We start from the raw sequence: 72,089 nt of genomic DNA, 5'->3' as shown, positions 1-72,089 counted from the left end.
AAAAGATAACGGTTTCGGTGCGGTTTCGGTTTGGTGCGGTTTGGGTTCGGGTTGACTAACGGTTTGGAAATGAATCGGTGTAAATGAAATTTGAAACCTTGATGCCTGATTTCACATAAGCGAAAATGTTAAAGACTGAAAGTCTGAAACTGAAACAACGTTAACGATTAAGATTAAGACTTAAGAGTTAAGAGTTATCAATTAAGACTTTTGAATTTTAAAATAATAAAACTAAATGAAATTTGAAAATTAAAAAGTTAACGATTAATATTAAGACTTAAGAGTTAAGAGTTATCAATTAAGACTTTTAAATTTTAAAATAATAAAACTAAATGAAATTTGAAAATTAAAAAATTAACGATTAAGATTAAGACGTAAGAGTTAAGAGTTATCAATTAAGACTTTTAAATTTTAAAATAATAAAACTAAATGAAATTTGAAAATTACAAAGTTAACGATTAATATTAAGACTTAAGAGTTAAGAGTTATCAATTAAGACTTTTAAATTTTAAAATAATAAAACTAAATGAAATTTGAAAATTAAAAAGTTAACGATTAAGATTAAGACTTAAGAGTTAAGAGTTATCAATTAAGACTTTTAAATTTTAAAATAATAAAACTAAATGAAATTTGAAAATTAAAAAGTTAAAATTTAAAACTTAAGCAACTCTCAACTACTCAAACTCGAGTCTCAACGTCTCAAACACCGAAATTCATGGATCATTAATTACATTTAAACAATTCCAAACAAAATTTAATTACATTTAATATTTTAATTTTATTTATGTAAAGGCTAACGGGCTGACGGGCCGCACACGGGCTGGGCCGGGCCAGCCCGAAATCGTTCGGGCTGAGGACCCTCAGCCCAATTACGGCCCATTAAGGATCGGTTCGGGCCGGTTCGGGCTATAACAGGCTGGTTCGGTCCGGTTTTAACGGTTTGGGTTGAAAATTGACACCCCTACTTACCAGTTATATACAAGTTGATTGTAATTATTGATTTCTTTCCATATATGAAGTTACCATATATGTGATGTTATGAATTGATGCTTGTGTATGCTTAAGTATGGTTTGGAAAGGAGAGGTGTCCTTTTGACACTTCTGTCCTTGGACTACTACGGGAATATTATGGGATGTTTCCGGAGATGCCCTCTGGACACCTTCCTAAACTGTTGGATGACATATTTAGGACTGTCTAGTAGTGTTTGGCTAGGATGTCCCGTTATGTCAGACCCTAATCGGAGGGGTATTGAGACCGAACGACCCGTGGTAGCAATGGGGATTCATGGGCGCTCAAGACCGGTAACCAACCCGTGAGAGGACAGAAATCACATTGTGGGGGCCATTTATTGGTAGGGTTGCATATGGATAGACTTGGGCTCACGGGCACTTAAGACCGATAACCAACCCGTGAGAGGACGTGAGAGCTTCCCGTTTACCATATGTGGATGACCAGTAGGGTTGATGAGTCCGTCGTCAGGGACTATGAGGACTCTAGTGTGAAGGATACAGGAAAGGATCGTCAGGGACGAGGAATGGACGTATCTGGATCTGACTTGATGTAACTAAGTAGAAGACTTGCATTTGGCTAGGCTTTACCCTGACATGCGCCGGTACTTAGACCAATGGTGATGTGAGAGAGTGGTGACCTATACCCCCAGCCATGGAATGTCCCGAGGGATGCCGGACCCATTACCAACTGATGATGAGTGATTGAGACTTTCCTAAAGAAGTACGGTGCTATGACTTAAAGCATGTCTGCCAATAGAGACCAGCATATGTAGAGTTAGATTCATACATTCATTGTTTGTCTCATACCATATTGCATTTATGTTTGTTCGAAATCCCGCCATTTATGTTATTATGGATTTAATCGCCTTTACCGAGTTTCTTTGAAACTCATTCCTTTATTGTACAATGTTTGTTAGACTATCCTACAGGTACTGAATATCATGACGGCCCCTATGAAGAAGCGCAAGGAGAAGAGGCATATCTCCAGGAAAGTGATTGCGGTTACAACAATTAGACTGAAGATCCCGCGAGTGGTTATGCTCCGGACGATGCTTAGTCCGACCATAGAGTGGAAGCGCCCTTGTGCCGTTTATGAGATTTATACTTATAGGGATGTTGTCTATAAAGTTGAGAACAATTTAGTTACCCATTGTACCTACTACTGGGATTAGATTCTGTCTTGCTTATTCTCTTTTAGAACTACTTTTCCGCTGGTTGTAGAGTGGGATTTCGCCTCACTTTACTTATCTGATTTAGACACTCTGACTATATCTAGTACTCTGATTTATATATGATTCATTCTTTCTTTATTTGGATCTATGGTTTATCTTCCGCACTTTTATTGTTATTGTTCATGATTATGTTATTGTTTATGTGGGAGGTTGATTACTCGATACCTGATCTTCGGGCTGTGGATCACACTCTCAGGTGTGCCAGATAGGGTACCGGCTGGGAGGATGTGACAGTTATAGCATTCTCTATCCACTCCCCAGCCTTGAAAGAATTTCCCCACACTAAACAACCTTCAACCAGAGTCCACTGGGGGGCCAATTTGTTGAAATCCCTCATGGGGACTTTCCCCTATGCTGTCATTGTTGTTGCTACCGACGATGCTATCACCGATGCACCCGTCAGAAAGGCACCTGCTCCTACCATTACACCCGTAGACATTGTCTCCCCAGATGCAGTCTCCCCAAGGACCAGGTCACCCTTCTTAGCCACCACCATAGGCTTTCTAATGTGTTCGATGTAGTCAGAGTCAAAAGAGAACCCTGCATCGATCAATTCTGAGTACCTCAGAGCTTCTATGTCCTCGCCATGAGGTGGTGTTGCCTTAGCCATCTTTGCTGCCTTTCCATTGTCTTTCTAGGGTGACAAACGTTGTTTTCAATCATGAATGATGAAGCTAGGAGTCCTCAAAGAGGTGGTCGGTGGCGGGGGATTGGTAGATTTTTCAGCACTATCCTTGGACACCATCTTCTTTGCTCCGTACCTTTTAGCCATTTCTTCACAAGAAACCATTTCTGAAGCTACAAAGAGAAGAGGATGTCAGTATGAATCCTAAAGTCAAAAGAACAATTGAAAGAAATCAAGGACCAGGGGTCTTATCACCCATAGTACCCCATTTGGGAATGAGGGATTAGTCTCTCCACAGTTCTTTTTGCCACCAAAAAATCATCTTCTCGAGCTGGCTCTGGTTGTATAAGCTACTGGAAGTAGAAGTAGGACCACGAGACTAGTCAAGCAAGGCTCCTTCAAGAGGATTGCACCAAAAATTATAGAGTTCCTTCCTTGGTCCACTAGAATGGTTTTCTCTCAAGCATCGTGCTTCCTTATATGATTTCCTAACCGTGGTGTTGGAAGAAAATGAGGTACAAAGAATGGGAGAACTTACAGACAGAAAGAAGAACTTTGAAGCCTAGGAATCAAAGGAAGACCTTCAGTAAATTTGCAAGAACTTCCCATAGGCTTTAAAACAACAATCATTGTAAAAGAGGAAGGTAGGTGAATGCTTTATATGGCTAGGTAAACTTTGAATGGACAGTCCAGATCGCTCCTGATCAATGGCCTTCAAGGAGAAATGTTTCATGTACCAAACCATGTAATAATGGCATACAAACGTGTCATCGTGGGGAGTGCCTCGAATGGCATGCACGTCCTTTCAACCGTCAAACCATCACTCCATTTAATGAGTCACATCAAGGGATTCTCAACCCTTTGGGTTCTTGAATGATAGTTTAGATTGCAAGTATTTGGAGAAGTCAGAATTCGGACCTAAAACACAAAGTGCAAATCCAAAGACTAGAGGGCTTGTGTTATATAAAATCATTTTGAGACTTCCGGCTGGTGCAAACCGTGTGAACCAAGGTCAACCGGGTTTGGCATAGTCCTTTGTCCAGTCGCTTAGCTCTCCTCGAAAATCAGTCTTTGGATGTGCCCCTTAGCTCTCCTTGGAATTCATTTTTCAAACTAGCCTCTTGGCTCCGAACTAATCTCTTAGCACTCCTAGGAAAAAGGATACTGGCCTAGCCGCTTGGCGGCAATTGTTTTTTGGACACATTGCTCGATGCATCTCCTGGCCACCACTCGTTGACGAGACGTATTCAGATAAGAAGTTATCATTACATAGTTGTATGCATGCTAAGCATTTAATGAACCATACTTATGCATTTAATGCACCTTATCTGTACAGTAGGCGCTATCAAAAGATAAGATAAGCCAGCCAGCCAAAATGCCTCTGGGTCTTGCTTCCTCCTGGCTTGTTGAGGAGATCACGACAAACCACATCCCATCTGATGACGACTTTTGGCAAGCATCCCTGCAGACCTCGTAAAGAGTGCCTAAATTGTGTCACTTCAAGCACAAGCAAGCCGAACCTTCGCCTTGGTTTTTCACTTGGGAATCATATCAAGCCATCCAACAGCTATCATCCATCTTCTCCATGGAATCTCCTTTTGGTATAAGAACATTCATTTATACCTTCTTCTAGTAAGAGAAAACTAAGCCAAACTGAGCTACACTTTGACAAGAAAAGCCAAGTTAATCCAATATTAACTCCGGCACCTATCCAATAGTAATTCACCTCTTCGGGCTTTTGTTCCACTCTACGAGTAATTGTGTTATCTAGAATCTGATTTTACCATTGGAGGCAGCTTCCATCCACAGAGGCGGCCTACTCTCATGAGTTCTCTTTGATCTACAAGTCTCAGGTTCGAGACGCTTCAAAGTTGAACCGGAGCTGACAGATTTTGGAGCAACACCGTTTAACACATCACTGTTGATGACTCTTTTCTTCCTATGCTTATTAAACATATCAATTGATAACTCTTTTCTTCCTATGCTTATTAAACATATCAATTTTTTTTTCCCAGTTTGCATTGTTATTTTGCTATTGTTGATTCATTATCTTCACATTCATTCTGTTGTTGTTCTGTCTAAAACCAAATTATGGAGTCTAATGCTGTGGTTACTAGCTAGCAGTAGAAATGTTCGATGTGATGCCTCAGTGGAGCAAGGGAACACAAAGCCTATATATGTTGCACAACTCCTACTTGAACCCCTTATGACTTGTCATAGGCTATTTTCAGGTAAACTAACACTGTCAAGATCAGGAATCTTTCTGTCTTATGTGCCATTGAAATACCCATTGATGATCACCTCAGGCAATATGCCATAAACAGTTCGACTATGGAGAGACATTGCTCTCTAAAAACACCATTTCTCATGTTCTTTTTTCTTTTTCTTTTTCTATTTTCAATGAGAATTTCTTTTTCAAGCAAGGTTAGTTCTTTGTAGGAAAAGCTCTATTGAGAAAATCAGAAACATAAATGGGAATCAAGGTCACAGGCAGTAGAACAGGTGATTTTCTGGATAGTTGAGACAGATCAGGGCTTTAGACAGGAGATCTTGATGCAAAATAACGCCTTCTAAGCCTGACAAATAGCTTTCATTACATCAACATAGAGGAAATATATGTAGAAAAGGAAGATCCACTGTTTTAGAGTGGTTTGAAGTAGACGTATTATTTTGGGTATGGTAAAACAACACTTTGAGTTGGTGGTTTGCCAAAACCAAATCCAATTTTGGGTGAACCTGTAATTTTCCCTATTCTGAGAATCTGAATTGGGGTGCTTGTTTATTCACAATGTTTTGATTGGAATGCTCCTCCAAAATAGTCAGAGAACTTCGGTGGCTAATTGATTTGAGTAAACAGTAGGGACTGCTTTATTTTTTATGCTGCCTCTACATTTATAGTATTCATGCATTAACCATTGATCGGATGGTAATGTTGTTTTTCAGTTGGTATGGTTTTGTTCTATGTGAGATGGTCTAGTAAATAAAGCTAGAGTTAAGTGAAAGGGAATGAGAGTAGAAAGAAAGAAATTCAAAAGGAAGAAGCAAGGAGAAGCTCTATAGACGAAGCTTTTATCCATTTTTGCCCATATGATTAGTTACTTGAAAACCTTAATTAGAAAGTTTCAAGCAATTGCATGTGCCACTTTCCTAATCTATATACATGGGGATGTCCGTTTGTTGGTCCTCCGTGCCTCGAGTCTTTAAAATTCGTCTTTTCATTGTGTTTGGACTGCTTCCGTGCAATCTAAGCTCTTGGTTTGGGTGTTTTGCTTTGTATGGCTTTTGGTCTATCGTAAATACACAAGTAAATTAAGCATTAGTTCTTGTGATCATCACAAAGACTTTTTATTTTTTTATTTTTTATTATTTTTTATCCATTAGTTTTCTTGTGCAGATTTGCTAAAACTTTCTTGAAGAACTTCTATCACTTTTAATCTGCATCGACAACTTCTATCACTTTTAATCTGCATCGACAAGTAATGGACTATGGTTTAGGTTGAAGTCACCACACCTGAAGGGTAGTATGCCACTCTTTCTTCCACACAATTAGGTGGAGGTCCCACCCCTGACGCTGACATGGTGGGACTCCCTTGATTGTATGATGGAGGGGGAGGGGGTAGTGTTCTCAAGGGGAATACAGACTCACCAGATTTGAGTTAGGATCACCTCAAAATGTTATACAGATCTCTTCACCACAGGATTAGGTGGGTGTCCCACCTAAGAAATTGACAAGGTAAAACCCCAACTTGTATGATAAAAGGGGATAATCCTCGAGTAGAAGAAAATCAGACTTAAACCCAATCACAGAAGAGTTTACATAGCTAGCTAGCTAGCTATAGGTTTGAACTGAACTCCAAACCATAAAAATCGTGATCAAATAACCAAATGAAGCCAACGCAAAGCTGTTTTAGTGGTTGAAACCAACACCTCTTAGTGAAGAGGTCATGGGTTCGACCCTGTTGAGACATATTAATATCCTCATCCCCAGCTTAATAAAGCCCCTTTGTACCAAAAAATAAATAAATAACCAAATGGAGGGTCAAGGTCAATATACACTAGTGTTGGCTATGGACCATAAAAGTTGTATGCCTTGTATGCTTCCCACTTTTTTCCCTTAATAATATGATAAAAGTCTTGATGGAGACTCTTGGAAGTGGCTGTATTAGCTGACCATACCATGGTTAGAAGGACCTGTGAAACACTTCGGTCTGTTGGACCAAAATTTGGATTTCGACCACACGGTCGAGAGATTCAGATCCAATGGACCAAAATCTCAATTGACCGTCATGGGCATTAAATGCGCATGACTGAACAGACTACCAATGGAAGGATAGTGAAGTGGTTAAGAACATCACCTTTCAGTGGAGAAATTGTGGGTTCAATCCTTACCGACGGCATATGTAATATCCCCATCCCCAATTTTCCTATTTATAAAGCGCCTTTGTTACAAAAAAACATGTGCATGACTGAAGCAATTTCGTAATTAGTAAGTTCACCGCAGAAAGGCCCAGGATGAGTTTACGCCCCAACTATTGCCATCTCTATATTTAATACCCTTATCCTTGTCACCTTGACACACCATATACCACACGGCTTGAATCTGTTGAGGAGGTTTGGGAAGTCTAGGTGTTGAAGTAGACATATTTTGTCCAATTTTCAGCAATGGCAATAGAAATTTCAAAGTTCAACAGCCATGTAAATTTCAGCTAGAGCTCCATTGATTTGCTACCCAACGTCGCCCAGTGCTTCCTCTAATGGCTTCTGTAGTCCCACAAATTCTCTTGCTCTTGCATCTTCTTATTACTGTTTTTACCAATTCTGCACAGGCTTACAGTAACATTACCTTGGGCTCTACTCTGTCCACCGATGATAAATCTCCTTACTGGGCATCTCTATCTGGGGAATTTGCTTTTGGGTTCAAGCAACAATCAGGAAGCAATCTCTTCTTAGTTGCAATCTGGTTTCAAAATGTACCAGATAATACAATTGTTTGGACAGGAAACCAAGGGAAGCTAGTGACTGAAGGGTCTAAAATTGAACTTACTTACTCAGGGCTTTCCCTTACTGACAATAGAAGCAGAGAGATTTGGAGCGCCACATCCATGGACAACAGTCAGGTAACCTCTGCGGCCATGCTTGATAAGGGAAACTTTGTTCTGAGGAGCAATGGATCTGTAGGTATCGTATGGAGTAGCTTTAATAATCCATCTGACACCATGTTGCCCTCACAAATACTGGAAAAAGGCAGCAAGCTCACGTCTAGGCTAACCCAACAGAACTACACCGCCGGAAGATTTGAGCTTCGTTTCTGTGCCGATGGAAACCTTGTGTCTGTATCCGATATCTTGGCCTACTGGTGATGATACTTATTTTGCATACTTCGCAAGCCATACAGTAGGAAATGGTTCGCAGTTTGTCTTCAATCAGTCTGGCGAGATTTATGTAAGTCTAAAGAATGGAACCATTTCCGATCCGGGTTTAGCAAGTTCAAGTTCAGTGAATGACTTCTACAACATCCTCAGGCTTGATTATGATGGAGTTCTCAGGCGATACACTTACCCGAAGAGTGTTAATGGAAGATGGCCACAATCATGGTCTGTCTCGTCATACATTCCTTTGAACATTTGCACTAAAATTCGATCAGATGTCGGAAGTGGAGTATGTGGGTTTAACAGTTACTGCAAACTAGATCAACAACAGATGCCAACCTGTGCATGTCCACCTGGCTATGTGCTATTGGATCCTGATAACACCTTCAATGGATGTAGACCGAATTTTACTGCACAAAGTTGTGACAAGGGTGGATTTGGTAGTGAAGAAAGTAAGTTTCACTTTGAAGAGATTCCGAGCACGGATTGGCCTTTGGCTGATTACGAGCATTTTCAAGGGGTAAATGAGGACTGGTGCAGAGAGAATTGCATTGACGATTGTTTCTGTGCAGCTGCTATAATCAGAACGAGTGCCGGAAGAAGAAGTACCCTCTCTCAAATGGAATGAGTGATGCTAGTGTTGGAGGAAAAGCACTAATCAAGGTTGGTTCTTCTTCTACTGCAACCCTTAGTCCTCCTCCTTCTCCTCCCCTCTCTAATAAGAAGAAAGAGAATGCCTTGATCCTTACTGGATCAATTCCTGTTAGGCAGCTCTGTGTTTCTGAACTGCGCCTTGTCACTGGCAATTTGTCTGGTCTTTTATTTATCACACCGCAGAAAACTAAAGAAGAATCGTCCGTCGGCAACAAACACAAATGGGTTGATGAACTTGCGTCTTTTTACTTATAAAGAGTTGGAAGATGCTTCAGATGGTTTCAAGGAAAAAGTTGGAGGCGGTGCTTGTTCAACTGTTTATAAAGGGGTTGTGGAATTGGACAGTAGAAGAGTTGTTATTGCAATAAAGAAGTTTGGGAAGATAGCGGAGCAATCGAACACAGAATTCAAAACAGAAGTGAGTACTATTGGAAAGACAAATCACAAGAACCTTGTTCAGCTCATTGGATATTGTAATGAGGATTCACACAGGCTTTTGGCGTATGAATTCATGGCAAATGGATCCCTAGCCAATTTCCTTTTCGGAAGCTTAAGGCCAGAATGGGAACACAGAGTTCAAATTGCTTTTGGGATTGCAAGAGGCCTTGCGTATTTGCATGAAGAATGCAATACCCAGATCATTCATTGTGATGTCAAGCCACAGAACATACTTCTGGATGATTCTTATGGTGCCAGAATTTGTGATTTTGGGTTAGCAAAGCTTCTGAAGATTGACCAAACCCAAACAGTGACAGGAATCAGAGGTACCAGAGGATATGTTGCCCCTGAATGGTTCAAGAGCATGGCAATCACATCTAAAGTAGATGTGTACAGTTTTGGTATAGTGTTACTGGAAATCATTTCTTGCAGGAAGAATGTCGAGTTCATGATGGAAGATGAACAGACAATATTTTCAGAATGTGCTTATGATTGCTGCGTCGATGGGAATCTCCAGTTGCTCGTGGGTAACGATGAATATGCAATAAGAGACTGGAAAAGGCTAGAAAGATTTATCATGGTGGCACTTTGGTGCATTCTAGAGGATCCATCTTTAAGGCCATCGATGAAGAAGATTATGCTGATGCTAGAAGGTGCTGTGGAGGTTTCTGTGCCACCAGATCCTGCCAGGCATTGGTGTTTAGTCAACCCGTGAGGTTTTTTTTTTTTTTCTCTCTCTCTTCTTCTCTTCTTTTTCAAAAAGGTAGATTGTTATTATGGGGTAGGAATTAAATTATTAATATATGCCACAAGAGTGGGTGCGAACCAGGACCTCCCACTTTAACCGGTTGAGCTTTCTGGATAATAGTATGTTGTCATTGTTGGCAATAGTGTGTGGATTGCAAGTTCCAGTGGTGTTTGGATGAGTTCGGAGGTATTTAAATTGATTTTGTATCTTGTTTGCTATTTCTTATAGTCTTTCTTTTCCCTGGTTTTCTTTTTTATCTTCCTGCTTTTTTTCTAATCTTTTTCTTATTTTAAGTTAGATTATCTGTGGCCTATATATCAGTTGACATTTATTGAGCATATTATATATCGTATTCGTCTCTAATGTCACACATTTGATATAGTATGAACTATTCATGGAAATTTAGATTGATTATGGATGTTTGCACAAATGTAAAGGTTGACTGTGTTAAAAGATTTTTGCGCATATGGAAAGATTGATTTTGATATGAATCAACACACACATAAAAAGATTGATGGTGATATGAAAGAATGCACGCAAGGAAAGTGGGATTGTGCTCTGAAATTTGTAGACATGGAAAGACCGATTGATTGACATAAAGATCTTTGCATATATGCAAAGCAATCACTCATTGTTTTGGAATTCCATTCCATATTAATCTAGCTTCGCTATGGTAACTCAAACCAGCAGGATAGAGGAAGTATGTCTTGAATTGTAGTGATTTTCTTTTTGATTTATCTATTTGAGATGGTTCAAGCTTTACACTTATAGAAAATGCAATTACTAAATATCAAGCTTTAATACATTGCTGCTTTTCATGGTGCCCTTAAAGCTTGATCTCCAATGCCACCTTGCATGGCTCTTACCTAAATATGTGGATGACTATAATTTGTTTTCTTACAGGTTTGCTCCAATTCCATATTCTCACATGCTTATTGAAGGAGACTTCGTTGTTATAAAGTTATCTTCTAATGCTACTTACTATATATCATTGTGGGGGTCCTAGATATTGTCGGGGTTCTCAGTGGAGGGGAAGGTGCTAGGTTCTCTCCCTTCCTCTTTCTCTGTCCTTACCCTTGGGCAGTGGCGGAGCCACGTTGGGACCGGAGGGGGCCATGGCCCCCCCCGGATTTTTTGAAATTGGAAATATTCTTGTTTTTTTCCTTATTACTCTATCTTTAAATGTGAAATACCACTATTTGGCCCCCTCCAAAAATTAACAATAAAAATTTAAGATAAAGATGATGGGTACAAATGTCATTCATAATCTCTATCTAATGGTTATCATTCAATCCCTAGTTTTAAGGAATAAAATGTTAAATTCTAATTAAAAACTAACTCACGATCCATGAATTTCTCCTTATATTCTCTCCTATTTTCATTTCTATTTATTCTCTCATTGATTTCCTCTTTTATTCATATTTTTTCTCTTTTTTTTTTCATCACACGTCTCACAAAATATTGAAGTAGTTAGCAAACTTTGGAATTTTCCTAAATCTTCTCCACATCAGGTATTCACTCTCTCTTTCTCAAATTATTCATTTCTCTCTCACACTCACGAATTTTTTTATTAATTTACCTAATTTTTAATGTCGACTCTACATTAAAATATAATAATATATTATGAGATGGAACCTACAGTGGGTCCCACATTGGCCCACATACATTCGGCCCCCCTCCATGTTCAATCCTGGCTCCGCCCCTGCCCTTGGGATAATGCGGCTCAAATTTTTCTAGTTTGGGTCCCTCCTTTAGTCATCACATCGCATGCCGCTCTAACACTCAACATGTGTGATATGGGTTGTGACTTATGATTGTGTGTGAAAATGTTCCTGATTAAATATGACTCTTCCTTTTGACCATATATATGATGCCTCCAATGAATGGGAGTGGTCATATGTTAAGATGATTGGAGTCACCACCTAGGTTTTGGCCTATGACTCATTGTGGTGGCCTTACCCTAGTTGTTGCCCTGTACTGGACACTTTTGAGTTTGTGAAGTTTGCCTCCAAGCATACCTTAAAAACTTATTGGACGGGGCAACAATAAGTGTGGGAGGCTCTACTGAAGTATCATTTGTCATTCAATACTTGTAAATATTTTAAGTGTTGCGACCCAAATACGTCTAACAAACTAGGGGTGGACATACTGGACTGGTTTCCTTCGAAGACTGTTCTCGCGGTCAAGGTCATCGCGGAAGGGGATCAATATGATGAAGAAGACGAGGAAGAGGTAGAGGTCGAGGAAATCAGGGGGGGTATCCTTTGCTGAAGTGGTGATAAAACCCGTGTATGATTAGCAATAAGTGCATTGAATTAATTGTTCATTGCGTGACGCCCCTTAGGATGCTTACATGCTTGAGTGTAGCAAGTGGACTCAATATCAGCAGGCCCAACAGGAGAAAGTGCAAGAGGAAGAAGGTGTTTAGTGGCCAAAAGACTTAGTGGGACCTTAGTTACTATATGATGTGTCCAAACTGGCCCAGAAGTTTGTGGTACAGAATTATGAATAGAATCAGGCCCAGAAGGCCCACTAACACCCTGAGATCCATTCATAATAGCAACCGGTTTTTTTTTTTTTTTTTTTAATGCGTAAATAATAGCAACTGGTTCAGTTGTTCCTGAACTGGGTTCTTGTAATTCAATTGCTCGTGGATCAGTTGCATGTATTGAGCCCAATAAATCAGAATTATTTGAAACAGCATCATGAGGATTACTAATAAAATCTGGAGGCCCAGTTCTCATTGTCCCATGAGCCGAATTAGAAGCAACACAACCATTAGCCGTTGGCCCATTAAGTAGTGAATTAGAAACAACATCACCACCGGAAATTTATCCATCCATTTCCTTGTAGAGTAGATGTGTGACATATGTCCTAACATCACATCAAATGGTTGAAATACATTTGTATGTCACATCAAAATTTTGTGATTAAATTAAAAAAAAAAATAATGTGATAAATTGAACTAATATGTCCAATGAAAATCCAATTTTAGGATATCTATGCTTTTCAAACATGGGGTGTCAGTGCTTAAAGGCCTCTCTGTTTTGGGGTGGCAGTGCAATTTGCTCAATTAAAAACATGAGGCATGTTAAATTATAAGGAGTCAAAAGTAACACCTAGTACAAAAAAGAGGGGAGATTAAAAAGTGCGAGAAAATAGTTTTGGGTTAACGTTGTGTGCTTTGCAATGCAATTGCCACCATATTAGCTTCTCTAAGAATGTGTCTGAATAATATATTTGAGAATGCTCAGACCAGATCTATATGATATCTTCAATGAGGAAAGCGAATTTCCATGTTGGCTGAGATTTGTTGTAGAGTAGTTCAATGAGATTTTGGTTATCTCTTTCCAGAACACATTTGAGTGTCCAAAATCTTTTGCCCAGCATAAGATAGCTAGTGCTTCTGAAATTTGTAACCATTGTGGTGATTGGCCAATGCTAGGTTGCTTGATTGGTAAGACCAACACCTCGTAGGTACCATTTGTTTGAAAGAGTTTGAAATAGGATGTTAAAAAATGGGTGGAAAAATTAAACTTTTCCACAAAATCCTAAAGCACAAACGACCCAAAGTGAAGCTAGCCCACCAAATCTAACGCTCATTGTCTAAAGGTAAGACTTATAAATACCCTGCTCTTAGGCAGGTTGGAGGTAACTGAACTAATCTATTCTTCCTAAATTTTGTGTTTTGACTCCATCCTACATGAACTCCTCTTTCACGACAAATCTTTTTTTTTAACCATTTTATCATTTGTTTTAATTTTAAAAGACATATTTGTTGTATTAGTCCTTTTATCATTTTCTTTTTTGTTTAATTGAATTTTTGGTACCCTTCATATTTTTCTTTTATTTAAATTCATAAAACCAATTCATGACAGAGAATATCTCTATGGATTTCAAGAGATCAGAATCAACATTTGCACCCAAAAAAGAAAACATTTCCCAAAATGCAAGAACTATGGATAGAAATTTTAATTACCTTCAAAGTAAATTAAATCTTTTCCTAAATTTTATTCCACCCGTAAGATTTCAATTTCTTTTACAATAAAAAACCTAAGCCTCTTTATGATTAACCAAAAAGTGTTTAAACTTAATTGTGTTATAAAATAAAGAAAATGTTATAAATAATATTTATTTATGGATGTCCATTACCCCCAAAGAGATTGTACTTCCAATTGAAGATCTCAACTACCTCAGGATGCAATATTGGTGAAGGTCACAACCATCTCATTACACAATGTTGGCGGTCAATATTTCCATTGTATGCACTTTCTATTTTGGGTGGCAATCTATCCTTCCATATAAAGATTATCTTATTATGTGTGAGAATCATATATTGTATTTCTTTATAGACTCTGATATTACCATATCAAAGAATATGCTAGTTCCATTATAAATATTTAATGACTAACTCAATAGAAGTGCTTAACTGAATCTTGTCTTTCTTCTTTCTATTATATATTTTCTCTTTATTTTATAACATGTTATCAACACGATTCCGCTCGAAGTAATTGTGAACGACTCCGCTCGAAGTATTGCGTTTTGAGAAGAAAGAAAACAGACTATGTATCATTATGTTTTCTATTCCAAAGTGAAAAGATCTTTTGAAAAGAATGATCGACCTCCTCGCAAGTTTTTGTAAACAATAGAGTTTACTTTGTCCATCTTGCAATATAAGTGCATCATGATAAAAAGGTATGTGTTTTATTGAATCTAAAAATCAAACAAATAATAAGATATTAAATTGCCTTAACAATTGTGGTTTGTCATTAACAATTGGTTTTATTTATTGTATATAGTGGTTGCTAACTTTGCACCACAAATATTATTAAATGCACCTGAAGTTGCAATATTTGAAATTGTAAATAAATACAGTTCTGCAGATGCACTTGAAGTTGCAAGATTTAAAACTATAAATGAGTACAGTTCTACAGATGCACTTGAAGTTGCAAGATTTGAAACTGTAAATGAATACAGTTTTGTTAATGCACTTGAAGTTGAAAGATTTAAAACTGTAAATGAATACAGTTCTAAATACAGTTCTGCAAATGCACATGAAGTTGCAAAATTTGAAACTGTAAATAAATACAGTTCTGCAGTTTTTTAAATTAATTCTACTATTGAAATTATGTGGAGAAAATATTATTGATGAAAATATGCCAGCAAATTTTCAAACTTCAGATTTGTTGTTACATTAGCAATATTGTAAAATGAGTTTTAAGAAATACTCTGAATGATATCATGTTTATTTGTGGTTGAGTAAAATAATGGACTATTAATGAAAAGTCATGAAGCTCGTCTTATTAGTACTACTCCATTTCCTGAAGTGAATGTAGCAATTCATAATATGCTTGAAAGAAGGCAAAATTATAATTATGGTCATAACTGTGAAAGATAACGAGGCAAAAGACGGAATAATTACCCTCATTATGATGGAAATAAATAAGAGAATAATAAAGATTCCCAATATAACTCTTCAAGGAGTGAAGATAATATTTGTTATCGATGTGGTATAAAAGCCATTAGACATGTATCTATCGTGCTCCACAATATTTAATTAAGCTTTGTCAAGCCTTAATTAAAAAAAAAATAATGTGGAGATAAATTGGATTTTCCAAAATCATAATACTTAAGCAATTTTTACCTATAAAATGAATGATTTTGATAGCCTCACAGATACTACACATCTAGATGCTGCAAATTCATTTGAAAATAATAATTGAAGATTTGATTATGTTAGTCGAGTTCAAATAAAAATAAAATTAATATTATATTAGTTTGTAATTCTTTTCTCTTCAATCTCATCTCATAGTCATATGTTAGTTTATCTTAAATTTAATATTTTTCTTCTATAAGTTTTTTTATTGACTTCCTATATATCTTTTGATTTATTTTGTTTCATTTTGATGAAGAATGTGAATATTCTCTTATATGCTACGACGCATATTATACTTAGAATAAAAAAAATTATCTTATTTGATGATGCAGAAGCCAATATTCATATAATAATCGATAGTACAACATTGATTGAAAGCTCCGGAAGAACTAATATATTATTATCTGGGAGATAAAAATTGGCTATAAATAATTCATTATTTTGTAATAAGTCTCAAAGAAACTTGTTAAGTTTTGACGCTATTTGCCAAAAATGATTATCAGATAGAGACTACAAATAATGGTAAAAGTGAGTAACTATGTATTACTACAAAAGTGTTAGACATTTACTCCTAGTTTGTACTACACGAATATTCGCATGGTTGAAACATATGCTTGGGTAAATCAAAAGAACATTGATTCTAATAATTTTATTATTTGGCATGACCGGTTTGACCATTCCGGATCAAGTATGATGTGAAAAATTATTGAAAATTTAATTGTCATCTATTGAATAACCAAGAGATTATTCAATTGAGTGAATTTTCTTATTCTGCTTGTTCTCAAGAAAAATTTATTATTAGATATTCACTAGCTAAAGTTTTTTTTTTTTTTTTGGTAAACTATTCACTAGCTAAAGTTGAGACTGAACATTCTACGTTTTCAAAACATATAGAGGGTGAAATATATGGGCCCATTCACCCATCATGTGGACCATTCAGATAATATATAATTTTAGTAAATGCGTCTATAAAATGGTCACATGTATGTTCATTATGAACTCGCATTTGGTATTTGTGAAATTGTTCGCTCAAATAATTAGATTAAGAGAACAATTATGGATTATAAGATAAAGACAGTTTGTCTTGATAATGCTGGTGAATTTACATCTTAGGCTTTATGATTATTGTATAACAATTGAGATCACAGTTGAATAGCATGTTGCTCATGTTTATATCTAAAACAGTTTGGTAAAATTATTTATTAAATGTCTCCAATTATTTGTTGAACTTAGTTGGCTTGATGCATACAAATGATGCTGCATATAACATATTCTCATACTGATACAAGATTTTGTTCTCATAAATAATGGTTTAGCTATTAATTAGAGACATTTAATAAATAATTTTATCAAACCATTTTGGATATAAACATGAGCAACAGACTATTCAATTGTGATCTCTATTATTATATAAAAATTATAAAACTTGATATGTAAATTCATCAACATTATCAAGACAAACTATCTTTATCCTATAATTGATAAATTGTGCTCTTAATCTAATTATTTGAACAAATAATTTCGCAAATATCAAATTGCAAGTTCATATGAACTTACATGTGACCATTTTATAGATGCATCTACTAATATAATATATATTCTGAATGGTCCACATGATAGGTGAATGAGCTCATATATTTCACATTGTATAAGTTTCAAAAAAGTAGAATGTTCAATCTCAACTTTAGTTGGTGATACGGGAGAAATCATAATCGAACCAGGTCCGCCCTTGGTTCGACCCTCGACCCCGGTCGGGAAGAAAGGAACCGACTCTCATTTGAGCGGGCCGAGCTTAAAATAACTTGCTGAGGAAGTAAACTGACTCAGTCAACAAGCACGTCCGACTCCGTGATAATCGGAGTGGACGAATCGTCCAGTAGACTGTTAACGACACTTACGGGAGCAAACGATCATGCTTACTTGGATAACTGTCACGCTATGATCGTGCTAACAAAGAAGTTATTCATTATCTCATCAACGAATGGATCTATTCGTTAAGATCAGACGATCACCCGAAGAAGGCTCAAATAAATCCAATGAAGGAGATTCGAAGGTAAACAATATATATAAACATGACCTATGTACAAGAGAGGTATCTGAATCGTATTCATACTTTTGCTCTATGTTCAAGCAAAGCTATTTATGATCAGTTCATTAACTGACTTAGCCTTCGGAGGTGGACTCCCGACCCCAACGGTCGGGCCACATCTGACGATTGTTCTTGCAGGTGATCCATTGGAGATCTAAGGTCTGAGCAGATTTTGGACGCATCATTTGGCGTCATCTATGGGAAACGCTTCAGAAAGCCATGGTTACCAGATCATCAGCGGCAGCAGCAGCGGCGGCTCAACAAGAAGCTGACACTCAACTTCATGGAGGGAACAATCCAGAGGATATCCCTGAGGGAAGTCGACCCCATGAAGTTCGAGAAGATGGTGGTCAAGGGGGCAATGATCAATTGCATCCTCCTAATCCACTCCAGCAGCAGTTGGATCAACTAAAACTCCAATTTCTGGAGATGAATCAAACACTTCGTACGTTGACCAGGCAAGTGGTGGCGCCGCAGGCTCCTAATCAAAGCGAAGCGGCAAGGCTTATAAGAGAAAGGGAGGAAATATTTACCTCTCTTCCACCAAGACGTTCCCCCCAAAGGGAAAGAAGGCTTCTAGAGGACCAGAATGTTGGTCAGAATTTTTGGGAAGATGCCCAGAGAAAGGACAGAGAACCAAGAAGAACTGGGGAACTCCCTAGAAGAGACGAGCGATTTGATCGACCGCAAGGAAGCACTACGCATTAACGACAAGGTTGGAGGAAGGAGTGTGAACGCATGCAGCTCAAGACAATGCTCATATCACCGGTGGACAATCAGTGTGTAGTGGCCAAGAGCTAGCTAATATAAATCAGAGGCTCAGACAACTGGCTAGAGGAAAAATGATGGATGACATATATTCTGTCATCAGAAAAACCTCGTTCGCCGAAGCGATAGCCAGATATCAATTTCCTCATAATTTTCGGTTGCCAACTTTTTCTTCGTTTGACGGTTCGGGAGATCCTATTGCTCATATCAGTTATTACCAGCAGACTATGGCAGTAGCTGATAATTCAGATGAAATCCTTTGCAGGGTGTTCGGTTCATCTTTGATCGAAGCAGCGCAAAAGTGGTTCTCGAATCTTCTTGCAGGAAGGATCGTGGACTTCTAGGAGTTGGCACGAAAGTTCATTGGTCGATTCCAAAGTGGAATTCAGATCAAGAAGACCGAGGAGACCTTCTTCACTATTAGGCAAGGGAAAAGCGAAACGATTTGGGAATAATTGAAAAGATTCAACAGGGTCACGATGGAAATTGAGAATCTAGACGAACAAGTGGCCAAAACTGCTTTGTTCACTGGACTCACGAATCGCCGACTCTTGGAGTTGTTACTTCAAGATATGCCTACCACCTATGCTGAACTGGTGCAAAGGTGTCAGAAGCAGGCAGAGCTAACCGAAATCTTGGATGCGCGTCAAGGAGACACAAAGACCTCTGCAAAAGAACAGAAAGCTCCTGAGAAAAAGCAAAAGCCCAAGCAGAATGTTCGGGATCGAGTTGGAAGGTCCCATACGGCGTGGCAACAGAGATCTCCCGATCAAAGCGAGTATACACCCTTGAATACTCCTCAGGCAGACATCTTAAATGTCATCAAGGCGTGCAACATCGTAAAATGGCCACCAAAGCTTCCAACAAAGACTGGGGAGCAAAATATGGAGAAGTATTGTCGTTTCCATAAGGATTACGGTCACTATACCAATAATTGCAGGCATTTGAAGGCCGATATCGAGAGATTGATATCGCAAGGTCACCTATCCAGCTTTGTTAAAGGGAGATAGATAGAGCCACGAGGAACCGGTGACAAAAGGGAGCATTCGGTAAGTCAGGAACAGCCAACCGAGGCTCCTCAATCTAAGAAGGGCAAAGAAGTGATCAATGCTACCCGATCACCCATATTGACAATATTCGGAGGGCCCGAGCCTGAATCACTCCGAAAATTGAAGGCCAAATCCAAATTTATTGGAGCTGGAGAAACGCAAAAGCGGAAAAAACCGAATGGTGAGGGTTCAATCACCTTCGGTGAAGAAGATGAGAGAGATGTATGTATACCCCATGATGACGCCATAGTCATCAAGGTAGAGATTGCACGCCGGGAGGTGCACAGAGTATACACAAGGTCTGCTGCAGACCTTTTATCTTATGAGGCTTATAAAAAGCTGAAAGTCGAAGAGGATCTAATGGAGCCGTCGTCTACGCATCTTTACGGCTTTGCTGGATCGTCAGCTATAGCCGAAGGATCGGTACAACTGGATTTATCAATTGGAAGTTTCCCCAAAGAAACTACTATTCAGGTGAATTTCTTGGTGGTTCGGGAACTTCCAGCTTACAACGTCATTCTCGACAAGCCATCCCTTTCAAAGTTAGGTGCTGTGGTTTCAACAAAGCACCTGAAGATAAAATTTCCAACTAGTATGGGAATCAATCAGGTTTCCTCTGACCAGAGTCTGACCAGAGAATCTCCAGACAATGCTACGTGGCGTGTATGAAAGATAAAGAGGGCCCGAGGAAGGCCACAGCATTGCCAATAGAGATACGGGACGATCGGGATGAGACGGAAATGCAAAGACCCGAGCCCGTAAAAAAGTTGGAACGAATCCAGTTGGATTCTGACAATGAAAAAAGAACTACTCATATCGGATCTGAGCAGCTGGAGGAATTCAAGACAAAACTGAAGTCATTCCTTCGGGAAAACAGTGATGTGTTCGCATGGTCTGTGGAGGATATGCCGGGAATAGATCAGCAGGTAGCATAGCACAAACTTTGGATAGATCCAAAGGTAAAACCAGTTATTCAGAAGAGGAGAAACTTCTCTATAGAAAAACACGAAGCCATCAGGGGCGAAGTCGAAAAGTTGAAGAACTCTGGGTTCATTGAACCCATCAAATGCCCAATCTGCTTGGCCAACATGGTAATGGTCAAGAAAGCAAATGGAAAATGGAGAATGTGTACAGATTACACAGACCTCAACAAAGCTTGCCCAAAAGACTGTTATCCGTTGCCCCGGATAGATCTTTTAATAGATGCCATTGCTAGATATGAAACGTTAAGTTTCATGGATGCATATTCGGGGTACAACCAGATCCTCATAAATCAAGAGGATGAAAAGTTTACTACTTTCATGACTGATCGTGAAAATTTCTATTACAAAGTCATGCCATTCGGCCTGAAGAATGCAGGGGCAACTTATCAAAGGGCAGTAAACAAAATTTTCAAGGATCTGATCGGGAGAAATATGAAAGCATACATTGACGATATGCTAGTAAAAAGCACAGCAAGATCGAGGCATATTGAAGATTTGACTGAAGTATTTACCAAATGATGCTGAACCTGGAAAAATGTGCCTTCGGAGTATCGTCAGGGAAGTTCTTAGGTTTCATGGTGTCTTAAAGAGGTATCGAGGCCAATCTGGCCAAAATACAGGCTTTGATTAACATGGAATCTCCCAAGACCGTTCGGGATGTGCAATGTCTAACGGGAAGAGTAGCTGTGTTGAATCAGTTCATTTCACAATCGGGAGAAAAATGCCTCCCCTTTTTCAAGGCACTCAAGGATTTGAGGGGCAGTAAGGAGGCAAAGTGGTCAGAAGAATGTCAAAAGGCGTCCGAAGTTCTGAAGGAAACACTGGGTAAACCACCGCTTTTGTCTTGACTGGAGAAAGGAGAAATTTTGCAAGTTTACTTAGCGACATCACGCTCGGTGGTGAGTGCGGTACTTGTTCGGGAGAAAGACAAGAAGCAGTGGCCAATTTATTATTTCAGCCATGTGCTCCTCGACGCAGAAACGCGATATTCCCAGATCGAGAAGCAAGCTTTGGCTCTTATGATAGCGGCCAGGAAACTGAGGCCATACTTTCAGGCACATCCAATTGAGGTATTGACTACTTTTCCTCTTAATAAAGTTCTTCCAAAGCCAGATTTATCTGGAAGAATGGTAGCGTGGTTGGTCAAGCTTGGCAAATTCCAAGTAAGTTTCAGACCTCGAACGGCAATCAAGGCCCAAGCCTTGGCCGACTTCGTGGTAGAAACTACTGCACCGATCGAGGAAATAACCAAGCCTAATATTCCAACCATGTGGGAGGTATACGTGGACGGCTCGAGCAATAAACAAGGAGCTGGAGCTGGGATTCTTTTGAAAAGTCCTGCAAGTTCGTTACGCTTTGAGGTTCACATTCGGAGCAAGCAACAACTAGGCAGAGTATGAGGCCTTGATAGCTGGACTTCGAATGTCAAAAGCACTGGCAATAGCAGAAAGGCAACTATCTTTAGTGTCTCACAACTTATTGTCAATCAAGTACAAGGGGAGTATGGCATCAAAGAACCCCGATTACAAAAATATCAAGAAATCGTACAAGCATTGCAGAAGGAATTTAAGAATCTAAAAGTATGTCAGATTCTAAGAAAAGAAAATGCAATGGCAGATGAGCTTTTAAGACTGGCTAACGCCAAATAAAAGACTCTAGACCCTTCAGTCTACATTGAGGAATTAGCATTCCCAAGCAGTCAGGAGAAGGAGGTATCCTATATTGAAGCGGAACGATGCTGGATGGACCCGATCGTGGAATATCTCAGAGATGATAAGCTACCTGAAGATTCGAAAGAAGCAAGGTTAATCAAGGTACGGGCATTGCGATTTATAATGCAAAATGGAAGGTTGTACCGAAGGTCCTATGCTGGGTACATTGAGATGTTTGGGTCCCGAAGGGTCGGAAATAAATCTGGCAGAAGTGCATGAAGGAATTTGTGGGTCACATATGGGCGGTCGAGCTCTGGCCCAAAAATTTTTTAGACTCGGTTTGTATTGGCCGAAGCTCCAACAGGCTACAATGGATTACGTTCGTCGCTGTAGCAATTGCTAGATCCACGCCATGGTATCGAAAAGGCCAGCTGAAACCTTGACATCAATTCTAGACCCCATCCCTTTTGCGATGTGGGGAATTGACATCATGGGAAAAAAGTACATGCACACACGGGAAAAAAGAAACCCTTGAGATCGTGATACAAACAAGTACAAGGAGAAATAATACAATAAAGATCACAATAGTCGTGAACGTGATCGTGATCGAGGTCGTGATTGTCCTCGAGAGCGGGAAAAGGACTAATATTGTGGGGATTATGAATAAGATATCTGACGTGATCGCGATCATAGGGAATCAAAGCATGAACATGATCGGGTCGTTGATTCTAAAAGGGAATATGATCGTGTAGAGTCTAAAAATGATCTGGGTTGCATGATCGTGTTGAACATGAACGTGATTATGACCAAGAACGTGGGCAATATGAACCCAACAAGAGCCAAATACTGATCGAGAGCTTACAGATTGACAGATCCAGGAGTGAGTCGAGCTCTTGACCAATCAAAAAAAAAAAGAGAGGAAGAAGAAGAAGAAGAAGAAGAAGAAGGAGAGAGAGAGAGAGAGAGTAAAAATAAAATTCTATCAATAGATTCTTTCCTTTTATGATATATAATGTGCTCAGGAGGGCATTTTTGTGGCTACGACTGAATACATGATCAAGCTATGGAATTATTTACTTCAGAATCTAAGGCCCTTCAGTAGGGACATTGTGATCAGGAGTTATCATTATGATCGACACCAGAAGAGGTTAGATCCTTCGTGGGAAGGACCTCATATGATTGTCAAGCAAGTAGGTTGGGCACCTATGAGTTGAAGAATCCAGTAACTGATCAAGAGCTAGACCGATCGTGGAATGCAAGACATCTCAAAAAGTTTCAATGCAATTCAAGTTTCAGAAACTGAACCTCTTTTGAATAAGGGGCCACATGAAGGGTATATCAGTACAGTACAATCAATTCAAAAGGCTTCGGTTTTGACTGATTGAGTCCTTCCAACTCCTAACGTTTAGAAAAATTATCAGGAATTTTCTAAGTAAGGGCTTCGGATTTCCCGAATAAGACCCCATAGAGGCATTAGGTATGCCTGAATGAGACCTCCTAACGCTTAGTGAATTAGGAAATTCCTAAGTAGAGGCATCGGCTATGCCAAGATGAGACCTCCTAGCGCTTAGAGAATTTTTTAGGAAATTCCTAAGTAGAGGCATCAGCTATGCCCGAATGAGATCTCCTAACGCTTAGCGAATTTTTCAAGAAATCCCTAAGTAGAGGCATTGGCTATGCCCGAATGAGACCTCCTAACGGTTAGTAATTTTTTCAGTAAATTCCTAAATAGAGGCATTGACTATGCTCAAATGAGACCTTCTAACACTTAGAAAAATTTTCAAGAATTTTCTAAGTAAGGGTTTCAAATTTCCCGAATAAGACCCCATAGAGGCATCGGCTATGCCCAAATGAGACCTCCTAATGCTTAGCGAATTTTTTAGTAAATTCCTAAGTAGAGGCATCAGCTATGCCCTAATGAAACCTCCTAATGCTTAGCGAATTTTTCAGGAAATTCCTAAGTAGAGGCATCGGCTATGCCGAATGAGATCTCCTAATGCTTAGCGAAATTTTCAGGAAATTCCAAAGTAGAGGCATCAGCTATGCCCGAATGAGACCTCCTAAAGCTTAGAAAATTTTTCAAGAATTCCTTAGTAGAGGCATCTGCTATGCCCGAATGAGACCTCCTAATGCTTAGAAAAATTCTCAGAAATTTTCTAAGTAAGGGCTTCGGATTTCCCAAATAAGACCCCATAGAGGCACGACTGTGCCTGAATGAGACCTCCTAATGCTTAGCGAATTTTTTTAGGAAATTCCTAAGTAGAAGCATCGGCTATGCCTGAATAAGATCTCCTAACACTTAACGAATTTTTCAGGAAATTCCTAAGTAGTGGTGATGATCACATTTATGTGTGAAATCTTAGAGCATAAAGCAAGCATTTTACAAACTTAGAGTGGAGCTACATTGGGTTTTATGTTGTTTTTGTAGATTTTAGGAATTTTCAAGATTTAAATAAACATTTAGAGTTTTGGGTATAAAACATGCAATTTTACACGTAAAGAGGTCCGTTCAAATTCTTAAGTGCAAAAATGGGCTTGATCTGAAGCATGATGGGCTAGAGATGTGATTATGGGCCAACTCCAAAATATTTTAGAAATAAATAAAAACATGGAGAAAAAGAGTCCTTGCATACTTCAATATTTTATTTCCTATTTGGGACTTAATCAAAGAAGAAAAAAGAGGAAAAAGAATCACAATCAGAGAAGGAAGAGGGAAAAATCCCGTTTTTGAGTGTCTCTGTTCAGTATTGATCAAGCCCTTCACCGAATGGTCATTCGGTGTCTTATCAAGCTGATTTTTGGAGGATAGCTTTATGACTTCTTGATCCTCAAATCCAATGGTGGAATTGTGCATTTTATCTCTCTATGTCAATCCAATTAGTACGCCAAAACCCTCCTTGGTTGAGTCAGATAGGAACTCTGAGTTTGATTCAAATTCTATCAAGCATCGTATCCCATGTAAACTCTATAAAATGAGAGCATACTCCAGCAAGGGAAGACGCTTTTAGAGCTTAGGAGGAGCACAGTTTCTTTTCTCTTTAGTTTATTAAGGCTTTCTCTAGTTTTCTTTGATTGCTTTTGTGAGATTCTAATATCTAGATTGAGTGTTTAGGTTTAATTTTTCTATGTAATACAACTTCAATTTCAATTTCAAGTTCAAGTTCAAGTTCAAGTTCAAGTTCAAGTTTCAAGTTTGAGGATTCGTTTTTCTTTGGGTCTAGCAATTGCAGATCTAGATCATTCTAGATCTAGTTGTTAGGGTTGGTTGAGATTCGAATCTTTCGTTCAATTTTTTTTTATTTGAGATTTAAAGATGCAAGTAAGTAACCTTCGCCAATAATCTTCTCTCCCCCCCCCTCCATTCCCGCTTCTATCTACCCCTTCATATTCTTAAATTAGGATTTATTTTAGCATTTATTTATTGTTCTCCCTTCCCCCTAGATCCTTGATAAAAAATGCATACAGTCATGCCTCTCTTTGGTTAAAGTTTCCTTTTTCCCTTGATTATTTTGTTAATTACTTTATGCAATTTTTGTCAGCATTTATTTATTGTTCTCCCTTCCCCCCAAAGTCATTGATCAAAGATGCCTACAGTCGTGCCTCTCTTTGCTAAAGATGCATATGTCTGACTAAGACTGACATGATAAAATTCAAAAAGGAGCTCCCTGATTGCTAAACTTGTCAGGTTATGGACCATCCTGAATATAAATAGTTAGTCTTGGTTCCAAGGCTTGTACCATTAAATGCCTGACCAACCAAATTGATTACTAGCCCGACTAATCCGAATGTGTCAGCATGTTTTACTTTAGGGCCTGTTTGGTTACTTTTCAAAAATCTAGATATTTCAAATTTATGGAGTCATGGTTCATAAAATTAACTGTTTGATTAGCCTAAATTTTTGGAATGAAATTTGTAGATTCATCATGAAAAAACATATATGGAGTTATAGTTCAAATTTTTAGCACTTTTTTAGTTGGGGTGAAATGTGAAATCCAACCCTAACCTTGACCTGGAAACTGTGTTGTTTGTAGGTCCGAAGACCCGAAGTGAAGGAAGAAGACAACTATGGGCCCTCTCAATAGAAGACATGGTGTTTGACTCCGAACCCATGGAGATTGATGATGGTGCTCCATACTTGGTAGCTTTGGCAGTGTTTAATAAGAAACTGCACCTTGAAGAAATAGAGATTAGTTGATGGACCTAACGCACTCTCGGACATGGTTTGAAGGTAATTCTCTATTCTAGACAAATCAATAGAGAAGTGGGAAGAAGCTCGCTTGAATTTGAGTTGATCTAGGCTATCAAATCCCTGTCTAGGCTTGCTGTCCTAGCCCAGTCGACCAGCCAGTCAGCCAGCTGATTGTAAGATCCAAGAATATTTGATTTTTAGGTCTTTTAAGGTTCTATTTAAGTGGACTTCATGGTTATTAGCCTCCTTTGTTGCTAGAACTCTCTGAGACACATGTGAAGACTCTCTCAAAGCCTCTCCTTGGTGGTTATGAAGAACTCTTGCAAGATCTATTGTTCTTCAAACTCAAGTTCATCTTCAAGGTTAGTAATCTCTTGTTTTCTCTTTGATTTACTCTTGTTTGATCTTGTTCTTACTATTGTGATTATGAAAAAGGTATTGCAACCTTGCAAACACCTCTTCTACAGTCTCCTTTGAGTTAGAATGAATCTCCATTCATTCTATGAATACTATGATTCTCATACTTGATTCTAGCCATGATTATATGATTTTCTTCGTGGAAGCATGATCATTCTTCTAATCTGAATTCTCTAGCATATTAGATCTAAGTTTATGATAGTATTCATCTCTGATCCATTGCTAATGATCCTTGTGATATGATCCTCCATTCTCCTTTGCATCCATGGTTGTTTTTCATTGAAAACCATGCTTTGATCAAAATTAGAAAGTTATGGTTTTGATCCTTGTTTGATGATTAATCTTTACTAGATAGTCTTAGTTTACTGTTCCTAAGATTCCTTTCCAATTTTAGAGTGTTTCGAATCTCGGAAGTATGGTTTCGGATAAAAAATTCAGTTTTGGCTTCGGTTATTGTTCACCTGGTCGACTGCCTGGTCAACTGGATTAGTCAACCAGCCAGTCAGCCAGCTGTGGACAACATTTATGCTTTCGTCCGATTTGATCCGTTTGACCTCCGATCTTCTAGGTTTTTCTCCTAATGTTATATCTATGCTTGTCTAGGGTTGATCTGCTAACTTTGGACTTAATTTCTTTGACTTCCGGAATGTCTTCGAATCTATTTAAGGTAAGGACAGTTGTTTCCATAAGTACATAGATGCGTGAATCTTAGTTTCTATTTTGGGAATTTCTTAGATTCACTACCATTATTGTATTTTCTTAGTATTGTATTACTGTTGTAAGTACTTCAAGTACAGTAGGACCATATTCATGTATTCTTTTGTTATTATGAATACTTATTCTTGTCATTTACATATGCGATTGATCATGTTATTATGTATCTTTTTGTACAATGGAATATCGATTGTGTATGTTATGACTAAATTGGGAATGTGATTGATTAGGTATGATTTGGGATTGGGGAATGTCCTTTTGACATTTCTGTCCTTAGACATCAGTGGGAATAGTATGGGATATTTACGATGGTGCCCTTTGATGCTTTCCTGGATTATTGGTTGTCATATCTAGGGCTTGTCTAGCGATGTTTGGCTAGGATGTTCCTGTTATATCAGACCCGATTCGGAAATGTATTGAGACCGAGTAACCCGTGGTAGCAATGGGGATTTATGGGTGCTCAAGATCGGTAACCAACTCGTGAGAGGACATGAATCACATTGTGGATACTCGTGAGAGGCCATTCATTGGTAGGATTGCAAATAGTAGACTTGGGCTCATGGGCGTTCAAGACCAGTAGCCAACCCATGAGAGGACATGAGAGCTTCCTGTCTATTATTTTTGGATGACCAATAGGGTTGATGAGTTCGTAGTCCGGGACTATGCTGACTCTATAGTGAAGGATACCGCAAATGATTGCCCGGAGTGAGGAATGGACGTATTTAGATCTAAGTTGATATAACCAAGTAGATGACTTGCATTTGGCTAGGCTTTACCTTGACATGCGCCAATACTTAGACCAATGGTGATGTGAGAGAGCGGTGACCTAAACCCCAGCCATAGAATGTCCCGAGGGATGCATGACCCAACCACCACCAGCAGAGCCCAAGATACCTAGATGGTTGAGGGAGAGTGACTTGACCTACCCAAAGAAGTATGGTACTATGATTTAAAGCATGTCTGCCTATAGAGACCAGCATACATAGAGTTAAAAGGTTCATATATGCATTGTCTATTTCATATCATATTGCATCATGCTATGTTTTGCTATCATGTTATTCATGTTATTGTGGAATAACTTGTCTTTTCTAAGTTCTTTTGAACTCACTCCTTTTTGTGTAAATATATTTGTTAAATTACCCTGTAGGTACTGAAGAATATGAAGGTCAGTACTACGAGGCGCAAACCAGTGAAGCATAGTTCACTCAAGGTGCTAGCAGTTACGAAGATTACATTGAAGATCCCTCAAGTGATCATGCTGCGTACCAACATTAGCCCTACTCTGGAGTGGAGGCGGCATTGTTTAGTTTCTTTTGTTTATGTTTATGAAGACATTTTTTATAAGACTGAAGAGACTTTAACTTAGTTTGATTTCTTCTTTTCTTTCATTTCTTTTGGAAATCGGTTGTAATCTTCTTTTTTGTTCAAGCTACATTTCCGTTGTAGTTGTGGAGTGATTTTCCGCACACTCTACATTTTGATTATTTATATATTGGTATCATTTTTTCCGCACTCTGATTATATTGTCATTCTCTTATTATCTTGATCTCATTATTTATATTATATTACATTGATTACATCATGTTCATGATTATGTTATTGTGTATGTGGGAGGTTGGTTTTCTCGATACTTGTTCTTCGGCACTGTGGATCAGGCACTCGAGTATGCCAGGTAGGGTATCGATTGGGTGAATGTGACATGAAATCTCTGGATTTCACCTTAGACCCATAAATCTACAGATTCACGTTTTTAGTGTAAAAAGGTAAATCTTAGATTTCATGAATCCAGGAATTCACACAACCAAACGCGTATAAATCTCCCATTTGTGAATCCAGAGATTTCAAATCTTTGGATTCATGTAACCAAATAGGCCCTTAAGTTTTTTTTAGATTTAAGTTTTGTTATAAAATTAGAAGATAACTAGACACACTAAAGGTAAAAAGAAAATTATGATGATATGAAAGCAATTTCTTCTTGTAGACATTCTTTATTTATAGTAGAAGTAAATATATTATTGTATATTCTCTAACATAGAAATATTACAGTCTACAAGAAAATATGATATATATATATATAAGAAAATATGATATATATATATATATAAGAAAATATGATATATATATATATATATATATATATATATATAGTGTGTGTGTGTGTGTGTGTGTGTGTGTGTGTGTGTGTGTGTGTGTGTGTGTGTGTGTGTGTGTGTGTGTGTGTGTGTGTGTGTGTGTGTGTGTGTGTGTGTGTGTGTATTTGATGCGGATCAATTATGCTTCTGGATCCGACTGAGCCTCCTCTCATATCCGGGACGATGAGTCCTGCAAAAAAGGTTAGATGCGGGCCGGCTTGTGTGCCGGGCAGCCGCCTCCAATGGCAAAGTCAGATAATGAACAGAGTAAGGACTCGTGCAAAAGCTACACAAGATTATACTCAGAGTGTATTGGCTTGCTTACCAAGGAGATGCGTCCCCTATCTTATAATGATTAACTTACCTTATACGTATTTGGTAAGTTAGCCCAACAAGGGCTATTGTTTCTCCTAGGATCATGCTTCCTTATCGTTGGTCCCATTCAATCAGTTGCTGAGTTGACCTTCTATATCTAGGATGATTGCTATATATGTGTATGTTACGCTTAATGGATGATCGGCATCTTTCCCGATTAACTAGCATGTGGAGCCCCATCCGGGTCAGACCCGGTCGGGTAGAAATCTTCCGTATCAGTATTTAAATTGATTCTTGCATACAATAGGATGTCCTTGGTATAGAATGATAGCTTTCTACCGGTAATAAGATATATGGTGAGGTGACTGACATTTTTAATTAGAAAATATACCTTTTGAAATTATCCCTTTAAAGATAATGGACAATATTATTTATAATAAATTTAATATAAGTTAATAATAAATTAGTTTTAAAAAAAAAATAGTAATGAACTAAATGTCCCAAAAGTGACCATACTCGATCACGTGAATGGTGGTGACACCACCTTGACTTTCCTGTCCAAGTTTAAGCAAATGAGTCAAATGACCAATGACCTTTCGGTGCTCTCCGTAGATTCAGGTAATTACCAAATTCGAAGTTCAGACTCGAAAGCTGAAAACACATACCTTTACTACATGAAAATGACATTTTACATTGCCTCGAAATGATAGAAACTACTTCCACATGAAATGCCCAAACACTATCCTTAGCCCGGCGTTAAGTCCACATTGAGAGCCTTTAATTTAGGTGTAACCTTGCTTATATTTCCTGAACAGATCTTCGGTCTTGGCATTTCTGAATGCACAACAACCCATCAAGTAAACACATATGAGGGCAATCAAAGTGATGACCAAGATCACATCTACTCTCCTCCATTCCTTCTTAAGATTAGCCAATAAACCTGCTTTGCATGAGTCACAAGCATAACAAAGTTGGGTTTGATCATTGCTCCATTGCAAGCAATCCATATCAGCTGCGTTGTTTATCGGACTAATCCAAAATGTCGGGTTCACGAACGTGTATCCACATTGGGTTGGTGGCTTGCAGCATCCGGACTAAAAGAACCATAAGAGATCAAGAAGCAAAGAGTTATTATATTATATCAAAGTGTGGAAGGTATAAGAATTCAATCATGTCACTTTACTGATCCAAGGGTTCCTTTGGGTTGAAACTCTAATCCAAAATAGTGACTTTGTATTGGAGTTGTCTGTAGTGATCATAAACATCGAAACCCTAATCCAAAATATTGCTTATTCTAGGAAAAATTAAACAAATCATCTATGGCTTCCTAAGGGTTGAAGACTAGTGATAAAAAGGGAGTCTACCACATTGTGAAGAATCCATTTTTTGGGGTAAATCACATTGTGAAGAATCTAAGTATGTCACTTTGTGTGACATGAAAACCCTAATCCAAAAGAATTTTCTTTCTAAAGATAATTAAAGATGTGATCTATGGCTTCAACTGTTCCTTCACATTTTACATGTCCAAATAAATCTGAGGTATCCAAATAGAATCTATCAGTGGTGAGTCCCGCTTGTTGGATTCCATCTTAATGCCTCACATTCATTCATGTACACCCAAGCACATAAGACTCTGGCTAGCTTCCTTAGGCTAGAAGTATTAGAGTTATATATTTAGAAGGGGAAATTAAGGTGAATTAGAAAAGAAAAGCTAGGTTTGGTTAATTAGAGAAGAGATCCAGAAGCACTGATCTTAAATAGCTCAATGATCCACCCAACCATCTGAAGGTTGACAACTTAATCTTCTGCTAGAAGCACAGATCTTAAATAGCTCAATGATCAACCCAACCATCTGAAGGTTGACAACTTAATCTTCTGCTGGTAGCTAGCCATGGCCCTAGTGAGTCAAGGTCTTCTTGTTATTCCTTCAGAGAGCTATTCTTTTGGCTCTATTAATAATGATAGAAGTAGCAGTACTAAAAGAACACAAGAACTATGCAACATACCTGTAAAGGGGTTAGGTGTGAATAGAAGAAATCCTGAGCAAAATGGTAGCTCTGATTCAATTCTGAACACATGCTGGTGGAGCTGAGACAACTCCGAATCCGATCCCACTTGAAAGAACTCTGAACTCTTCTTCGTAACCACCCTGAGTAGTCATCAAGATGATACTCCATATAGGTTCTGCTAGGCTCAACATGACCTGAGCCCTTCATGGTGACCATGTAAATGAATACTACTAGACATGCTAGTAGTATTATAAGGATAAGCATTGCAACAAGGTAGAAGATGAGAAGCCATGGAATGCGCCAGAAAGCTCCAATAAAGCCTGCTAGTGCTACAACCAAGATCACTACACCCAAAATGATGACTGGCCATTGAAGAATCTGGACACAAGCATTGTCTGGTTCATTGGTGAGCCAGATTCCTGCACCAATTATTGGAATGGAAAGGAGAACACCAATGAAGTTGATGGCTCCAATTGCAGCATTGCTCATAGCCATCTTCACAAGGAGGGTTTAATGGAGTACTTCAGAGGGTATACCTTGTTTCAGAGGTAAAGGAGTTGAAGGAACCAGGCGTAGATCAGGAAAGAATGGCTTCAGAGTACTACTTTTCTGTGCTTCCCATTTCAACTTTCCTCTTTTCCTTGGGGGCAAGGGTCGGTAAAAGAGAAACTAAAGCAGGAACCTCCAGATAAGTTTTTATAAAGTTTTGGTGGTAATCTGATATCTCATGCTTTTGTGATCTCCTTTTTCAAAGGGAAGTTTTTTCCAAGATTCTATTTCTATGCCTTGTAGATAAAAACTTCTTTTGGCCTATTGTCAATCGGTCTAAGAAGATGCTCTTACCTGTCTTCCATGTTTGATTCATTTTGATCTTACTTTCTTCCATTGCTTCGTTCATTTCACATTGGGATCAGAGTCCAATGTTTTCTTGGAGGTGGCTGGCCCACTTCTAGAATCACTTTGGGCGAGGTGCTCCCTGCGATTCAGTTCTCACCCGCAAGTTTTCTCATCCGCGAAGCTGGATCCTAGCTATGTGTTATTGTTACAGTAACTGAAAATGAAATGCTATCAGGTGAATGCTCAGTGGTTCATCAGTGGTTTATTAATATAAGAAGTTAAGAACACTCATGTACAATAAATATTACAGCTGTATGACTAATTACAAACTACCCAGATTGCCCTCAACCCCCCCCCCCCCCCCCCCTTCAAAACAAACGAGGAGGACCAGACTGGAGCTGGAGTTTGGGTCTAAGATTTAGAAACTGAGGACTAGAATGCGGTTTGGTGAGAATATTTGCCAATTGATTTGCTGTAAAAATAAATCCAATGGAGACATCTCCTTTGGATACAAGGACTTGAACAAAATGAAAATATGTTTCATTGTGTTTCATTTGTGCATGAAATATCGGATTCGCAGAGAGGTAGGCGGCAACAATATTATCACACCATAAGGTAGGAGGACCCTTAAGTGAAATCGAAGCTCATATAGTATGGACCATATCTAAGTGAACTCAATAGTAGTAGTGGCAAGAGCACGATATTCACTTTTCATGTTGGATGGTAGTTTGTTTCCATGATTGCTGAAATAAGATTGATTCCCAAGAAAATTAGAAAACCACGGGTGGACTTAGGATCATCAACACATCAGGCCCAATCCTCATCGCTAGAAGTGAACAACGTAGAAGAAGAGCTAGTCAACTCTAATCCATACAAGACGCTCCCTTTGACGCATTGAAGAAAACGCTTCAAAGCAACCATATGAGTGCTAGTCTGCTAAGAGAGAAACTGACAAAGTTTGTTCATGGAGAATGAAATGTTAGGCCAAGTTAAGGTAGCATGCCGTTGTGCACCCACAATACCTCTGTATTTGGTAGCAAGATTAGTGTTGTGAAAAATAAGAATGTAAGTGTGCGCTGCCGTAAGAAGTAATATAATGATATAAAAAAATCGTTCCCTCGAAGACTATAGATTAAATACCAAATTAATTATACCAATTTTATTCGAACAAATAATAAGGAAGAGAATTATTCTAGACTATAATACAAATTGAAATTTAAATGAGATTTGTTAATAGCTAAAAACCTAGGGGTCAGATTTCACCATAATTAAACATTCCCACCCTTTGATCCATCTTTGTAATCTAAAATATATTTTTTCTGATTGATAGCCGAGATTCCCTTCCCTATCTACTAGTCTCTCTCGAGTATCGTGTATCTAACGGGTCGATCTAAGGAAGATATGCCACCTAGAATTCAATTTTTTAATGGTAATGCGAGAGAAATGATTCAATTTTGTTAACTAATTAATTAAACTAAACCAACGATCTTAATCCATACATCTAATGCAATCAAATTAAGATAAAAAATAAAGCAAACATAACCAACGCATAAATAAAAGACAGGAAAAAAATGCAAACAATAAAAATAAAAGGGAAGTGATCCGAGTGTCAACTTTGGATCGAGTGAAGGAGAGTATAATTATAATGACTTTGACCGTTGACCCTTTGCCGTAGCCTAGAGTCCACCGATCGGGGGAAAATGATATTAAAGAAAAAAAAAGGAAAGAAAAGTGCAAAAAGTAAATAACAAAGCAATAAAAGCAAAAGGGAAACATTAACCAAAGAGAAACACGACTGTAGGCATCTTTGATCAAGGAACCAAGGGGAAGGGAGAACAGTAAGTAAGTGCTGAAAAATAAATCCTAAATTAAGAATATGGAGGATGTAGATAGAAGCGGGAATGGAGGGGGGAGAGAATATTATTGAAGAATGTTACTTACTTGCATCTTTGAATCTCCAAAAAAAACTTGAACAAACGATTTGAATCTCAACCAACCCTAACAACCAGATCCAGAATAATTTAGATCTGTAATTGCTAGACCCAGAAAGAAAGCGAATCCACAAACTTGAAACTTGAAACTTGAACTTGAACTTGCATTGATAAAAATAAAGGAAATACACTTGCATCAAATAAATTATACAACTTCAATCTTCCTTGCAAAACATTAAAACCTAAACACTCATTCTAGAATTAAAACCCACAAATTAATCAAATAACTAGAGAAAACCTAGAGCAAGCTAAAGAGAATAGAAAATACAAGATTAAAATAAACTAAAGAGAAAATTAAGTGTCAACTAGACCTAAGAGGGGATGTAATATTTATAGGAGAAGGAGAATAATTTACAAACAAGGAAATAAAATAATAGTAATAATAATAATAATAATAATAATAATAATAAAATAGAAAAATAAAAAAAATAAAGCAAGAGCAAAATCCGTTAGAAATAGAGAGAGAGAGAGAGAGAGAGAGAGAGAGAGAGAACGTGTGGAGAATTAAATAAAATAAAAAAAACTTGATTTCGCGTGGAAAAAAGTGGAAGAAAGAAAGAAAAAGTGGAAGAAGGAAAGAAAGAAGAAAAATCCATATTTTTAGAAAAACGATTTTGGGTTAATTAAAGGGGGAAAATATAAAATAAAATAGTGAAAATAATAGAAAGTGGAAAGAGAGAGAGAAAACTAATTAAAGAAATAAATAAAATCTAAACAAAAAATTAAATATTCTACGAAAAATAGAAAATCATCCTTTGACTACTTGTGGGCCCCATACATTCATTCAATTACAATAAAGAAAAATAAAATAAAAATTCTAATCTAATTTATAAGATATTAGTTTGAACTCGCACGTGCAAATACACGTCGTTGCCTCTACTCTTCTAAATATCCGGTGTGAATTGTCTTTGTTAGTTGTCATATTTGTTTTGATACATTTGATGATTCACAATTTTGGAACTTATGGCAAATAGGGTTGCATACATATGTCACTCACAAAATGTTATGTCAATGTAACACCAAAAGTTGATGTGATTAGGTCTTTGGTGTTACAAATTGCACATGATCCCGTATATTTCTTAAGGTGTGCAATAAATAGAGATATTGAAGATTTTAGAACCAATCTGGTTTTTCAACAATAATATACAACTTTGTTTGCTATAGGTACACATTTTGAATGCAACTACTTGTTATTATCGAAATTAATAGTGTAAAAATCTCTAAAAATGAAGCTATCACACTTTGAAATTTAAATTTTTGACTTAGAAAAATTCTATTTGATCAAGGTAAGATAATAATTGATAATCATGTCAAAACTTATGTATCTATGATACTGATAATTTGTTAAACTATCACTATATGTGTCTTGTATTTGAACTATAAACAATAGAAAACATAATAAAAATCCTTAAATGTATGGATCCTAATTTTTCATAGTAGATCACCATAAACACCATCTTTCTACCAAAAGAAACCCATAAACACCTTTTGATGGAATCATGCTTCTAGTGATATAGCAATATTCTACTTAATTCCATTATCAATTGTCAATAATTTGAATTTTATTTTATTTTTATAGCTCAACTTAGGGTTTTTTTGGATCACTTACCATACATCATTCTCAATTATGAACTTTTTTCATTATTTTAAATCGTTTGGTATATATTATCAGTTTTATTTTTATTTAAAATATTAGAAAAACCTCCAAAATCCATAATAGACTTTTTGTCTGTTGTGGATATAATGAAAATTATATTCTCTTCATTTACGTTTAGGTTTACTTAAAATTTATAGTTAAGATGAGGGTAAAATAGTCGATACACATTTTTTAATAAAAACCATACTTTTCCCTCTTTTCTCACTTGCTCACTATCATTTTCTAACAATTTTTTATTTTGACACCAAACTTATTTTTCATTTCATAATTTATTTTAGACAAAATTCAGCAAACCATTTTTCATTCTTAACCAATTCTATGATTAAATAACTATTTCTCTTGCCACATGTAACCTATTATTTGTAAAAGTGAACATGATAATCTTGCCAATGCACTGCAACAAGATTAAAAAGGCATATCAGTTACTGTTGACAGTCTACTCTTGCATATTCAATATATTTTTGGACATAAACTAACCTGAAATGCATTGTTGCAGTTGTAGAAGAACTTCGCAATAGGTCCTGCATGATTTCATATGATGGTCGAAGGTACTATGATTAAATAAGTATTTCTCTTGCCACTGGAACTTATTCTTTGTAAAATTGAACATGATAATCTTGCCAATGCACTACAACAAGATTAAAAAGACATATCAATTACTGTTAACAGTTACTCTTGCATATTCAATATATTTGTGAACATTACTTAACTTGAAATGCATTGTTGCAGTTGTGGAAGAACTTCGCAATAGGTCCTATAAGACTTTATATGCTGGTCAAAGAGAGATGTAAAGTGGGAGGAAAAAAAAAGTATAAAGTATACATTTTTGTCATTAATGCGATATTTTATAGTTTGTCATTTCCATGAAGTAATACAAATGTTTTATATTATCTTCTTCCACTTTCCCTTTATTTCCAATGTAACTCTTGATCTCTTCCTAAACCTTCATCATGATTTTAAAATGGTTAGCAAGTTCAGTCATGGTCCATAAGAAGAAAATATAAGGGGTACTAAGAAAAAACTTAATAAAAAATTAATATAAAAAATAAAATATTTAAATAAGAGGTAAATGATATAATAGTCAAGTGAAAGATTTGCCGTAGTACATGCTTTTATATATATATATATATATATATATATATATATATATATATATATATATATAGTAATTAATTAGTTCTCAAAATTGTGTACAGAATTTTTAATAGATTTTATAATACTCTGCCTACAGAGTTCGAACATTTAATAAAACTTGTCAAAAGTAAACTGGATCAGCTCTTAACCAAATAAATCAATTACACGAAATAATAATATATGACATTAATTATAAGGTTTCGGATGTATTATGAAGGCAAATAATATTTTGAATTGTATAATGTGAGTTAGTGAATTAAATGAACACAATAAAATGTTTAAAATTGTGATGTTTATTATAAATGCTAATCACGTGAGATGTTTAAGAGTATATCATTTAATTTTTATTGTTTCTTAGTAATTTTGAACTACTTTGTTCATATACTATGCATGATATTTATTGAAAAAACTTTAGGGACACTCCAAATTAATTGGTGAAAAGCATAGATACCCTAATTACATTTAGTCAAAATGTTTGCGGCTATTGTATTCAGTTATTTTATGCATTTAGTTATAATTCAATACAATGATTTTCAATTTATATTTTTTTGAAGAATATGTTTGACACACTGAAGGCAATTGAAATACTACTAACCTATAAGAAGAAATCTCAGGTAAATTTTTATTTCTAATGTCATAACAATATGAATTAAATTATACTATTTATTTTTAATTAGTTGAATGATTTTTCAAATTCTTTAATTACAAAATGTAACGAATTTTAATATATATAATAGGTGCTTCTAGACTATTCTTTTTATTATGAATTATAACTTTGAAGTTTTACTAAAATAGAAAAAAGAACTATAATTAATTGATGTTATATATATATATATATAGTCAAATTATACGTGCACGTGCAACTATATATGAGAAAAAAGAAAAAAAGAAAAATATTGAAGTATAAATTTTAAAAAATAGATAAGAAGACAATCATACTAAACATTAATTTATCTGTGGATTTCAAAATAATTAATTGATGTCTAATCTATTTTTAAAGTTGTTATTTCGTTCATATCATTCTGATACTTAGATGTTCCTTTAGATATGATTTTATGTTTGTTTGTTTATTTATATTACCTTTTAAAAAATTACCAAATTTTACGATATTTCATTATTTTAGATAGATGAATAAATTTTGATAGAAAAAAATGAATATAGAAATCTGAGAGATTTAAATTTAGGAAAATATTTTAAATTATTAAAATTATTATTTATTTATTTTTGAGATAGAAAGAATTTCATAAAATTAGGAGAATTTTTTTTAAGGCAACTACTCTATCAAAAATATTCCGATAACCTTTAATTAAAAATAAAAAGTGAAGCTCAAATCGGGGGATGAGATAAATCCATAAGACCTTATTTCTTAAAAATGAACAATAATCGAATCTCAAATAAGGAATTTTGGTTTCTATAAATACAAAATTATATTAAAAAAGAGATCTTTTTGGTAAAAAATGGGTGATAGTTATTCTTTTTTAATTTTTTAATTACTTTTTAAGAATTTACCAAATTGTACCCTATTTCATTATTTATTAAGAAAAGAACATATCTTAATAGTATATTCAACATTCCTATCTCAAACTATATTCAAATAGTATGATATGATATGATAGAATTTGATTTTTTTAGTAGAATATTACAGAGATTCGATGGATTGATAAAAAATGATAGTGAAATTTAATCAAAAATTCTTTATTGGGGATTAAATCGCGTTGCATTTAAAATAACAATATTTATGCGTTATTTTGTATAATATCTAATTTGAATAATATTTTCTTTATTAATGATTGATATAAGAGAATGAAATCAGTGGGAGGAAATTATCTTTCTTAATTTTAATTTAATTTATAAATTAAAAGAAATTAAAATAAATAAAATTTTATAAAAGGTACCAACAATTTGTAAGGAAAAACGAAAAAAGTTAAGAAAATTAATGGATAAAATATGACATTAAATAAAAATGAGGGATACAATAGTCAAAGAAAAGATTTGCGACGAAAGACGAGTACATGCTTTTATATTATAGTATGATTCTGAAGTTGGCCCATAATTGCATCTCTAGCCCATCATGCTCCAAATCAGGCCCACTTTCGCACTTGAGAATTTGAACGGACCTCTTGACATGTAAAATCGCATGTTTAATACCCAAAACTCTAGATATTCGCTAAAGTCTTAAAAATTCATAAAAATCTACAAAAACAGCATAAAACTCAAGGTAGCTCCACTAAAAGTATGTAAAATGCATGCTTTATGCCCTAATATATTCACACATAAATGTGTTCATCAATCAGATTTCACCATAACTAAACATTCCCACCCTTTGATCCATCTTTATAATCTGAAATATGTTTTTCTGATTGATAGTCGAGATTCCCTTCCCTATCTAGTCTCTCTCGATTACTAATAAAAATTCCCTCAATTACTAACCCACTATATTTCTATGTGGGTTAAAACAACTAAGAAATCATTAAATTTTATGGATTCCTATGCAATAACTACACAAACCATGTAAGTATATTTCTATCCTATAGGTAATCCATGGCTTTTACTCCAATGAACTAAACACATAAATCCCCTCTCAATTCATTATGATTAACGAATCAGTTGATTAGTGGCTAATTAATCAAAAGCATGAAGAATAGAAGTAAAAACTCAATCAAAGAAAACAATATTCAAAATTATATTGATGAATTCAATAGTGGAAATTCAACGATAGGCTACATCTCTTCATACTATAAATTAAAAACATCACAGAAGAGTTCGAGAACATTGAAAGAAGATGAAGAAAAAACTTATTCCCAAGCTTCAGGTCTCCAAAGCCAACCAACGTCTCCAAAATTCGTCCTCTACGCTCCTCCAAAGCTCCAAGAAGGTTCTCTATGCTCCTTAAAAGCTCCAAAAACATTCTTCTCTTGCTAGAGTAGGCTTCCCTTTTATAAAGTAATTTCCTAGATTAAACTCAAAGTTTGAATCAAACTCAAAGTTCTTATCTGACTCAACCAAGGAGGTTTTTGGTGTACAAGTCGGACTAACTTAGAGATCTCAAATGCACAATCCCACCGTCTCATTCGCTCCATGTTTTTGACTTGAGGAAGCTTTTAGAGTGCACTGTAACTTGATGAACAAGATTTTCCTTTCTGGAGTGGAATAAAATCCAGCTTTGTTCCATTAGGATCAGGGCGGACCTATGAAGGGGCCGGAGGGGGCCATGCCCCCCGGATTTAAAATTTTTTTATGCAAATTCCCTTATTTCCTTTATTTTTCCAATTTTTTCTCTTCCCACATGTGAAATGTCACTATTTGGCCCCCCCCAATATTGTGAACAGTATTTAAAAGTAAAATGATGGGCATAAATGTCATTTCTGATAAAAAAACTAATTCATCAATCCCTATTTATTCTCCCTCTGTTCTCTCTCATCTTTTCTTCCTATTTATTCTCTTTTGTTTCTATAAACGTAGTTAAAAGAAATTTTTGAAAAAAAAAAACTTATTAGGTATTCAAAAATCAAAATGTTATTTCTAATTAAAAACTAACTCTTCAATCCCTATTTATTCTCCTATCTTCTCTCTCCTCTATACTCTTTTTTTCCTATTTATTCTCTTCCCTTTCTATAAGTGTGGCTTAAGAAAATTTGGAAAACAATATACTCCACAATTAGGTCTCTTTCTCAATTTATTTATTGTTTCTCTTTTTCTCTTTTCTTTTTTTGTTATTCTTTTAATTTGATTTTGTCTATAGTTAGTAGGTAACTAACTACCATTGATTTGCATCTCTTACCTAAAAAAAAAAAAATTGGTTTACATCTCCTACCAAAGAAAATTTTGGTTTGCATCTAACTTTTTAGGGTTGAAGTCATGTGTATATTTTTTTTTTATATTGTTGCTTTAATTTTACCTATATTTTGTCGAAAAAAAATATCATTATCAATAATTTACCATTTTTTTCAAATATGTGTGGGCCCCACAAAATATATGTGGGTCTATTCTTTAATTTAATAAAATAATTTAGAAGTGAGACCCCAAATGGAAACATTATCTGGCTTTCATTCTTCCCCCCCCCCCACTATTACATCCTAGGTCCGCCACTGATTAGGACTCTCTTTACAAAATTTTCCGATAATATCTCTGCAGATTTGATTGATAATTTCCTACATATAAAAGTAATACATCTTAATTAGAATTTGCTAGAAAATATATAAAATCACCAAAATTATATAAATTAAAGGAAATGGTGCGCAACAGATTCATTTTCATATCATATTAGGGCAAATTGATATAAAGCAATTATAAACACATGGAAATATAATAAATTAACCATCTAAAATAATATGCATGAAATCGACTTATCAATTAGATGAAGGATCTCCATCAAAACTATAAAGTTGAAGTGAATAAGCTATAGGATTATTGACATGTTTGGCTTCCAACATATTTGTATGTCAAAGTATATCATAAATATACTTTTGTGGTGCTGAAATTAACCACGAAGATGTAGGGATTAACTCTACTCCCAAAAAGTACGAGTCAGGCCCAAATCGTTGATAGAAAAATTTGAAGAAAGACAAGGGATAACAAGCTGAATTTGAGAAGAAGATGAACCAGTGATGAGGATATCATCTATATAGATGAGAACAAAAATCAGCCTGCATTGGAAGAATGATGAAAAAATAATGAGGTGTTAGTATGAGAGCCAGAAAAACCAACTATATATAACATCCACTAAGCATCTCAAACCAAGCCCAAGGGGTAATAACACCTAGGATCCTAACCCGAAATCCTAATTGCAGGTCTAAGAACCCAAGCATCTAGTGGGAGGAAGGCGTGGGCCATCCAACTTGAGACCTTTGCTTTGGCCCCAGAGTCCATGGATTTGGATGATGAAGATGGTGGCACTAGCATTTTGTTGGAAAATGGAAGAAGATCTAATAAGAACCCAGATGGTTTGGGCAAGTGGATCTCCAACTCACGAACAACAGAGTTGGGAGATGCCTTAATTCAAGTAAGAGCCTTTAGAACATTCCTTAGGCTTGTACTAGTGTTTTGGACCAATTAGGGAGGCAAACCAACTTTGTACTATAAAGTACTAGGTAGCAGTCGCTCTAGGGGGTTGGTTGACCAACCAACTGCCACCCTAGCTGGTCCATTGGAATTGTATGGGCATTTCGGGATTTTCACCTCTGGAACCCCTATTTAAGGTTTTAAACCCTGATTTTCATCATTATTATATTCTTGATAGTAAAGAGGCTTGGAAAAAGTCAAAGAGCATGTGGAGAAGCAAGAGAAGGCACCTTCTGTAGAGAAAACCACATGATTCCATTAGGATTCGGATCTTGAAGGGAAGAAAACTAAGTCACTTTTACTTTCTTCGATTTAACCATTATTCTAAGGGATTATTTTGAGGGAAACCTCTACTAGAAGTATGACTTGGTTGGAAAACCATTGTTTTTCATCAATCCCAATCAGATCGTACAAGAGGAATAGGTTTTGTATCTGTTTTGATGGCGTAATCTTCCAATTAAGGCTTCCTTGCTTTTCAGATATGATCTAGAACTAGGATTTCTTGAGTTTTCTTGTTTGGGACATTTAATGGGTGTTTCAAAGACGTGATTTACACTCATCAAAGATGGGGGATTAACAGTGTGAATTTTGTATCTAAATTCTACTAGATAGACCTAGTGGTGGGTCCAGGTTGTTGGTTGGTCCAACCAACCGGCTCAACAAACCGAGACTTTGTTTCGAAGTTTGATTTGGGTGAATTGATTCTAAATCTTAAACATAATTGTATGAACATGTTAATAGGACTTGTTGTGACTTGATTAGGTAATGGTTTGGGTAAAACCAACTTGTATAGAAGGGTTGAGACATTAACCAAGTAAGGGAACAATTGCACTTATGCTTGGTTGATTGGTATATTATCTCTTTTATTATTTGAAGCATGTTCTTCTCAATTTAATGTGTTATGATTTACTATTTAAGCATGTTTATCATGTGAATGTTGGTCATGAATATATATTGTTGTTCTTTACTTAATTACTTGATGTGGTGTGTGGTAATGTGTGATTTTTGGTTGGGAATGCATGGATTTGTATGCCTAACACCAAATATTAGGGATTATGGCTTAGACCATTGCCTTTGGTGCCTCTAGTACTCTATATGTAGTTACTATTTGTGCATGTTAGGATGTCTAGATGCATGGTGAATGCTCCCATGTATATGTTACTACTCCTTTGGCATGGGAATTGAAGCCAAGTGAACTGTGATAGTAGTAGGGCATTGGTGGACGTAGTGAACTGTGATAGCAGTAGGGCATTGGTGGGCGTCCAATAGTCGATAACTGTCACACCCCACCCGTCGGTCTCAGTTACCCGCCCGACAACCCGTGGGTGCGATCCGTCACAAGATCCAAGGTTTTAGTCTATCAACAATATTTAAGACAAATAAAGATAATCAAGAGTAAAGAATATTCAATAACTGAATTAAATGAATTACAGGAGTCCAAAATATTCCAATGTCAATAAATAAAGGAAATAAATAATGAATAAATTGGAATAAAGGTTTCAGCGGAAGTAAACAAAATGTTATATCAATTTCTTCCCAGTTTCCTTTTCTAAATCTAAAAAGTGTTTTTCATGGATCTCAAGGTAAGGTGTTCTCCAATTCAACTCTATTCGCCGAGCAAACTTTCTGACCACCCTCCGCCTTTGATCATCAATAGGTGCGATAAGCGCACTCCATGCAGTACAGGAGCTCCCGCACATGCTATTTCCATCTCCCACTGACGGTGCCACATCTTCTTCATGCGGGATGGTTCCTTCATAGGAAACCAGTCCATCTTCCTGTAAAGTTCCTTCTTCTGTGCAGGCTAATAAACAATACAAAATAAAGACGTGAGTTCTAAAGAACTCCGTAAGAAACAATCAACATCCCATCAATATATCCAATAATGCCAAGATACATGAATAATATAAATGAATGCAAAACATGAATGATATTATGATTTCTAACTATGCAGGTCTCTAATAGTTGACATGCTTTAAGTTATACACCAGCCCTCCTCTGGGTAAGTCTCATCACTTTGATCCGGCAAGGACTGGCTACCTCTGTAGGGATCCTGGGAAAAAGGGAAAGTCCACACCTGGCTTTCAATTCCATGGCTGGGGGTTAAGTCAACACTCTCTTACCACGACCGTTGGTAATGAGTATTGGCGCATGTCGGGGTTTCTAATCCAATGCAAGGTCATATTGGTTACATGTCTACATGAAGTCCAGATACATCCCCTATGGCACCAACCAACTCGGTTCAGTATCCTTCGCAACCTAGGAGAGAGAATCCTCACGGACTGGATACCTCTGTTGGACTCCACTCCTTAACCCTATGGTCATCCACATATTATTGGGGTGGATGCTCTCATGATTCCTCACGAAACCCGGTCTGATCCTTGGACATCCATGAGCCCAACCCTAACATATGCAACCCTACCATTTATATGACTAACAGTGGACCACCAAGTCACATCACTATCATCACGGGTCACTCGGTTTCAATCCCCCTACCGAAAGGGTAGTAGCATGTGGGGTACCTAACCATGCAATCTAGACTCTACCTAAATAATGCCATCAAATAGTAAAGACAGTGTTGGAGACATCAGCAGGCATGTGTCCCATTCCACAGCCTCCTGATATCCCTAGCCAAGATATCCCAAAATAGATACCTCATCTATCAGAACCATATACCAACTACCATCAATCCATAACATCCATAATCAATACAATATGTGTATAAGTAAGACAAACAGCAGTAAAGTAATATGATTTCTATACAAAACATATAAACAACAGCATATGTAAAGAAATATGATTTCAGATATACACTAGATTAACATATTATAAGTCTATTCAGGAGATAGGATGAATTGTCCTTACCTGCATATAATAAGATTGTCTGTAAAATGAAATCCGATAACAATTATATGACGTTTCTTTCAAACAGTAGTTACCTATATACAGGGTTACAGTAGCACATAAGTTAAATGAATCAATTTGAATCAGAACCAAAAACCAATTGGTCTCTATTTACCGGCCGGTCGCTTGGGCCGGTCGCTTAGGTTGAGCGACCGCCACTAGTGACCGCCCCAAAAACAGTGAGTTTCAATCCGAAACTCAGGCTTCTAATTACTCAATTTCAATCCGGATTTCGAGTAATCTTGACCTAAGTCTCGAATCAAACACTCCCTAAGCCAAAAGGGTGAGGGAAAACTAACCATTACCATCAATAGATTACCCACCCTCCCCTTGACTGGATTAACCATCTCACGGAAACAATGTTTCGTTTACGGTTATTCCATCTCAAGTAGATTAAAAAGAGAGTTAAAATATCCAAGGGGGTAATCACAAAGACGAGGGAAAAAGGGTTAATACTAAATTAACGAACAAAGAGAGTAAAAAACGAAGGATTAATTCAATACCTCACGCCAGAGAGTCAGAGAAGGAAAGAACTGAACTTCCAAGTCACTGTCAGCACTCCAGAGACTCTTTCGGATCTTCCCTGCAGCCGTCTAACCTCCCAAATAAGCAACCACGAATAAAGTATTCGTTAATTAGACGGAGGTTGCCTTTTATAGAAGTCAGGGGGCAAAATAGGGCAAAATTCCCAAAAACAGACCAGGCGGTCGCTTGGGCCGGTCGCTTAGGTTGAGCGACCACCACTAGTAACCGCCCCATGTAATTTTCCATACAAGGGTGCTTTTACTAGGGGGTTGATACCCAAGGCCAACCTAGCCCTAAAGAAGAGATGGGGGAGATCTTACCTTCATTCCGGACATCTCTGAACAACACCTGACTTCCAGAATTCCAAATTCCAGCCAAGGCAGGCTCTTCAGATAAAGGATCCAGATCCATGGGTCCAGGGTATGGATCATGGGCTTCAATCCGAACACTCCACAAGTTCACCCGACTAGACCTTCAGGTTCTCGGACCTGGAATACGGATCTCGGGTTAGAAAATATGGGGGTTGTTACAATAACCATCATGTGAGGAGACATAGGCCTAGTGACGTATCATTCATGGCAAGGTTGCATATGTTGAGGGATGGGCTCATGGGCATCAAACAGTTGGTAGCCATTCTGTGAGGATTAGAAAATCCTATGTGGGGAAGGATACTGGATCAAAAGGTCACTAGGCATGAGAAAAGGTATTTAGACCACATGTAGTATGCTACTTTTATAATCTTGCATTGGGCTAAGATATCCCTAACATGCACCAATTCTCATACCAATGGTTAAGGTGAGAGAGTGTGGCCCTATAACCCATACCATGGTCGGATGGACTTGCATCCCCATACCTCGGTCTTGACCCCCCAAAGTCGGTTGGATGCCATTAGGGGTCTATGCGAGACAACCCAAAGGAGGCTGATGTCTATCTTAATGCGTGACAGCCTAGGTAGAGATCGACATGGTTAGTATTATAGCTACATACTTATGACAACATTGCATCTTTGCATCTCTACATCTCATGATACTCCTGGTATATATGAATTTTTTACCTTATTGAGTTTTGTGGAACTCATCTTTGTGGAATTCTTTGTTTTCTTCAGATTATTGTGTAGGTTATAAGGAAATCATTTTTCTGGAGAGTTCGATGCTGGAGGAACAATATGATAAACCAACAGGAGAGGACTTCGAGGCGCATAGAGACTCATGCTCTTGTTTGAACTGCTCCTATGGAGTCCAACCCTTCTAAGAACCCAGACTTCCTATGAGAGTGTGGTGACACTATTAGGGATAGTTTATATGTTTTTTTTACTTAGTTAGGCAGTATCGAAACATTTAAGACACATGGAACAGATTGTAAACCCATAGATTGATTATTCTTTCCTTTCATTTGTAGATTTTGTTTGAGATACCTTGGAGACTTGACATTGACATTTATTGCTCTTATTTATTATTGTATTTGTCACTCTTTGCCCATGATTATGGTTTTATGTGTGATATTTACTACAGTGGCTGTAACTTGATCTTCCATCCATTGATAGTTGGGGTGGATCCGATACTGTCGAGTGGAGTGTGATACTAGATGCTTGTTTCAACCCATACAAAGATATTTTAAGAGGACAAACATGATTAGGAAACCAATTATCAGCATATAACTTGGTGGTTGTGAGATGTAGACTTCTTCCTAAATATTCCCATGAAGAAATGCATTTGTAACATCAAGTTTCTTATTGGCCAACCAGAAGAAACAACATAAACAAGAATCACCCAAATAGTTATAGCTTTGACAATAGGAATGAAAGTGTTAGCATAGTCAAAACCATATTTATGAAGTGATTTCTGTAGATACAAGACATGCTTTACAACGCTCAATAGAGCCATCAGATTTCCTTTTAATCCAACACATCCATTTGCACTCGACTAAGAGTCTATTGGTATAAGGAGTGAGAACCCACGTGCCATTTGCAATAAGTGCATTTAAGTCCATTGCACCATGCCAAGCAGAAAATTTAGATATTTAAAAATAACAAGTTGGTTCAGCATCTAACTTAACTAATGCTACCAAAGCATGACGAAGAGGGTAACAAGCAAAATATGACCTTTCAGGAACTCGAGTTCCATCTTTGGAATGAGTGATCATATGATGGACAATAGTAGAGGGTGGCACAATAATATGAGTATAATTATCCATAAAAATATCCTCAACAAGCACATTAGGCTCAGAAGTGCTGACATTTGCTGGCAGTGTAGAGTAGAGACACTTAGGGTCTTTTAGGTACCCATTCTCATTCACATTTTTTGACATTTTTTTTTTGTGTTTGGATCCATCTTGAATCGTATTGTTGCTTAGAAGAATAGACTCCCCCACCCCATGCCCCAAAAAAAAAAAAAACCATAATAGACTTTTTGTCTATTATGGATTCTGGGTCAAATATTCATTCAATTCATCTTTCTGCAAATCACTAAAATCTTAATGCAAATTAAGGGCATAATAGTAAATATACATTTTTTTAATGAAAATCTTAATTTTCTCCCTTTTCTCACTCCCGAACCCTAAAGATCTGTTCTCAAATTTCATTGTCATATTTATAAAATTTTTCATTATGATATACCAAAGTTATTTTTCATTCTATAATTTATTCTAGTTTATTCTAGCTAAAGGTTACCAAATTATTTTTCATTTTTGACCAAAATATAATAAATTCTTGTATTCATTTCTTTTAAATAGGCAAAATAGAGAATGAGAAAGTGGTACCAAAAAGGCCTTTAGAGGTACACTAGTTTTGGGCCCAAAAGAATACAAGTCTAAGCATTGATGAGCTACACTAACGCATATAATATTTTGTGCATTTTTACCTCTAAATATACCATGTGAGCTAGCATTTCTTGGGTTCCCCATGGAGCGCCCATTGGCATTTAGTTTCACTTGCCCCTTAGAAGGTCGAACCAATGAACTTCTTCCTGCCACTTTGAAGCCTTTACTTGCAACACTACCCATAAACACCTTGCTTGCAACAAACTTTGTTGTGGATAAAACTGCACCACTACTTACCCATGATACAAGGTGTACATTGTCTAGAAGGTAAGAAGGGAAAGGATGAAATCAAAATTGGGAGCACTCAAAGTAGTAAAAATAGAGCCACATGGCACAAGAACCTTAGCCATGATACTAGTGTCATGGTATAAGGTGTACATTGTTGTGTAAACTCCCCCACTTGTACAGTGTATTTACTTTCCAATATTTTGATTACTTGTTGGTGCCAAACCAACAAGTAATTTTGTCATATCTTCTCTTCTATTTTGTTTGTTGGATACCTATTTTCAAGTTGTGCAGGAACCCTTATTATCTTATCCTTTCACATCTTGATGGCCTATTATTATTCTTATTTTTTTGGAGGAATCTTATCCCAATGATGTCAAAATGTGCATAGACCGCATTTCCAACCCAATATCAACAATTGAAAGTTCTCCAAGAAGTGTAATATCCAAACCAGGTGAAAACTCCACACGTATGATGCCATTGCAAATACCGATTGACCTTAATGCATGTAGGCCTCAAATGTATGCATGACTTGAAACACTCCACCCTCTTAGAAAGAAGAAAAAAAATGAAGAAGAAGAAGAAGCCTAGAAAGGGTTTACATAACCAAGTTAAAAGGTGTCATAACTTAAATTTCAATGCACTAAAAAAAAAATAGAAGGAAAAGAAAAAGAAAGCGTTCACCAAATTTCATATGTCCATCAAACCATGGTTCTAAAGGTCTATATGTGAAACGGACCTCTAGTTTCCATTTTGCCTATTTGCATTTTTCCCAAGTTGAGACTTGAGATAACTATTTACCCATCAAATAACTTGCAGGTGGTAACGGAACAATATCTCAAGCATACTTCCACAACTCAAAAACTTTGTGTATAGGCAGGTTGGTAACGGAAGACAGACTTCATTCTGGTTCGATTCTTGGTTACCACACCAATATACGATGTTTTCAAATTTCCAAAACCTAACAATGAGGCAAAGGCAAATCACGGTGGCAGAAGCATACAATGATCCACAAATCATTGAAAGGGAAGTGTCCTCAATCTTTAGTAGCCCCATCCCCAATATACATCAACATGTTGTGTTGTCTGAGCGGGATGATATATGGATATCTAGATTATCCCAAAATGGGGATTTCACGGTGAAATTTGTTTTTTGAGCAATAGGTGATGCCAGATCACCACAACTGACTAGTCAGGAAGCTGCTTGGTGGAAGTTTATGTGGAAAATACCAATCCATCCTAAATTTCTAGCGGGCTTTACATGATGGATTATCCGTTAGAGCTAAGATAGCTCACTAGAACCATATCCAACCTGAGTGTGTTTTGTGTGGACACAAAAATGAAACTAGTTGGCATATTCTAATTTCATGTGATTGGTCTAAGAGAATCCATGTAGCAGGGCCATTAGGATTGAGAACTGAGTTTTGGAGCAATACTTCGGTATTGAGTATGTGTCAGAATACTCAGCGTCAATTTGATAGGCCAACGGCGATGTGGTTTTTCTCTAATTTCATAATCACTTGTTATTTTATATAGTAGGCTAGGAATTCAATGGTATTCCCACATAAAATGCTTGACCCAACAGGACTCCTGTATAGTATTAATAAGTGGGTTAGAACTTCACAAAACCAAACAAGATGTGATGAAAACCATGACCATTCTCTTGTTAATTCAACTAATAATATGATACAATCTATATGGGTTGCAGAAAATGTATGTAATTATATATCAAATATTTCTAATGTTGTATTAATGTGTGCACGGGTTCTTAACCAACGGATGAATGTGGTGGGTTGGAGCACGGGGGTTGCAGTCGATGAACATATAATTTCCATCAATTTTGGCAAGATTAACAATGATGATACACTTGAAGGAACACTTGTGGGACTGCAGAAATGAATCAAAGCTGCGTAGGATTTTGGAATTCAAGTAAGACAAGTCTGGAGTAATCAGTGGATACTAGCACAAATCCTAACTAAACCCAGTACAACCTTTTGGCCTCTGTCTGTAATAGATAAGTTATTATATTTAGCTAACATAGCACTAGCGATCAAGTTTGATGTATTTTCATCCCCTGAGCTTCAAAAATGGTTCACTAATCTAGCATTAATAGGTACCTATGTAGGCTTTCAAGATATTGACCTCTGCTTTTAAGTAATATAGCTTTTTCTTCTTCTTATCCAAAAAAAAAAAAAAAAAAAAAAACTTAGCTGGTGGAAGTTGGAACTCCTTATCAGGGGCATCGTTCGTCTTTTCACCAACGCCCAGAGCGATTTAGCTCACATACTCCCAGTTAGCTTCAAAGTGGAGCGAGAACTCCTCGAGTACCCTTCGTTATTGCTTGTTTGCTTCACCATGGCAGGACTCAATGCAGTAGCCTCGACCTTCTCCATCTCATCGTCTTCTTTCAAGTTTCTCTTGCCACTGAGACCTTCTACGTCCATTAAGCTCCATTGTGGCTTTTCTGCCTATGCTTCTTCTATCAATTGTCCCTATGCTTCTCTTCCTCTTCTTTCGAATACAAAATCCTGCTTCGAACTATACTCTGCACTGCAAGAAGGAATTACAGTAGAAGAAAAGCCAGAGCAAACCCAAGAGGAGCAAAGGAAAAAGCTGTACTTCGCTAACCTTCCTTATAGTTTATCTGCCGAAGAAATTAAAAATATCATCGGTGAATGCGGCTCTGTTATAGATATTGAGGTACTTCTTCTATTATTTCTTTGGTTTGATTGAGCATACATGTTAGATATCATTATCTTTATTCGTTTTTATTGGATTTTAGATTATTAAGCAAAAGGATGGGAAAAACAAGGGATTCGCCTTCGTAACCATGGCTGCTGAGGAAGAGGCTCGTGCTGTCATTGATAAGTTTGATGCCTCTGTAAGTTCTATGGGGATTTAGCGGTCGCTTTAAATTGGTGCGCTGTCTGATATTGGGTATGAGTTAAATGGCTGAATTTACCTTTGCCCACTAGTTAAGATAATTTTCCTTTTTTAGTAAATGTTTAGGATAATATCTCATTGCTATGAGTACTTCTAATTGTAATTATTTTTCTCTGATAGCATTTACTCAATTGGCATTTGAGTAATCCAGGAAGTTAAGGGAATGCTAGTGATAGTTAAAACATTTCTAATATGTTTTTCCCCCTGAAAAAAATATCAAGGTTTCATTGTTTGTGCTATGTATTTTGTTTACGTTTTCTATTAATTTCCTTTTTTCTCATTTGCATTTCTTCTTTTAAGGGGTGGGGAAACTGTGGAAAGAGTCTTTGCTAGAAGTCATTTAATCGCTAGAATTCCATTTACTTAAAGTGTGGATTTGGGGAATATTAGGTTAGAAAAGAATGCAATCCTCCCCGTCTCTCCTGGTTTGGCAGTCATCTGGTTGTACTTGGGTTGTAATGAAGCTCTAGCCAAGGCTAAATTAATTTTGTATTTACTTACTACATGTTGTCCAATCCTAGAATTGGGTTCTATTGATAAGGAATTTTTTGGTGCAGGAATTGTCAGGAAGAATTATTCGTGTGGAATTTGCTAAGAGTTTGAAGAAACCTTCCCCTCCTCCTATTGCAAGTGCTCCTGTCAGAGAGACACCCCATAAACTTTATGTCTCCAACCTCGCATGGAAAGCAAGGTCCAGCCATCTAAGAGAATTCTTCTCTGCAAGATTCAATCCAGTTTCAGCAAGGGTGGTCTTTGATAGCCCGGCAGGTAGATCTGCTGGTTATGGGTTTGTCTCATTTGCAACAAGGGAGGAAGCAGAGTCCGCTATTTCTGCTTTGGATGGAATGGTAATAAAACTTCACTTTTCCTATTTTCATCTGCCTTTTGGTTCAGTTATTAGCTCTTGAATATATGTGCAAACTTGGTTCTGCATTTCACTGGAGATTTCTATATGTTTTATTTCTTTTTTGGCTTCTTTTTACGTCATTCAGTCGGAAGTATTCAATTACCTTCTCAGGAATTGATAGCCTATTTGTTATTCACTTGGACATGTTTCTCTTTACCTAGATTTCACCTCAGGGTAGTTTATCAATGTCATGTTCTTTTATGAACTTCATAAATACAATGTTTCACATTTGAGTGTCTTTCCATCACTCATATTCCACATTCCTTGGCAATTTAGAATGTTTGTGGTTTTCTCTTTGGCTGAATTTGTCTGGAGAACTTGGGTTCATAGCGTAGGTTGATTGCAGTCAATGAAGTTTATTACTAACTCATTGTACATGAGTATGATAGATCTACAAATGCTGCGATTGTGATTCAGTGGGAAAATGGTTCTACATGCCTGTGGTAGCAATTATTCCTATGAGCTCACTATTCTTTTCCCATGTTGTGTCAACTGATGTGGTCATTTTTAGCATTGCATAGCGAGGTCAGGATCTGGATTAACCACTTGTCTGATTTCAGACACTTGTACAATCAAATAGCCTCTCAACCATTGGCATGACCCACATGTATGTCCAGCGCACCTATGGTACTCTGACCGTTAGCCTTGATTCTCCATTTCCGTGAATCTTTATAGATCTATTTTCCAGGTGGAAAACTTCAATAGAGCTTGTTAAGATAAAAGATAAGATATTTGGGCTTGTTAAGATAAGAGATAAGAGATTTTCCTTTTGGAGTTATCTTCCCTGTATTATTTCCTTTTTGGAAGGAGTTCAATTATCAAAAGGCCATGTACATCCAGTTGTTACAATTGGATGGAGATCCACCTTTCAAACTGAAACAAATTTCCTAGCTAGAATGTAAGAATGTGAAACAAATAATTAAACTTAAATATTTAAGATTCAAATGTTCAACCTTAAATTTCTTTTGACAACCTCATTCAAGTTGTAGATGGGCATGCATAAATCTTCAGCTTGTCTCATAACCGCTGAAATTGAGCAGTGGATTAGGGCTTAGTGAGAATATCTGCCAGTTGGTCCTTGGTGGATTTGAATATGACTTCAGGTAGACCTTGGGTAACAAGATTTCAAAGGAAATGGAAATCTACCTCTGTATGTTTGCTATGGGCTTGAAATAAGGGATTTACTATAAGGTTACTGGCACCTAAATTATCACACCAATATTATGGGCGATGAGTTCTGCACTCCAAGCTCCACAAAGAAGAGAACTAAACCAGATGATCTCTGCAGTGTATTGGCCAAGGCATGGTATTACTCAATGGAAGATTTATGTGGTGTTGAGAAATTTATGGGCAGGTCAGTTGTAAGAGTGGACTCATATGGAGAAAGATTAGTGAGAACCAAAATTGGTGAAGGATTGATCAAGAGGACGGTGTTTTCAAAAGTAAATTCCAAAACTTTATTGGCAGAGATGCATGAGCAGGAAGGTTTGAATCACTGTCAACAATATGACGTATCTTTCTTTCAGTGCTGCTATTTTGTTCATGAGTCTGGTGCCGAGCAACATAATGAACAATTCCACATTGATTTAGATATTCAACTTGCAGCATTCCTTTCCCTCAATTGGATTGAAAAGCCTTTATAGTAGTGGAAAATTTGTGTTCAACCCAAGTTCAAGTTGAATAATTATGGAAGAAAGCTCAGAATGATTATTGGAGAAATAAAACAAAGGATGTTTAGAAAAATCATCACTGAAGATTAATAAATATTTATAACCAGAAGTGGAGGGAGTCGTAGCTAGCCCCCATACATCACTAAATAATTGATCCAAAGGGCTGTCACTGGCAGTCCTAGTGATAACAAAAGTCACACCTTTTGTGATTTATGAAGAAAACAAGACATACAAGCATGGTAGGGAAACTCTAGAGATCTTGACTGATATCTCTTCCCCCCCCCCCAATTAGGATGAGGTAGTATGAGGAACGAGGCAATGCACTTAGCACATAGGGTCTCAAGTCTCGACTCTCAAGTTGTAACTTTTATGATTGGACTATCATTTGAACTTTGTAATTTGAACGATGAACATGTGTAGTGTATTAGACTTGTTTGAATTTTGAACTATGAGCATTAATATATGAGTATACGAGATGTACAATAGGCCATTTAAGGTTTCACTTCAGCATAGTCATTTCCCAGTTAGGGTCTGAATGGCAACTCGTATTTATGCTTTTCCTTTTCGTAAATCTGAGGTCACCAATGTGTTTAGAAGGACTAAAATATGCTAGATAGCAAGTTACAACCTCAAATGAACCCCTAGAGTTGGGAATAAAATTTCACCAACTCAGTGAGATCTCGCCAAGATCTTGAGCCAACTCTCTTTTTTGAGTTGGCAAGATGGACCCTAAGATCAAGACCATGCATACAAGTGGTGCCGATGGTAGAACAACAGGGTAATGAATGAGAAAATTATTTGACGAACAAGATGATGATGAGGAATGGCCCAAATTAGCAATCTGAGTAAACAGTAGAGGCATGTTCTCCTATTTGAACCTCTTAGGGAATTGCAGAATTTGATAGAATGCAAACCAGAGAGCTTATAAAGTCCATCTTTAAGAGGCCGTTGAAGGAGTGGCATTTTCGTTGCTTGATCAAACACAATAAAATGATATGGGCAAAAACTCAAAGAAACAAGTATTTATTTATTTATTTTTAATTTTAAATGATGAACAAAGAGTAAATCCTTTTTAATGGTGGGGATGTGAATCACATTAGAGAATTTAAAAGAAGCATGAGAAGGAGAGAGTACTGTAGAAGAACCAGCATGATGTATGGGCAAACGAACACCATTTACGTGATCATGAGATTTTCACCCCCTCTTTTTCTTGTGGAGGTTTTTTTTTGGGGGTGGGGAGGGGGTATTACTGGGGTTGGAACTGCTATTATTCACTCATGCTCTCTAGTGTGTCCCCCCTTCCATCTGTCTCTTCTCTTTCATTCCTCTCACTTCTTTGGCGGTTCTGGTGTTGAAGTTCTTTAACCATTATGCAGTCGATACAAATAACCAATAGGAGTGTATTGTTATATATTCAGTTGAATATAATTAAAGTAAGTCAGTCCCCCTTTCCATCTAATCATTTCGCTTTCTCTTAATTCTCTTCTTCAGCAGTTCTGGTCTCAAGTTCTTAAATCGTTTCACATTAAAAATGCCAAGATCTTTGTTGGAGGTGGCTCAGTAAGTATTTGCACGAGTTTCTGCAATATACAGGCTACTGATAGCTTGTTGCTTCCACTCAAAATGCCAAGGATGTTGTTTCCAGATGGCTTAATAGCTGGGCGAACCTCGTGTTGAAGGGTTTCACACAAGCAGAGTCCAGGGGGCAATTTTCCAATGCAGCCTTACAACAACAAATTTTTTTTTAGAAGCTGTTTCGATGCTTTGACCTCAGGCTACAACTGTGATCCACCAACGCTTGTGCCAAGGCCCAGCGCTTAGCTACTAACACAAATCTTTGCCTTCTTTTAATACAAAATTAGATGTATCTGCATTTCCATGCAGGCTGGGAATTAAGTGCCAGCTTAGGTGACTATGCGAGAGTTCTAAATGTTAATGGAGTTTCCTTTTAGATTCACACTAATGCCCCCCTCAGTGCGTGTATGTGGCAGCAGTGACATTACTCTTCGCTTTCCTCATTATTTCAGTAGTTATTAAATTTCTAGTGCTACATTTAAAAGTGCAATGCATGTTAGGGTGTGTAATGGCAATGAATGACGAACATGAGGCTGGTTTGGTGCTCCTCTGTCCATGATTGCTCTGTGTTTAGGGGATCTCTGCAACCTGTGTTTGGAAAATGATTGGATGAACTCAATTACAAGTGCATGATACTGATCAGAGTAAAATAAAAATAGACTGTTTATTCATTTCATATACAGGAAATTCCATGGATATGTCCTGATCTTTTGGCATGTGCTTAGGGCCCTGACCAGAGACTTTTTTTTACCAATCCAATATTACATCACAACAATATACTATTGCCCTGATTTTGTGAGCCTTATTAATGATGCAGGAATTGATGGGCCGGCCAGTCCGTTTGAAATTTAGTCAAAAGAATGCTGATGCATCCGGTGGGGAGATGGAAGAGACAAGTGATGTGAAGGAAGCGCAACCAGAAGGGATAGACAATGCCAGCAAAGGGCAACTGGAAAACCCATAGATGGAAAGATGCAGTTCTTTTCTTGCCTGTGGCTTTTATTCATTAAGAGAGGTGGAAGTGACAGAGAGCTGTTTTCCAACTGCAGAGAACTGAGGGTGTTTTTTGTATTGTGTGCACTTCAGAGAGTACTGCAGATTAAAAATTACTTTGGTAAGTTCGACCAGTTTGATTTCTCATAAAGATATGTATGAGTTAGTATCTTTGAACTAGGCTAGTATTACATTTAGGGTCTTTTTGGTATCAATTATCATTCTTTATTTTGCATATTTAAAAGAAATGAATGCAAGAATCCATTTTTGGTCAAAACTGAAAAATTGTTTGGTAACTTTTGTCTGGAATAAATTATGGAATCAAAAATATTTTTGGTATGTTAAAATGAAAACTTGTTAGAAAATGATAGTAAAAATGAATACAGAAAAGGCCCTAATAATTAAAATGTTAATAATTAACTAATTATAAGAAAAATTCAAACATTTTTGTTCATTAACATCACTCGTTAAACAAGAAATAACTAATTATCTATCTATACAATAAAAGGAGAAATGAAGAACAGAAAATTGTACAAACAAAAAAGCTACTGCAGAAGTCATCAACTGCATCTAAAAGTCTTGTTACATTGAAGAAACAAAGTGAAATATAAAGCTTGTATTGGGGAAACATGAAACTTTCTCAGGTTAGGAGCTTAGGGCAGCTTCGTCTTCAATTATTGTGAACATGTGGTGGACTGCACACCAACTATGTCATTTACTGAAGTCAGTTGGCAACCTTCCTCCCCCTGCAATAAAGAATATTGAATTGAAGATTAAATTTCGGTAAGAGATTGCAAAGCAAGTGGTTTTCAAACATAAAAACATAATCACAAAAGAGGGAATATTTCTTCTTCAATGAACAACACGTTCAATCGTATTTCTAATTACAATTCATAACTGAAAAATGAAATGTGCTGCAAATAGGGAAAGTTAATTAAAAAAAACCATTCTGGAGAGAGAGAAACCAAAAGAGAGAATCAATTATCAAACGTAGAAGAATAGAAACCGATTAAAAGAGAGAGCAAGCCAGTTGGCACTCAAGTACTTACATTGGTTTAGTCAAGTAATTCTCCCAGACTAATGAAGTCATGCCCTTTATAGAAAGCACGAAATCTACATATGCCGGTTGATGATGTTCATTACATATGATTTTCAGCCAATACATATAAGTTTCATGTACTCTTAACTCATAGAAAAAAATTCGAGGGAAACTCAAGTTTAGACTGGGTGAAAATGGGAAACCTAGGTTGGAAACTGGAAAATTTCGAAGAAACTTAGGACTTTTTTGTGCTAGTTTTGACATAAAATTTCAACTGGTTTTAGGGAGTATTTTAGGGTGAGACTCTGCATTTAAGCTAATTAGGGTATAAAGAACACATTGACTGTATTTTGCTAAAAAAGTCAATGTAAATATGTAATTTAATGTACATGACATCAATGTAGAGTTGTTCGAGAAGTACACTATAAACTTATCTACTTAAGTAGATAACATTCAATATATAATTTCTAACTTCAAAACATCAAATACAAAGTAACTAACAATAAAAGGAACGTACAACTCAGTGCTAAGAGGAGTGCCTAGGTGGATCCATCCTGTGAGCTGAGTAGTATTATGTCTGTAACTTCCTCTCCTCCAATCAATGAACATAGATATCCCATGACGTTTTATGCCTATGGTTGTCAAGGTAATTGTTTGTAAATTTTAAAAGTAACCGCAAGCGCACGGTATCGTGTAGCTAACGGGTCGATCTCAAGGAGATATGCCACTTATAATTCAACTTCTTAATAGTAATGCGAGAGTGGAATGATTCAATTTTTGTTAACTAATTAACTAAACTAAATGATCCTAATCTATACGTCTAATGTAATCGAATTGAAACGAAAAATAAATTAAACACAATCAATGCATAAATAAAAGACAGGAAAAAAAATGCGAACAATAAAAATAAAAAGGAAAAAAAAAAAAAAACCAGTTAGTATGTTAAAGCAGTCAGTAAAATTTAGTTCATAGCTAAAATGCAGATGCAATACCACCCGTCACCAGAAGCAGAGGCACGACTGTAGGCTTGCTCCTGTTATGTGGTCCGAGATAATGAATGAATAGGCAGAAAGTAAATAACAAAGCAATAAAAGGAAAAGGAAGCCTTAACCAAAGAGAGGCACGACTGTAGGCATCTCTGATCAAGGATCCAGGGGAAGGGAGAACAATAAATAATGCTGAAAGTAAATCCTAAATTAAGAATATGGAGGGGTAGATAGAAGCGAGAATGGAGGGAGGAGAGAAGATTAATAAAGAAGGTTACTTACTTGCGAATTGAACAAACGATTCGAATCTCAACCAACCCTAACAACCAGATCTAGATCTAGAATGATCTAAATCTGCAATTGCTAGACCCAGAGAAAAACAAATCTAAAAAAATTGAAACTTGAACTTAAAGCTTGAACTTGAATTGCATTACATAAAAAGATTAAACCTAAACATTGAATCTAGAAATTTAAATCTCACTAATGCAAGCAAAAAAAACTAGAGAAAACCTAAATAAACTGAAGAGAGAAGAAAGAATGCTTCTACTAAGCTCTAGAACATGTTTTCTTTGATTGAGTATGCTCTCCTTTTATAGAGTTTACATGAGATATGAAGCACGACTGAATTTGAATAAAACTCAGGGTTTCTATCTGACTCAGCCAATTAGGGTTTTGACGTAGTAATCGCGCCAACTTAGAGAAATCAGATGCATAATTCCACCGTTGGATTTGAAGTTTAGGTAGTCGTGAAGCTCTCCTCCAAAAATCAGCACGATCGGACATCGGATGACCGTTCGATGAAGGGTTTGATCGAAACTGGACAGAGGCATTCAAAAACGGGATTTTTCCTCTTTTTCTTTCTGAATATAATTCTTTTTCCTCTTTTTCTTTCTTTAATTAAATCCAAGATAGGAGATAAGATATTGAGGTATGCAAGGACTCTTTTCCATTTGGATTCTCTCAATAATATCTCTGTAGATTTGATTTAAAATCGCAGCCGTAGATCAAATTTGCCTTCTTTGTCTCTTCAATATTTCGGAGTTGGCCCATAATCACACATCTCTAGCCCATCATGCTCCAGATCAGGCCCATTTTTGCATTTGAGAATTTGAATGGTCTTCTTGACGTGTAAAATAGCATGATTCAAGCCCAAAACTCCAAATATTTGCTTAAATCTTGAAAAGTCCTAAAATCTGCAAAAACAACATAAAACCCAAGGTAACTCCACTCTAAGTGTATAAAATGCATGCTTTATGCCCTAAGATTTCACACATAAATGTGCTCATCAGTAATCGACAACTATAACTTTATAAGTCTGGTCATCAAGGGAATATGCAATTTTTTTAGGGAAGTCTTGATGGAGGGGGTATTTGGGGAAACATGAAAGAAACAAAACAAATTGAAAATATGGGAAAGCTACGAAACTTGCAGGAAAAAGTCCCAGGTTTCCACGAAATCTCCTAAGTTTCCATGAAATTTCCCAGGTTTCTACGAAATTTCCACGAAATTTCCCATGTTTCCCACGAAATTTGGGAATTTTTTTTTCTCATGAACCAACTGGTCTAGCTGGGTTGAACCACATTTTGACAATTTTCAAGATTTCGACAATTTTCGACCAAATTTTGATGGTTTTGATCGAAATTTGGGATTTTTTTCGGTCTCCTAGTTTTTCGTTTCGAGGTTCCCAAAATGGAAAATTTCAGTGGATATTTTGCAAGTTTTGAGGAAATCTTGTTCTATGCTCTAACTTCAATGGTTTCTAAACTATTGTAGCTTGCTATATATAATTACAACATATTGAAATTTGAAACATCCATCAAATGGTAAGTGAAACACAACTAAAATGAAGCAAAACTACATAAAACCCAAAACAAAAAACAAGTAGAAGACACTGAATAATAGGACATAATTTACATGAAATTTAGTAGAAATTGAAGAGAATTAAAACAAAACATATCAGATAAACCCTCCCAAAAACTTGGACCAAAGCAACTATAGAACACTAAAATGATCACAACTTAAAAGGATGGAGTCTTACGTCTCCTAGTTAGTTTTTTTTACTGTTCCAGATTCTTGAAAACAAAGTACCAGCAAGATTGTGCACAAAGAGGGGAAAATCATAAGGTTTCATATTTATATTAACAATAAAAGTCAAGAAATGGCATGGATAAATCTGTGAATAAAATCTAAAGAAAAGGCGGTAGGGAAGGGATGTGCAAATCCTCAAACACAAATTAAAATGAGATTCCTCATTCATTAAATCATGTGATCAAATCAAGCAATAGACATAAAACATGAACTTAGAGAGAAACAAAGAGTACAACCCCCCCCCCCCCCAAAAAAAAAAAAAAAAAAAAAAAAAAGAGGAGAGAGAAACAAGGAGTGAAAGAAGAGAAAGAGAAGCGGCTAGAAGCTAAGGCAACACCAAGGAGACACCTTGAAAACTATGTTTAGTAGTACACCCATTATCAGATTAACCATCTCAAATCAATTACACGAGTCAGTGAAAAGGATATTGAATGATCATGGATAGGTTGAATCTTGAATGTTCAAGATTTAGTGGCACCATAGGGAAAATTGTGAACGGTCATGAACCAAATAAACTCCTAAGTATGAATCAATAGGAGGGAAGACGGGATCTGGTTGGGTAATGGAGCATCTTCAACCCATCAAGAGAAGGTCAATAGATAATTAATTATGGTCAGCCAAACGCTTGGATTGTCATTCTTCAAACTGTGAAGGCAAGCCCTTGCATATAAAACTAACCATACACAATATCTCTGCATCCATATGTGAGATAAACAACTTGCTTATCTATTTCAAAAATCTCTTTTATTTTTTCATCCAATTTGTATTAGTGATCTCTGTAAATCAAGTAGTAGTGAGAACCATTAGCTAATGAGAATGCAGAAGCAAACAAAATACACTTTTGTTGTCTTTCGCAATAAGTTTTGATTAGCCACTTCGTATTTGTTAATGCAACCTAGAGGGGGCTGAATAGGTTGTAACTAGTGGATTTGCCCAATTTTTTGGTTTAATTGAAAATACAAGATTAAGTATGCAAATTTAAATATAATTGAGTAAAACAAATTAAACTTTAAAAATTTGTAAACACACAGTCCACAACACTAGGATTTTACAGTGGTTCAACTATGTAAGTCTACGTCCACTCCTCTCTTGACCTTAAAAAAGATTTCCACTAATGATTCTATTTCAATATGGTGAGTAGAGAATCACACCTTTGCAATCTTTGTTATGGGGCAAGAGAACCCTTATAGAATCTTTATTCACGACCAAGTAGCACCTTCAACAATCTTTGTTTATAGGCAAGACCACCCTCAACAATTTTGTCCATGGGCAAGAGCACCTTCAACAATCTTTATTCATAGGCAAGAGCACTCTCAACAATCTTTGTTCACTGGCAAGAGCACCTTGACCAATTCTAGTCTACCTATACTTAAATTTGAAAACAACCACATACAATAGATGGAAGAATATTACCTAACAAGGGGTGTGATACTTTACCTCTTGTGTGAGTGTGATGCAATGAGAGTTTGTATGCCCAAATAGAAATGATATGCACCACCAATAATCTTCCAAATGCCTTTAATCACCTCAAGCTTGGTCTAATGAGCTTACTTAAACGCCTTAGTATGTTCTTCAAAGGTGGAGTAAGGGTGAGAGGCAAAACATAATTGATTTTTGGTAATTTGAGAGCTTGAGAGTATTTGGAGAGTAGATGATTAATTGGCAAGGTTTTTGCTCTCAAATGGGGTGGATTGGTCTTATATAGATGGCCTTCAAGTTCCTTAGCTTAACCCTTAACGGATAGAAAACAGACAAATTTTAGCCCAAATAGATCACCTTCTGATCAAACGGAGTGCCTATTGGTCAGAACGGATCTTCGTCTGCTCAGATGGAAAATGCTTTTGAGCTTCTGTGACCAGATGATTGTCCGTCTGTAGCCTAGTGGGCACAAGATCAGATTTTAAGGGGATTTAGGTTCTTCTATTAACTATGTATCCTCATACACTCTCCTAACATATCCTAGGTCTATCTAATGACATGATGCACAAGGTTTTGATGCAAATGAGTGCAATTACAGTTATATATGCACGAAGGTGTCCTAGGTCCTAATTTGATAAGTCTTCTTGCTTGAGCTTGAGTTAATGTTCTTGAATATTTTTGTACTCAATTCTTCATGTTTGTTTTGACTTAGACTTAGCTTAGTCTTGGTTTTGACTTGGGCTTGGGCATCCAGCGTTGAGTTGGATTTGGTCCACTTGTTCTTATATTGAACTAGATATATATAACTCAATTTAGCCATTATTAATTCATGTTTATTATCATCAAAACTAATGGAGGTTGACGTGGCAATACTGACATGACATTTTCCAATAATCTTTCCGTTTTTTATGATGACAAATGTTAGAAAACAAGCATTAAATAATCAAAACAACAGCTGAACTTGAACAAAAAAAAGAGAGAAGAAGAAGAAGAGAAGAGAGATGAAAAACCAACAGAAGAGGCCTGTGATTCTAGCTTAAAGAGTCTAGAATCATAGAGCCATTCTATTTACAACTTTTAATGAATCTAACACAACTTGAGAGATAAGTAATTGTCCTCTAGAAAAAAAAATAAAAAATAAAAAATTACAGCTTTAGTAACTTTCTAGCTCCTAAAATAGAAAGTTCTGAAAATAGAAACTACCACTAAAATAGAAACAATGCTTTTTAGAAACTCCCGAAACTTATGTAGCAAGACTCCTACATTAGAAATAGAAAGTAGAGCATCTTCATTAGCATTATATTGTCCACGTGAAAAGTACCGTGAACAGTAAAAAACAGATTTTACTGTTCATGTGAACAGTACCGTGAACAATAAAATAGCCCAAAGTGCGTATACTTCAACAACAAACATATGAATGATGAAAAATATAAATAGTCATTAATAACAAGAATTCATCATTTATATGCATGTTATCACATGTTTTCGATGAATAACCCAATGTTTTACCTAATTCTGATTCACACACTCTCTCCCTTTTTTGTCATCAACAAACAATACAGAGGATATGCTCCCCCTCAAGTAACTCTGCCGCTTAACGTATGCTCCCCTTAAATTAATGCATAAAGAACTGACAACAACATGCTCTCCATTAATAATCTGTTTTAGGATCCTTAATTATTTTAAATTAGACTTCAAATGCACCAATTAAGTTGTCCTTATCAATGTCATTTATTTCATTTATGCTTCTATCATTATCATTAATGGAATTAAGACTATGGGAGAAGTTTACCTTAAGATCCTTTTGTTCTTCCTCTGATTTTGCCATAAGAGCCAAGTTGATTCTATCTTCATTGGACTCCTCATTTTCTTCATCATCATCACTACTGATGTAGGATGTTTCGGCCATATAGACTCTCTTCTTTTCTTTATTCGGGCACTCAGATTTGATGTGACCTGGTTTCCTACATTTACAATAAGTGACATTTTTATTAGAAGCATAAGTTCTTTCGTTAGAAAGATTTTTACCTTTGTGCTCCTTAGAGGATTCTCGTTTGTGAGGGTGCTTGCCTCTTTTCTTTTTGAGGAGTCTTTTGAACTCTTTGGTGATTGAATTTATTTCATTATCAAATGTCCGAGTCCTCCCCTTCATTCTCACTTTTCGATCCGTTTGCATGCTCGCTTTGACTTTGTTGTCCTCTTCAAGCTCAGCCTCGTGAGCAAGCAAAGACCCCATAAACTCATCAAGGGTGATATATGATAAATTTTCCACTTCTTGAATTGTTGTCCTTTTGGGTTTCCATAAAGGTGGAAGAGCTCTTAGGATTCTTCTTGCTATATCCTAATTTGTAAAGTCCTTTCTAAGGCTATGCACCTTATTAACAATGTTAGTGAATCTATTAAATAAAGAAGCAACATTCTTATCATCTAACATTTTAAAGTCTTCATATTGAAGCATATAAATATCTAAGTTCATCTGTTTAATATGGTCGGTCCCTTCATATGTGACAACCAACTTTTGAAAAAATTTCTTAGCATTCTTGCAAATCCCACATCTATTATAGAATCTTTCACTTAAAATACATTGCAAAAACATTTTTGCTTTGTGGTTTAATTGGATTTTGGCTTTGTCGGTTGCAGTCCATTCAGCCTTAGGTTTGGGTATTGTCAACTTATCTACCTTAAGAATTTTATTTGGTCCACATGTGATGATGTCCCAAACATAAAAATTATGTGCACAAATGAAATCTTTAAACCTATTTTTCCAATAGGCAAATCCTTCCCCATCAAAGTATGGAGGTCTAGATGAGTTAAGTCCTTCGGTTCTTAAGAGGACTTGGTTAAAAGGAATGGCCATGATCTTTTACTCTTTTAGATATTGAGTTCAATCTCAAATTGAGCTCTCGCTCCGATACCAATTATTAATGCAACCTAAAGGGGGGGGGGGGAAGTGAATATGTTGCAACTAGTGGATTTACCCAATTTTTCGATTTAATTGCAAATACAAGATTAAGTATGCAAATTTAAACATAATTGAGTAAAGTAAATTAAACTTTAGTAAATTTTCAAACACACAATCCATAACACTAGGGTTTTATAGTAGTTCGACTATTCAAGTCTACGTCTACTCCTCTCTTGGCCTCAAGAGAGATCTCCATTAATTATTTTCTTTCAATATGGTGGGTAGAGAATCAACCTTACAATCTTTGTGTGGGGGCAAGAGAAGCCTTTTATGATCTTTGTTCGTAGGCAATAGCACCCTCAACAATCTTTGTTTACGAGCAAGAGCACCCTAGACCAATTCTAGTCTACCTTGACTTAAAATTGAAAACAACCAAATACAATAGATGAAAGAATATTACCTAACAAGGGGTGTGACACTTTACCCCTTGTGTGAGTGTGATACAATGCTAGTTGTATTCCTAAATATAAATGATATGCACCACCAATGACCTTCCAATAAAAGCCTTTAATCACCTCAAGCTTTGCTTTAATGAGCTTGGTTAAATGCCTTGGTATGTTCTTTAAGGGTGGAGCAAGGGTGAGTGGCAAAACACAATTTATTCCTTGTCATTTAAGAGCTTGAGAGTATTTGGGGAATAGATGATCAATTGGTAAGGTTCTTACTCTCAAATGGGGTGAATTGGGCTTATATGGATGGCCTTCAAGTGCCTTAGCGTGACCCCCAATGGATAGAAAACAACAAATTTTAGCTTAGACGGAGTGCCTTCTGATCAGATGGAGCGCCTTCTGGTCAGATGGAAAATCCTTCTGAGCTTCTGTGACTAGATGAATGTTAATCTAGGGCCAGATTGAGCTCCGACTACAGCCCAGTAGCGCATGATGGAATTTTATGGGGATTTAGGTTCTTTTAATTAACCATGTATCGTCATACACTCTCCTAACATGTCCTAGGTCAATTTAATGACATGATGTATAAGGTTTTGATGCAAATGAGTGCAATTACATTTATATATGCACCGAGATGCCCTAGGTCCTAATTTGCTAAGTCTTCTTGCTTGAGCTTGAGCTTGAGTTGATGTTCTTGAATCTTCTTATACTCCATTCTTCATGCTCATTTTGACTTAGACTTTAGTCTTTATGTCCATCTTGGCTTGTTCTTGGCCTTGACTTCGGCTTGGACACCCGGTGTTGAGTTGGATTTGGTTCACTTGCTCTCACATTGAACTAGATTATACACAACTCGATATAGCCATTAGTAATTCATGTTTGTTATCATCAAAACTAATGAAGGCTGATATGGCAATGTTGATATGTATTTCCCATTAGTATTCTTACGAACTTATTCTCATTCAACCACATAATGTTGGAGTTGTAAGCGAGGAAATACACTTACTGTATAACTTCGATGCAAAGGGCTTGGCTTTCTGCAAATATAGGTCAGACTTTGGAAATGGCTAACACTCGAACCACTTACTGTGCCACCAAAGCAGGAAACTATAATACGTTGCAACCTGCAAACTCAGTTATTAACAACAAACAAGAGAAGGCGTAGAAATGGAGATTAAGAGCATACTTTGATCTGTTGCCGTCGCACATGGTTGAAATGATCAATCTAGGCCAACTACATGTACTCATGTAGGGATGGAAACATAATTAGTGAAAGGGAGGCCGTGGGGATTGTAGATCAATATACAACGGCACATTCAAAAGGATATAGAGGCCAAAGTGAGATTTTGCACTCTTTCATGAAACATACCTAGCAGATCAGGCAAAGGAGACGCCCTAGCAAGAGAGCAGCAAACACAGTAGGTGAGAACAATTGGGAGGGTTTGGGGGCGAGATGAGAGAGCAATGAGTATTGTTTTTTGCTTTTCCTAAAACACATGTGATATTACAAATTGCCTTCGTTAGAATCACTTGAATTTAAAGGCTTACTGCCAAAACGGTGAGAATGAATTTATGGCCCATAATCCATAATGACCAAAAGTCTATTATGGATTCTGGACCTTTTTTGTATTCTTATAAATAAAAATAAGTATGATGATAGATACCAAACACAAACAAAAACGAAAATTTAGGTAAAAATGAGAATGAGAATTAATACCAAAAAGGCCCTTAATTATTCTTTTGAAAAATGGCCTTAACTTGGGTTTAGTTCATTAGTTAGATGTTAGATGTTCGATGTTTCATTACGTCGGTTGTTTATATTATTAAAAGCAAACATTCTTTTAGCCCCAGAAGTCGCATGCAGTACATAATCCCATGTTTTCCTTAGCCATCTTCCATCATCAATGAGATTTATGGATTGCCCAAACGTGGTGCTGTGGATGGAATGATGGGAAGATATGCTTCCCTGGGTCGCAAAAATGGATGGCCATTGCCGCTGACACTTTTAAAGGAAAAACATATTGGTGATCTTATAATTTGAAAACTGTTGATTCAATGTAAATTGCTTTCATCCACCATTCACCTCCCTTAGACTTCTGTGACAATATTTAGTTTATAGAACTCTGTATTTTTGCAAGAAATGATGATTTAGGACTAAAAATTGTCAGTCTGTTATGTGACTGACTTTCATTGCTAGTTTCCAGATTGAGGAGTAAATAATACTAATAATTGCCCTATAGGTTTCCTTATTTTAATTAATTGCAACTAGCATTTTTATGATTAATTGTGATAGCATGCCAAGATGTGTAGGGAGCAAGCTGTCATGGCCTTCTCTTTACTAAGCCTACAGTGCTAGATTTAGCACTTGATAGCTGTAAAGTTCTGTACATGGCCTAATAAAATGGCCTCATCCTCATCTAATTCAGCTTCTCATCTGGTGGCATCTGCTCCATGTAATTCAGATTCTCCTTTGTTGCTCCAGATGATCTCCTTCCTACTGTAGATTTGCAAGTGATTCTCAGTTAAGATGGTCTTCTTTTGGTGGGGTGCTTCCAATCACATATTGGCCACTTTAACTCTCTAATTTCATTCCAGCAACATAGTAACAGAGTGTCTTCTGATACAACTTTCTTTTCCTGGTATTTTTTTTGGTGGAACAAGTTCTGTTACAGTGGCTGTAGTTTCATGCATCAGATGAGGGTTATTATTGGAAACATAGAAATACAGGGTTAGATTAGACATACAAGGGGTAGTATAGTAATGTGAGTTTTGGGAGGGTTGTCAACATGCAATTTTGAAACAGAAAATGGCATTTTGATTGTCTTTTGCCCTGGTTTGGGAATTAGTTTCATCGGTACAATTCAAGAATCTCATCAAATTTCTATCACCTTACATTTTGTCTTGTTCCTGATATTTCCATGAATTACTTATCTGTGGGTTAACTATGTGATCAAAGCTTTCATGCTTTCTTGGCTTCTTTTGTGTTTGTCTTTTGCAGGTGGAGAACAACTGGGGATAGGCCATCAGATTGAGCTTCTCTTTCTGAACTTAAATCGCTACATAATCTTGGGTATTTTATATCAGGTTACTACAACTACTTCGTCCTCTCTTTCTGTAATGTTCTTCAATCTTACAGGAAATTTTAATTTCCAATAGAAAACGTGGTCCTCTTAACTTCCAAATAATTAATTTGTAATGGGTTCTCAACTTGCCTTAGATTCTTCTTTGCTATTTCTTTTCATCTCACATTTTCCAATGTTGGCGACCTGCTTCAGGACTATTATTATGTGATCTTGTGGATGCTATTCAAGATTAGTTGCGTGTATATGCTTCCACCTTTTTCTTTTTCTCATCATAAGTGCTTTTTAAACCCCCACATTGTACCATCTAAAATAAATATTAGGTATAATTACTGATGTTCCTTGTACTGTAGCTTAATTATTACTTTATTTTTTATATTTTTTAGAATTATTAATCCAATCTTAGACTTTACGTGTAATTAGTCTTGCTCTCTTGCTGTTAAGCCCCAATATAACCCTGATGTTGGTTATTATTTAGGGATGATTACTAATGCATCCTTATACTATAGCTTAATTACTAATTGAACCGTGATCTTTATGAAATTACTATTATCCCCCACTTCTAACCGTGTTTAAAAACTGTTAAAGGTTGGATGTGCAGTGTCTATCTTGCTCTTCACTAGAATTAAGAAACTAAGGATGGTATTACATTCATTTAAAAAAAACTGACATTACATAACCCACCTAAGCAATAAGTGAAAGGGATAATAAAAATTTCATAGAAAACAAGGTTCAATTAGTAATTAAACTATAATAGAAAGGGACAACACTAATTATTCTCAACTGTTATAATGTACGAGTTATGTCTGTTATTGTCTCATGCAACAAGTATCTGAGAGCCTCCTCGCTTAGAAGGGATAAGCTAAAGAGAATTCTAGTTCCAAGGTAAACCCATCTGGTCTCTTTTTGCTCCATTATTGCTTGCTCATGACCTGGACTTGGTCATCAATTATGATTCTTTAAATAAAATTATGTGGCAGTCACTGTATTTTTTATTTCTTATTGTCTGTCAGTTGGGTCTTTTACAGATTTTGGCTATTTGCCTCTTCTTGAATTGCTCCAGTGGGGCTTGTTTGCATTGGGAAGAGATGAAAAGTGAGGTCCCATGTTGCCATGTTACAAGGAAGGTTTGAGAGTTTTGAGGGGACAAAGAAGGTCAATGTTCAAAGTCCATTAAAGGGTTCAGTTCCAAGTTGTTTTTCAATCTTGTGATGAGGTGTGAGCTTTAGGACCATTTCCCTTTTTCCTGAAACAGAAAAACCCCTTGATTTGGTCCAAGCAAGAATTGATTTTTGTAATGGCTTTAGGACTGATGAGATGTGTGAGCTTTTAGAGTTTCTTCTCTTTAACCCATATGTATTACCTTTAAGCAGTTGTTGGAAGTTCTAGGTATCTTGTCATTGTTGGCGGCATATTAGCTAGAGAAAGAGATGGTTCCTCTGACTGGCTCCACCAACCATAAACCCAGAAACTCTAAAGTGGATTAAATGTTACTTTCTATCTCAGTTGGTTCACAGTACCACTTTGCATGAAAAAGTTCAAATGAGTAATACCAATCCTTGTTCAAGATTCTTTTGACTGTCCATTATCACAGTTTATATGGGTACTGTGTAAACCAAGCAAAGATCTCTAGGGTACTTTAAAAGTTGATTTTGTCAAACTTTGCTTTAAACAATATACATGTTACACAAGCAACATGAGGTTCCATTGCATCTGGTCTCACTCTCAATCTATGAGGTTAATTAACAAATATATATTTTGTTTTTTTTGCTAAGAAAGTTGTTGTGTTTGTTTGTTAGCTTTAACGTGTCTCTGAATTTGTTATTGTTTTTGAAATAAAAGATCCTCCACAATGTGGAGAAGAGGATAGAAATTGTGAAAAATGATAAAATGGTTGAACACATTCAAAAGGGGCATTCCGAGAATCGAACTCGGGACCTCTCGCACCCAAAGCGAGAATCATACCACTAGACCAAATGCCCAGTTGTTGTTTGGGCATGATTATTTAAGTCTTGGTTTTTTTTACCAATCGATGGTTGGGGTATAGCTTTTTCTCCCCATGCTTTTCACAGAATATGGTGATGAAACCATAAAAATAATAGTAACTTAATTTGTAATTTAAATGTATAAAATTCTTTTGCTTCTAATTTTTTTTCTTTTTTGAGGGGTTGGGGAACAGTGGTTTGTTCAGGCTAACTTGCATGCAACTTGACTACATACTTATGGAAGTAGTTTTATGGATAAGGTGAGGCTTTGAGGATGCTATTATATATTCGGTAGGGTTTTACCCTTAGCTCTAAGGAGATTTAAAACTCTTGACCTTATAGTATAATTTGTTGGTCTTTGTCAACTAAAATAACCTTGTGAGGTTAGAACTTTTCTATTTTATTTTTAACTAAGAATTTAAGGATTTATGAAAAATAAAACTTTTGGATAATTTTGACACTAACCTCAACCATAAAACAATTGAATTATCTGAAATTTTATATTTGTTATTAAATATTTATAGAAGACCAATAGAATGGTAGGGTTTGGATAGGATAGATAAGATTTCACTAGGTTAAATACCCAATACTAACTAACCTTAACCTTACTATGGCCCTGAAACTTGTCCTCAGGATTAAAATTTTTAGGAATAGAAATGTTCACAATGACAAAATATAAGTTACATAAGGTATATACAGATTCACCGAAACTATCTACTAGACACTTATGCAGTGGATATGGATCTCTCTCCTTTACACGCCCTCGTAAGTATAATGGGCCTTAAACTGTTAGTTTTTCCCGAAGCGAGAGAAACTGAGAGTGATGTAAATCCCTTCATGAATGTGTCAACAA

At 36.6% G+C, this 72,089-nt stretch overlaps 3 protein-coding genes and 1 non-coding gene across 4 annotated transcripts; 2 read left to right on the top strand and 2 right to left on the bottom strand.

Annotated features, from left to right (window-relative positions):
- The first annotated feature begins 7,622 nt into the window (after positions 1-7,622).
- Positions 7,623-10,044, top strand: LOC149012279 (G-type lectin S-receptor-like serine/threonine-protein kinase LECRK3). Its single transcript, XM_089157565.1, is given in 3 exon segments — positions 7,623-8,198; positions 8,200-8,842; positions 9,005-10,044. Coding segments are annotated over 3 exon segments (2,259 nt in total).
- Positions 10,045-30,612: 20,568 nt separating this feature from the next.
- TRN2 (Tetraspanin family protein) lies at positions 30,613-32,708 on the bottom strand. Its single transcript, XM_089159176.1, has 2 exons — positions 32,048-32,708; positions 30,613-31,135 (listed from the first exon to the last, which is right to left on the bottom strand). Exons 1-2 carry the CDS (start codon positions 32,543-32,545, stop codon positions 30,824-30,826), a joined length of 810 nt encoding a protein of 269 aa, XP_089015302.1. The 5' UTR covers positions 32,546-32,708; the 3' UTR covers positions 30,613-30,823.
- Positions 32,709-51,484: 18,776 nt separating this feature from the next.
- LOC149012277 (33 kDa ribonucleoprotein, chloroplastic-like) lies at positions 51,485-69,693 on the top strand. Its single transcript, XM_089159902.1, has 5 exons — positions 51,485-51,900; positions 51,983-52,081; positions 52,701-52,991; positions 57,113-57,409; positions 69,170-69,693. The coding sequence occupies exons 1-4, from the start codon at positions 51,556-51,558 to the stop codon at positions 57,257-57,259; spliced, it is 882 nt and encodes a 293-aa protein (XP_089016028.1). The 5' UTR covers positions 51,485-51,555; the 3' UTR covers positions 57,260-57,409; positions 69,170-69,693.
- A 1,468-nt stretch (positions 69,694-71,161) lies between these two features.
- On the bottom strand, positions 71,162-71,233 carry TRNAP-UGG (transfer RNA proline (anticodon UGG)). Its single transcript has one exon. It is a non-coding gene; the product is annotated as a tRNA-Pro (tRNA).
- Between the last annotated feature and the right edge of the window lie 856 nt (positions 71,234-72,089).

Source organism: Hakea prostrata, chromosome 6, assembly GCF_041222555.1.
Source record: "Hakea prostrata isolate BN-2017 chromosome 6, UWA_Hpros_2, whole genome shotgun sequence".
NCBI classification, from domain to species: Eukaryota; Viridiplantae; Streptophyta; class Magnoliopsida; order Proteales; family Proteaceae; genus Hakea; species Hakea prostrata.
Note: the sequence above shows the minus strand (reverse complement) of the source record. Positions and strands in the feature narration are given on the sequence as shown.

Coding starts and splice junctions, on each gene's coding strand:
- TRN2 (XM_089159176.1), bottom strand. CDS start 32,545: ATGGCTATGAGCAATGCTGCAATTGGAGCCATCAACTTCATTGGTGTT. Junction 31,136..32,047: donor CACACCTAACCCCTTTACAG/GTATGTTGCATA, acceptor TGGTTCTTTTAG/TCCGGATGCTGCAAGCCACC.
- LOC149012277 (XM_089159902.1), top strand. CDS start 51,556: ATGGCAGGACTCAATGCAGTAGCCTCGACCTTCTCCATCTCATCGTCT. Junction 51,901..51,982: donor GCTCTGTTATAGATATTGAG/GTACTTCTTCTA, acceptor ATTGGATTTTAG/ATTATTAAGCAAAAGGATGG. Junction 52,082..52,700: donor TTGATAAGTTTGATGCCTCT/GTAAGTTCTATG, acceptor TTTTTGGTGCAG/GAATTGTCAGGAAGAATTAT.